This window comes from Schistocerca gregaria, chromosome 11, assembly GCF_023897955.1.
Source record: "Schistocerca gregaria isolate iqSchGreg1 chromosome 11, iqSchGreg1.2, whole genome shotgun sequence".
Lineage (NCBI taxonomy): Eukaryota > Metazoa > Arthropoda > Insecta > Orthoptera > Acrididae > Schistocerca > Schistocerca gregaria.
In genome coordinates, this window is record NC_064930.1 from 81,565,600 (window position 1) to 81,637,688 (window position 72,089).

General features: G+C 40.5%; 1 protein-coding gene and 1 non-coding gene across 2 annotated transcripts; both read right to left on the reverse strand.

The window, feature by feature from the left end:
• Positions 1–19,244: 19,244 nt before the first annotated feature.
• On the reverse strand, positions 19,245–31,509 carry LOC126295034 (uncharacterized). The gene is made up of 2 exons (XM_049987284.1): positions 31,477–31,509; positions 19,245–19,544 (listed from the first exon to the last, which is right to left on the reverse strand). Exons 1-2 carry the CDS (start codon positions 31,507–31,509, stop codon positions 19,245–19,247), a joined length of 333 nt encoding a protein of 110 aa, XP_049843241.1.
• Positions 31,510–44,031: 12,522 nt separating this feature from the next.
• Trnas-cga (transfer RNA serine (anticodon CGA)) lies at positions 44,032–44,106 on the reverse strand. The gene has a single exon. It is a non-coding gene; the product is annotated as a tRNA-Ser (tRNA).
• Between the last annotated feature and the right edge of the window lie 27,983 nt (positions 44,107–72,089).

Here is a 72,089-nt window from a genome sequence, read left to right on the forward strand (position 1 = left end):
GGGGGCTGAAAGTCCCATCCACAAGGTGGTGGCTGGCCCGGTACCTGTGTGAACATTTACCGTTAGGCCACCTTTTGGCAACGGTGTGGCGCGGACTGAGGCGCCTGGGACGAAAGCACACATTACTAAATAACGCACCATCGTCTGCTTCTAGTTCTTAGGATACTATTTCGTGGATCTTCTTTAAGTACTCTTCTCTTCCACCATCGTTTTCTTTTCCTTTGGTTTTCATTTCCGTTGTTAGCTGCACGTTCAAGCATCAAGTAGGCTGATGCTGCAATACTTTATCATCCTTCATACTGCAACACCGACACACGTGTGGCACAAATTCTGTTGCTTTGGTATAAATTAACCTGTCGCATGCAACATACGCCCCAAGATGTTGCCTGTTGTGGCATGCTACAAGACGACGCACGCCACATTTCCGTACCATGCCACAATGTTGCAAGACGTCGCCCCAGCTTGTACGAGGCTCTAGAGCCAGGTCTGTATTGTATGGTGGATGTGATGTGTTGCATACGAAACTAAAACCTGCCATCAGATCCAAACGTCGTGGAAAACTTTGAAGAGGTGTCATCCTGCAGCAAGATGACGCTCGCCCACATTCTGCCAAACGGACAGCCGACGCAATAAAGGAGTTGAGATTCGAGGTGCTGGAACATCCACCACAGACCTGGCTCAAAGTGATTTTCACATGTTTGGACCCTTAAAGGAGGCACTACAGGGAAGAAGATTTGAAAGTGATGAAGACGTCATTGCTGCGGTGCAAAAGTGGTTACAGATGCAACCGAAAAACGTATATTCTGACGAAATAAAAAAAAACCTCGTAAAACGTCGTGAAAACTGCATTGAAGTCCACGGAGGTTTCGTAGAAAAATAACGCATGTTTCAGTTTTCTATCATTAGAATAAGAACAGCTTTTCACAAATGTGCCTTTACTGTTTGAATTCCCGTCGTATACCTGTATGTAGATGATTTTGTAAATAAGCTTTATCTGTAATGTACTTTTAAAGATATAACAAGGGATGGCTTTTCTGATAGTGCATAAGCGTGGGTAGTGAGTTTCGGCATTAACATCTATTTATAAATAACTATTTAACCATGCGTAACGCCACGGTCCAAGCTAGTAACATATGTAATTATACTAACCCCCTAAGACATGCCCCCCACTGGTAAAAGCACAAACCGCACACTGCCAGGAGGTGAACTGTAAATCGAGTCTGTCCACTTTGGCTTACCTTTATCAATAAGATAAGGGAGAAGGAATTCTCGTGCTGCCTTCCCAAACATGAGAGTGAGGCACTGTTTTGAGGTGTCCTCAGTTTTCTCAAGACGTCGACATGTCCGACGAAACAAGGGCTTTCTTTCGCAGGTATGTCACGAAATTCAGTTTCATCAAAACTGAAAACATTTCAAAAGGAACGCCTTCAACCCCGGCTTTGTATTTCTGTAAGACATTGATTCTGCTAAGGGCACAGGATGAGCCCCACACCACTCTGTGGGACGGTTTAGGAGGGATTTGAAGGCGAGGACAGTGGGTGCTGTTTGATGGTGACGAGGTGTGCGTTCCACATTAGTAATGCGTCGAGAGTTAGTCCTAAACATTTCACTGTCACAAACAGTGCAACCCTGTCCGAGAAGTATTACGAGTAAAAGCAATTCACAGTCCCGCCCATCTTAACGGCCATTTTAATAACATCTTTAACAATCAACTGTACGCTTCTTTTAAGGTCTGTGAGCTGCACTTCAGCAAAGAAGGTATGTTAAGCAGCACAAGTATGTACGATCCAACAACTGGCAAGCTGTTAACACCACCATTGGATCGTCGACGCTGAAGAAAAGGCAGGTTAAGGGACCAAATGTTAGGCAGAGGCCTACATTTGTAAATTACAATGTCATAAGGAGGAAGCTGGTTGTATAGTTGCATCTGGTTTGATGTTAAACTTTTCTTTCTCAGATGAAATATCTTCAAAGTTACTGAGATACCCTTCAAATTTGTCCAATACGACGACATCAGCCTGAGGGGACCCCCAAAGTCGCAGGGAGCGACTAGAAAACAGTGCCCATCACATTGCCGTCGGCAGGAGAAGTTGACAGAAGCGACTTCTTTTTGTAATTTAGAGCAACTAAAAAGTAAAATAACTGACTGTGATAAGCATAGTGACTGGATCGTAGTTAACAAATTAGACCGTGTGTGCTTATTGTTAATTACCCACAATCCTTACCCAACACTTGATTGCTGGTCAGTTATAAACAGTGATTTATTTCTCAGAGCTTTATTAATTGAAATTGAAATGTGTTGGAAACATGAAACTTCCCAAAAAGGGTGCAATACACAAGAGGTAAGCCATGCTCTTAAGGAAATTTATTTAGTGTGTAGTAAAGATGAGAATCCTGTTCACAGTCTTCTGCCGTTCACTGAAGATAAGGTGGAGAATTTAGTAGAGAAGTTGCCAGAAACGGAAACTAAAATGTATTTTTTAAAGGGCCAGGTTTCATTACTGAAATGTAGAAGTTCATCTCTGTTTAGATACTACGCTGATTCTGTGATTCTGCAGTCATTAGTAAATAATATTAGCCCACCCGGATATAAGTTTGTCAGAAGCACTGGCATTATTTCCATACCAAATCCAAATACACTGTCCGGGCTTTGAAGTAAGCTTTTAACTAGTCCAGTCATTGAAAGACATAGTGATCATCTTAGTAGTCATATCTAACAGAAAGCTGGAACTTTAGCCTCACAGGGTAAAACAGTTGTTCCTTTAATTGATGAAATACATTTGAAATCCCATCTTAATTACGAAGGTGAACCTTCCTGATACATAAAAGAAGTAAATCTTAAATCAGCAGCAGCTTGATTTGAGGTGGTTAGGTTAGTAGCAGACAATAATTCAATTGATAGAAAAGCAATATCTAACTTCAGTACTACGCTACAAGTAAAGGTAAAGTACTGTCACACTGCACAAACGTCTGCAGATAGCCCACTGTACTATTTTGCGGATACAGTTCATTTTTTAAATCCTATCTGTAACAACTGGTTCAATGAAAAGGAGCAGAGACTGTGTTTTTCTGATTTCAGTGAAAACATGGAGCGGGGTTTGCATCAGTCACAGCGCTAAAAGAGCTACACATGATTGAAAAAGACGATGTATTGCAATATGGAAACTGTCTAGCTTTAAAAACTCAGTTTCCAAATTCAGTTGAAAGGCAATATGGTAAACTGGTGCTTCTTTGCTATAATGATATGACAGTTGTTGCTTTGCGGAAACTAGGCTCAAAGAAAGGAATTCAAAATTGGGCAAGCACTGTGACATTTATGAAAATAATAAATATTCGGTGGTGAACTGTGAATGTGAAAACATTACTTAAATGGTTCAAATGGCTCTGAGCACTATGGGACTCAACTGCTGTGGTCATTAGTCCCCTAGAACTTAGAACTACTTAAACCTAACTAACCTAAGAACATCACACACATCCATGCCCGAGGCAGGATTCGAACCTGCGACCGTAGCAGTCGCACGGTTCCGGACTGCGCGCCTAGAACCGAAAACATTACTTAAGGGCCAGAGGCTAATAAATGTTTTGCAGGAACCTGTAACTTCTAATTCCCATGACATATTTGATTTCTTAAAGAGCTTTGTGTCTTGATTAGGTTGATGGCATGAATTGAATGATTCAGCATACTTTCTAAAGAAACACACTTTGCTCTAAATTATGTGAGCCGTGGTACAGCTTGTATTTAGATTGCATTGGTTTTCCTTTTCTTCCCCTGACATGTTTGTTTGATATGTTGTCTGTCATTAAGTGGCGGCTTGTTTCTGTTTTCCCTTTGCTATCGATATCTGCGTTTGCTTCCGAGAAACTGCTATGGAGGAAGCGAGGTCTTTGACCGGTTGTAGTCTTGTGTGGTGGCGTGGAAGTAGGGGTGTGCGCTGAGAGAGTGTGGTGGACAAGGGAGGGCAGTGTGGCTCTCCAGCGCGAAGCAGGTGTGGTCGGTTGGACAGATTCGCGACGTGATGTATGTCGGTGGTGTGTAACGAGCGGGTCGAGTTGACGGAAGAGCTGCCCGCGGGTTGGTTGTATACAGAATCGCCCCACGAGTAGTTGCTGTTCATTTCGCCTTGGTGGGACGTTGACAAGCTTCTTCAAGTCCTCCGTTTCAACACTGGAGTTTAAAAAAGGAGACACCTAACACGAAGGAGCGGTCACTACCCGTCAACGTTGCAGAGAAGACGTGAACTCGGGTGACAGAGCGTGTTGTCACGTGACCGTGGCGTGTTGGGTACGCTGGCGACACGTGCGCGGTCGGATGTGTGGATCCTTGCCATCGGAGGTCGTGTACTGCCTGTTCGAGCATAATTGAAAGTTAAGTTAGTGGCAGGTTTAATCATTAAGTAATAAGTTTGCGTAACCAGTGTCTCTTCTGCCTTGTGGCCTCCAGCGACCGTACTTCCTGTCACTGGCACCGGTGTAATTGAAGACAGTGATCTTTCCTCCTCCTCTCGTTACTGTCCGATGGGAGGTGTAGTTTCGGCAGTTTGTTTCGCTATTTAGTCGTGTGTTAGGAGTAAATTCATGCTTCTTGTTGGTCTGTCATGTGGTCGCTCATTCAGGACTGAGTGGTCTAATGTTTCCTTACACGAGGTTAGCTCTAATTGTCAGCAAGTTAAGCCATCTTATTGCAAGGTTTCGCTGGCTAAAAGTCGGTGCAGTGACCCAGTCTGAGAGTGGCAATTGTGTTTACGGGCGTATTTAAATTGGTCCGTTTCTGCCTAGCCAGAGCATCCCTAATTGGATGGTTTGTGGCCGCCTTACACGGGTCCGACATATCTGTTATGTTCTAATGATATTCCAGGACACTTTTGTTTAAAAACCTTTTTTAAATTCCTCCATTCCCTTATTACCATTAATAGTGTTTGCTGAGACCTTTGATTTTTTAATGGCGGTGTTGGTAGTTTCACTAACTCACTGTACTTTATTAACAAAGTTCTGTATTTACTTTAGTAGCCTGTTTACTAATGTTCTTTAAATTTTTTAAATTTTTGTATAGCTATAAATTACTTGATTGCCGTTAGCGGCGTGTTTAAAAGGATGTTTAAGGTCGTACTGCTAGTTTCTGTAAGATATGAATAAAACATTCGTGTGTGAAAATCTCAACTCGACAGTAAACTACTAGAAAGTTGGCTGTTTCCCAGCTTGTGGTGTCGATTGTAGTAGCCGTAACCAGTGTGTGTGTGTGTGTGTGTGTGTGTGTGTGTGTGTGTGTGTGTGTGTGTGTGTGTGTGTGTGTGTGTGTGTGTGTCAACTTGCAACAGCTGCTTTGACTGATTTCAGTAGCTATTGGCTGTCTGACGGAAACGGGTCCTATTTGCTCCTTGGGAGAGTACAAACTGACAGTTTGGAAGATAGGTTCAGTAAATACAGCCACGTTTCTCTTAGACAGGTTTTTGAAACTGAGCAAAACTTAGGGCTGGGTGCACAGTGAAAAGTAGTTAGATGAGCTTGTTAAGGTGTCAGATGTTTATGAAACAACTTTTGCAATCCAGGAGTTAAGATTTATTAAAAGTAGTAGTAAATGAGAATGACTTTTGCACAGCATACAAACCACAGTTACAGGTGCATGAAACTCTAGAATTTTCTAAATCTATTAAAAAATTGAGATCAGTAGCTATAAAACTTGAATTTTTTTCTAAACATGAAGTTTAACTTCAAACAGTTCATTCATTTTTTCATAAATTACTCTACTTGCCCGCGAAATGCAAAGGTTCCGAGTTCGAGTCTCGGTCGGGCACACAGTTTTAATCTGCCAGTAAGTTTCATATCAGTGCATACTCCGCTGCAGCGTGAAAATCTCATTCTGTAAATTGCATTTCTGTCTGTAACACATTTAGATGAAGCACTGAGAAATTTTCTTGTCTCTCTCGTTTGAAGCTCATTTGTTATACCACATGATTGTATTTATATTGTGCTCTTTTAAAAGTTGCAGGAGGTAGCTTAAAGTTGCCTGCCTCTGTTGCTAACTTTTTGTTTGGTGCACACAGAGGTGAAGAAGAGGCTATCCTGGTAGTTGTTCCTCTCTGGTACTTTTCATTTTGTTGATGGCATATGTACAACAGGTGCTTTTGCTTTGTATGCAGACTGGTTTCATGTATTGCACCTCTGCCAAGAATGGAGACGTCAACATCTAGTTTATGTATGAGGCAGAAGTATTTACATTTTCCAATTTTGTGATGCGGTTTTTTAAATTTCTCTATATGCTCTGAACATTAGACTCCAAAACTGAACTGAGTATATGATGACCAAACACATTCGTTCTCCGAATAAGAGACCTTTACTGGTGCCATCTTCTGCAAGCTGCATCCAGCAAAAGTAACGAGACTTCTGCTCATGTTGTGATGCAATTCGTATTTTGCATAATCTTGTCTTAGCAAATTATACTGCTGACATAAACCACATTGACACGGCCAGCTACATGCTAAAACTATTGTGGTTGTATACATGACATAACATACAGTAGGTCTGGTTTATCATACCACCATGGAATGCTTTGACACTGCATTCAATCATTTCATACGTCAATCAGTACTAGATACTAACCTTTGGTTAAGATTACATTGAGAAATCCTCTTCCCCTCGTATTTCATCTCCGGTCGACGATTTTTCTTCAACAATGCCTCATATTTTTCTTTTCAAGTTCGAAATTCAATTATGCTACACACCAGTCATTACTGGACACTAAGGCACCTGTCTCTGCGGTCCGAGTGTAAAATTACTAGGAGTTATGGTTGATAAAAGACAATCTTGAGATGGACATATAAATTACTTAGCTAACAAACTTGCATGAGTTCTCTTTCAGCTATATAAATTAAGAAAAAGTCAGCAAGAGTATGCTGCTACAATCTAATATGTACTGACAAGACCAATTGTATTAAACCATACTAAAATGTTGATAATAAATATTATTTTCGGTGTAAGCATTCAATACAACAATCACACAATCTAATCTGGTAGGGACATAAGAAGACTTCACTTTTTACGAAACGTGTTGTCCGTGGTGTTTTCAAGGCCACGGTCAGGAATATTTCTATTAATATCCAGGTCTTTTACTCTGTTTTCAGAATCGCACATGTCAAAACAAACCACTAGCTGACGACAGTTTAGAATCTCGAACATTCGTAAAAGTCGATAGCTGTGTGAATCTACTAAAGCGTATATACGTCATAATGACATCACATCAGACCCAGGTTGGGTGAACTTAGCATCCTCCGTCGTATGCTCACAGTACGTTCAGTTAACTATGCAGTATTAACACCCCTATGCAAGAATGTCAACCTCTTTTCAGATACATTGTAAAAATAAAATATAGGCTTCTTATTATGTACATTCAGTGTTAAAAATGCAATTACGCATATTGAGAAGAGAAAATTAGGAATCAGTTGAAAATGACAAATGTAAATGTTTGTTAACCTGTCACAAAATTTATTTCAAACTACTTTACAGTTGACGAATGCTGTTTGCTGCTATCGTTAATTTTTTAACATAATTATTGAGAAACATATTTAACCCAACTTTTACTATGCACCAAAGAATTCTGCAGTCTCTGTGACCTACCTCACGCTAACAAATCTCCGTTAGGTAGAAGTCTTCTCTCTTAATTACATCAACAGTAAATTTCTCTGGGAAGTGTATCTCATGAAGCTGTGTTTGTGTTCTGTAGACATCAAGTTTTTAGCAACCAAATTAGCATTGATAACCTCATTATGAGGAAAATACGAACTACTTCTGTCCACCTTTCTTATATGTTCATCATTTTCTATTAATGGAAGACTTTTATATAGCTCTAAATGTGTTTTATGTGCCTCACATCTCAGCTTCTTAAGGACAGCTCTTTCATAATACCCTGACAAGTATGTGGAAACAGGTAAGTATTCCTGAACAGACTGAATTTGTTCCTCACTGAAATCCATTGTACTGTAAATGTTTGTTGGTGGTGGTGGAGGTAAGGTCACATCATGTACAGTCAGTTTTAAAAGAATCTGAAACTATTCCAACTTCTCCAAGAGCAAATGTTGGAATTTTCAGGGACAACAAGGTCAGAATACTTATCCTGGATTGAATATCGAATATCTGTCTCAAGATACCAAAGATATCAATTATTGAAATCCTTCCTTTGTTCGCTGTTGTCCAAATTTCGCTTCTAAAGATTTCCTGGAAAAACATATTTAAAATTAGAGTCCTCACTGCAATACTTGGTCGTTTCTAGAATGAGTGGTATCTGATATGACTGAATGTGTGTTACTGGATAATCCAAATGTGCGATCAGAACAACATTTGTGCATATCCAACCACAACAGAAATCTTTCTAAATATCTGATCTTTTGGTGTGCTGGAAAGTGGTTTTAGCAGTGCATGCTTGAAAGGGGTACTTCTACCAGGACAGCAAACACAGAAATATATTCCACCATGTAAAAATTAATTTTGATAAATTTAGCAGTCCTCTCAAAACTTTCAGGAAGATAATGTTCGTCCAACGTTAACAAACCTTGATAAGCGATCTCATTGAAACTATCAAGCAAAAGATTGGCATTTTGTCGCTCTAGGCTGCTTTTGAAAAGGGACTTTACGTTTGTTGGCAGATTTCATCAACTGTGTACACACTACGTCACATAGATTTTTAAATGCAGAGAACTTATTGCTTCGTCAATATTTCTTATTCATTTAGTTGCTTCTGACACATTTTAACATGTGAACAGAACATAAAACATGAAGAGCGGTTTTGAGTCATGACAAGAGGTGTTTGTAAGAATTTGACAGTTGAGGAGTGGAAGCAAAGCATGATGTGGCCCATCTGTTAACTGAATTCTTGTCACTAACAACACAGACTAATTAAAACAAATTGCATGTAGTCTCTAAACTATTCTCAGTTAGAGTGAAGAGTTCTTCACTATTTATGTTCCTTACTGGAGGGATAAAAACCTCAGCATTAGTTGCCACATTTTTAGAACTGAATGCAGTCTATAAAATGTTGTCTCCTGCGTAGTACAAATAAAGTTTCAAGTGAATTTGTGAGTATTAGTGAAACAAATGATCTGATTCACAAAAGATCTGGATCTTCTGTTTTTTATGCAACAGAAGCTGCTCACCTGCTGGGTGTGTTTCCAATATGGAAAAATATTTTGGAGTGTATTAGTACAGGGAAGCAGAAGACAGTGTGTACTTCTTATAAACTTGTAAGTGTGTGGTGATATTGAAAATAAGATACAACAAAACATAATACAATCTAGCGAGTATCTGTATTGCTTCCTTTGGACACACATTAAATTCACCTTCTCACGTAAGAAATTAATGTTGCTACTTTCAGTTCCTTCAAAAAAATTTACCATGTTTTCAATTAATTGGTTATGAATAGCAAGTGGTTTGTTATCGAATATTATCGTTCTTTCTGGTGAAAGTTTCCAAGTCATCAATAACGGCAAGTAAGTCTTTTAAATGGTTTATGGTTGATGGGATACTCCTTGAATGGTTCACCATCTGCAATCTCCGGTCAGTATGTATCATAACGAAGCTCTCACTAAGTTAAATGATTAATATTAAAGTAAGAGCTAATTTAGTTAACATTACATTTTAAACTTCTACTCTAGTCTATCTATCGAAAGCTTCGCTTTCCTGATCGTCTTTACATCGAAAAGGAAGTATTTCGTAAAGGCCGGTGGTCGCTATTTTTGTTTACGTTTTAGAGGCGTAATTTTCGCGCATGTGTAAATTTTTGTTTTTGACTAGAGCTAATGCTTCAAAGCCTAATTAATTCGTCTCTCTCATACAGAGTTTAGGTAGCTGAAACTGTTGGAAAGTATTTTAAAAGTTTGTTTACATAAGAGTTCATTTACGGATTAGTACAGGTTATGAAACTACTCTGGTTTTGTTCAACTTATTGTCTGCTTCTGTGTTAAGTTTCTCTATTAAACCATGAGTGACAAATGTGGTAGTTGCCTTAGAAATTTGGAAGAGGGGGTGTCTGTTTAGACTAAGTTATGGTTTCATAGGGGCGAATGAATAGGCAGGAAAACGAGTGTAGAAAATGAGACTCTTCGATGGCGTTGTAGGTTATGTAGAAAGGATGGAAAAATCGCTGACCAGGAGGCAAAAATTTGTGACCTTAAGGCTGAATTATAAGACGTGAACTTGGAATTATGTAGTTTAAGGGAGGAAAAAGAGACAGGGAACTGGGAAAAGGTAGCAAGTGAGGGACGAAAAAGGGAAACACTGGAAAAACTCCAGAAATTCATATCAGTTTGCCTTGCCATCTGAAGAGAAGGAAGGGCCTCATGCAGATGTAGTTGAAAGTAGGTTGAAGCAGAATATTAGCTTAAAGAAGAAAGGTCAGGATCAAACCAGAACAGGAAAAGAAGTCTGCTTATAGGTAGCAGTCATAGGAGGGGTGTGGGCCAGCAACTTCAGGAGAAATTATGTGCAGGGTACCAGGTGTGAAGTTTTGTGAAACCAAGTGCTAGCCTTATCCAGGTGATAGAAAACTTAGGTTAGCTATGCAGGGAATTTGAGAAGGAAGATCAGGTAATTATAGTTGAGGGAGCAGGAACCAACCTGGCCATGAATAAAAGATACAGTACTAAGAGTGAGCTGGATAAAACAGGAGCAGAAACTGGGGACACAAATGCGGCGTCTGTGGAGGTCTTTCAGCGCCATAATCAGCCCTGGGTAAACACTGCTGTAAGGCATGTTGACACTGAGCTGAACGGGATGTTCCAGACACCAGCAAAATCTTACATAAATGTTGTTCCAGTTAATGCTATTGGTAGGTGGGGCTACACTACACACGGCCTGCACCTGAATAGGAAGGGGAAAAATAAGTTAGCTTCTCTTTTGGCAGAAACTCTAAGGGGTTTCCACAGTCACACAATGGGTGATCCTGATGGTTAATGGGTCCAGGAAGACAAGCTTTTTAGGTTAAAGCCAAAGTCCAGACAGTTAACAATGAAGAGAAATAGGATAATAGAAACTCCATGCACAGTAAATATGGGCAAAGCTAAAAGCAGTATCAACTTATCAAAATATCAGGGGAATACAAAATAAAATAGATGAGCTGTTTGTGTGTTTAGATTTCAAAAATAAGAACGAGATTGATATATTCTGTCTGTATGAACACCATGTAACGGTGGGGATGGATAGTGTCAGTATAATTTAGCATTTTCCACTTGTAGATCTAGGACGGATAAAGGAGGAGCTGCCATTTTCTTAAAACGAGTGTATAAATACAAAACTGTAAAAAGTTTCTGCATGTGAAATTCAGCTATATAATGTAGAAATGATATTAGCAACAGTGTACAGGTCCCCATTTGGAGATGGGGAGCTAGTCATTAAAAAGTTCAACTCCCTATTCTGCTGTCTGTCAGCCAAAATGAAGAAGTTATTAATATGTGGTGATTTCAATGCAAGCTTTGTAAGTGCTCCTGATAGGAAAAGTGAACTAGAAGTGTTATTAATAACATATTATGTAGAAGCAGTGGTCAGTTTCCCTACATGTGTAGCACTCTAATAGATAACGTATTTGTACAGAAAGAGGATGTAAAACACACATGCTTTACCTGTGGTAGATGGATTGTCAGACCAACCATCATGCACAACTGATTAACTTACAAAAGCTAACAGCGTATGCAATTGAGAAACCGTCAAGTAAAAGTGTGAGGTTGCTCAACCTAGTATCTAGAAAGCATTTCAGAGAAACTTCAAGAAATGTTAATTGGGGAGATGAAGATAATGACCAAATGCTAATGATAAATGTAACATATTTCTTGATAAATTTATATCCCTTTTTGAACATTGGTTTCCATAGAAAATTACTAAATATAGCACCACACTCTTTACAAAGAAACCTTGGGTTACTACAGTTACTAAAATGTCTTCAGAAGGAAATATAAACCTGTATGAGACAGCAAGAGCAAGTAAAGATCCAGAAGTAGTTTTCCACTATAAAAATAATTGTAACACATAGGGAAAAGTTTTAAGGGAATCAAGAAATATGTTTGTTAGAGAAGAAATTGACAACTCCGACATTAGAATCAAATCAGTGTGGAATGTTGTTAGAAGGGAGACTGGCAAAGTAACTACTGGGGTAGGTAGAATTACTATTGAGAATGAGACCATACTAACCATCAGTACACAAGTATTAATGTATTTAACAACCATTTCTTAAGTATAGGAGAAAAAAATTGGTGAGAATAGTTTAAAAGAAAGAGACAGGCAGTACATAGTCAGTTTTGAAAAATTTCAGTCAGATTAAGATTCACCTAACAACCTCTTCTGAAATAACTAAAATTATTAAACTTTAGAAAAATAAGTGATGTGTTGGAATAGATGACATCTCTAATAAGATATTAAAACACAGTGGAGCAAGTACTGCTGATGATCTGAGTCACATATGTAATGCATCACTAACTCATGGGATATTCCCAGGCATGTTAAAATATGCCATTACCAGACCTCTCTACAAAAAGAGACACTGCAGATGTCAATAATTACAGGCCAATATCCTTGCTTACAGCATTTTCAAAAATCTTTGAGAAAGTGATGTACTCAAGAGTGGTTAGCCATCGCAACAGTAGGGGATATAGTTCGGATTTCAAAAATGCTCTTCCGCTAAGACAGCAATGTACAATTTCACTCTCCACATAATACAGTCTTTAAATAGCAAAATATGACCAATAGGGATTTTCTGTCACTTGTCCAAAGCATTTGACTGTGTGAACCATGACCTTACGTTACAGAAATTATAATTATATGGTATAATTTGTATAGCATGAGTGGTTTAACTCATACCTACAGAACAGGAAACAAAACGTTTTCTATATGGGTCTAGTGATTTAAAAAGTTTTCCACTTAAAATCAAATAGGGGTAATGCAGGAGTAGCTTTAATAATGAATAGGAAAATAGGTGTATGGCTAAGCTACTACAAAAAGCATAGTGAACGCATTATTGTGACCACGATAGACCTGAAGTACATGTTAATATGCTAACTAGCTCTTCAGATGATGAAGAAACTGATGAAATGTATGAAGAGATAAAAGAAATTATTCAGGTAGTGAAGGGAGATGAAAATTTAAGTCGTGGGTGACTGGACTTCGACAATAGGAAAAGGAAAAGAAAGAAACGTAGTAGTTGAGTATGGATAGGGGCTAACGCAAATTCTTTAGACATATGGAAAACCTGGTAGAAGCTGACTTCGGGGAAGATCAGTTTGAATTGTGTAGAAAGTTGGAACACGTGAGGCAACACTGATCCTACGACTTATCTTGGAAAATAGACTAAGGAAAGGCAAACCTACGTTTCTAGCATTTGTAGACTTAGAGAAAGCTTTTGACAATGTTGACTGGAATACTCTCTTTCAAATTCTGAAGGTGGCAGGGGTAAAATACAGGGAGCGAAAGGCTATTTACAACTTGTACAGAAACCAGATGGCAGTTATAAGAGTCGAGGGGCATGAAGGGGAAGCAGTGGTTGGGAAGGGAGTAATACAGGGTTGCAGCCTCTCCCTGATGCTTTTCAGTCTGTATGTTGAGCAAGCAGTAAAGGAAACAAATAAAAGTTTGGAGTTGGTATTAAAATCCATGGAGAAGAAATAAAAACTTTGAGGTTCGCCGATGACATTGTAATTCTGTCAGAGGCAGCAAAGGACTTGGAAGAGAAGTTGAACAGAATGGACTGTGTCTTGAACGGAGGGTATAAGATGAACATGAACAAAAGCAAAACAAGGATAATGGAATGTAGTCTAAGTCGGGTGATGCTGAGGGAATTAGATTAGGAAATGAGACACTGAAAGTAGTAAAGGAGTTTTGCTATTTGGGGAGCAAAATAACTGATGGTCCAAGTGTAGAGGATATAAAATGCAGACTGGCAATGGCAAGGAAAGCGTTTCTGAAGAAGAGAAATTTGTTAACATAGAGTATTGATTTAAGTGTCAGGAAGTCGTTTCTGAAAGTATTTGGATGGAGTGTAGCCATGTATAGAAGTGAAACATGGACGATAAATAGTTTGGACAAGAAGAAATTAGCTTTCGAAATGTGGTGCTACAGAAGAATGCTGTAGATTATATGGGTAGGTCACATAACTAATGAGGTGTTGAATAGAATAGGGCAGAAGAGGAGTTTCTGGCACAACTTGACTAGAAGAAGGGATCGGTTGGTAGGACGTGTTCTGAGGCATCAAGGGATCACCAATTTAGTACTGAAGGCAGCGTGGTGGGTGAAATCGTAGAGTGAGACCAAGAGATGAATACACGAAGCAGATTCAGAAGGATTTAGGCTGCAGTAGGTACTGGGAGATGAAGAATCTTGTACAGGATAGAGTAGCATGGAGAGCTGCATCAATCTCAGGACTGAAGACCACAACAACAACAACTTCATCTAACTGTGGTGAAATTACATTTGGTGTTCCACAGGGTTCAATCATGGTCCCTTCCTGTTCTTGATATTTGTAAACATCCTCCCTTCTTATCTGAAACAAGAAGCTGAACTGACACTCGTTGCTGTTGCTACAAGTATCATTATTAATCCAGTAAAAGAAACTCCAATTGAAAATGATACAAATAACGTCTTTGGGAAAGTCATTAATTAGTTTCCTGCAAGTGGGCTTGCTTTAATCTTTGAAAAAACCCAGTACATCCAATTTTCTGCTGCAAAAAATACAGATCCTTGAAGAAATATAACACATCAACAGAAGTCGGTAGAGCATACTAAGACGTCTCCGTGCTGTGGTTGGCCCTACTCCGCCTTCAGCCTCCTTACAGCAGAGACGAGTGCACAACAAATGCACATATGAAACAAGATTTTTTAATATATATAAAATATCTTGTTTCATATGTGATTTTGTTGTGCACTTGACACTTTCTTCATTATAACAGCTACTGTAGCTTGCAACTGATTAGTGGAACACCTGACCAACTAACATAAAGCAAAACTGTAGGAATATCTGTCTCTTCTATTGGAACAAAACTGATACCATCTTTTGACTTTATAATATGTCATTGTTTGGTTAGCTCGATGCCTTCTGCGTACTTAAGTAACCCAGTCATATTCGCTGTTAAGTTTTAAGCAAATTACTTGTATTACTTCAACTTGGTCCAGCGGCTTTCACTTATGCCTTACATTTCCATCAAAAGAGAGGCTGTCAACATATGACAGCAATAATTTTAATGTTATGGCGGGTACTCTCTGCATTAAGAGACTACACAGTAATTCGAAATACACTCCTGGAAATGGAAAAAAGAACACATTGACACTGGTGTGTCAGACCCACCATACTTGCTCCGGACACTGCGAGAGGGCTATACAAGCAATGATCTCACGCACGGCACAGCGGACACACCAGGAACCGCGGTGTTGGCCGTCGAATGGCGCTAGCTGCGCAGCATTTGTGCACCGCCGCCGTCAGTGTCAGCCAGTTTGCCGTGGCATACGGAGCTCCATCGCAGTCTTTAACACTGGTAGCACGCCGCGACAGCGTGGACGTGAACCGTATGTGCAGTTGACGGACTTTGAGCGAGGGCGTATAGTGGGCATGCGGGAGGAACGGGTGGACGTACCGCCGAATTGCTCAACACGTGGGGCGTGAGGTCTCCACAGTACATCGATGTTGTCGCCAGTGGTTGGCTGAAGGTGCACGTGCCCGTCGACCTGGGACCGGACCGCAGCGACGCACAGATGCACGCCAAGACCGTAGGATCCTACGCAGTGCCATAGGGGACCTCACCGCCACTTCCCAGCTAATTAGGGACACTGTTGCTCCTGGGGTATCGGCGAGGACCATTCGCAACCGTCTCCATGAAGCTGGGCTACGGTCCCGCACACCGTTAGGCCGTCTTCCGCTCACGCCCCAACATCGTGCAGCCTGCCTCCAGTGGTGTCGCGACAGGCGTGAATGGAGGGACGAATGGAGACATGTCGTCTTCAGCGATGAGAGTCGCTTCTGCCTTGGTGCCATTGATGGTCGTATGCGTGTTTGGCGCCGTGCAGGTGAGCGCCACAATCAGGACTGCGTACGACCGAGGCACACAGGGCCAACACCCGGCATCATGGTGTGGGGAGTGATCTCCTACACTGGCCGTACACCTCTGGTGATCGTCGAGGGGACACTGAATAGTGCACGGTACATCCAAACCGTCATCGAACTCATCGTTCTACCATTCCTAGACCGGCAAGGGAACTTGCTGTTCCAACAGGACAATGCACGTCCGCATGTATCCCGTGCCACCCAACGTGCTCTAGAAGGTGTAAGTCAACTACCCTGGCCAGCAAGATCTCCGGATCTGTCCCCCATTGAGCATGTTTGGGACTGGATGAAGCGTCGTCTCACGCGGTGTGCACGTCCAGCACGAACGCTGGTCCAACTGAGGCGCCAGGTGGAAATGGCATGGCAAGCCGTTCCACAGGACTACATCCAGCATCTCTACGATCGTCTCCATGGGAGAATAGCAGCCTGCATTGCAGCGAAAGGTGGATATAAACTGTACTAGTGCCGACATTGTGCATGCTCTGTTGCCTGTGTCTATGTGCCTGTGGTTCTGTCAGTGTGATCATGTGATGTATCTGACCCCAGGAGTGTGTCAATAAAGTTTCCCCTTCCTGGGACAATGAATTCACGGTGTTCTTATTTCAATTTCCAGGAGTGTATTACGCCTCACTGTGCGGAAAGATAGTCACAGACATCGAAAGTAGGATTGAGGTCAGATGTTGTGGCAAAAGCCCGCTGGTAGGATACTCGGACAGTGGAGCCAGTCTGCACTCGGTATTGGTTAGGAAACACTTGTTTGTCCTGTCACAGCACGATACTCAGGTGTGAGGGTCCCATACCAGATAGCACCAATAGCGGCTACTGAACGTATGCAGAGAAGGTCAGCACAAATTTTCACAGGTGTGGCTGTCCAGCAGGTGTTGAAACAACCCAATCGGTAGACGCTTGCAGAGAGCCGCAAGTTATGCCACGAGAGGCGCTTACGACATTTCACAGGCGGCTGTTAAGTGAGGAGTGCAGAGGCGCTCTCCAGCCACTACGCGTCGCTGCCGTAAAGAGGCTGAAGACAGTCAGGCCGGCCACAGCACGGAGACGTCTCAGCACTCGCCCTTAACGCACTCTGTTCGCGTAAGGAACGGGAAAAAGTTTCAAACCTTGTTACTGTCCCAGGTACCCTCTGCGAAGCACTTCATAGTGGTTTGCAGTGTACGTATGGGGATGTACCTATTGATGTGACGGTTGATTTGGAGCTTGTAAGGACGTCGCGTAAGTGGACGAGCTAATGTCACAATTGCTTACAATAGCGTGACACATGCAGCCATCAGCAGAAATACACGGCACTTCCCAAAGTACACTTTAACGTCTCTGTATGAGTTTTACAACGTAGAACGACGCTGATGTAATCGCTTGACGATTCATAGAAACACCTGTGAATATACACGCATCAAAAAATGTTTTGCATCACCTAGGGTCCCCAAGCGTCTGCAGGAAGATTTTGACTGTGAGTATTGTGTCATAGACACAGTCCCTTTGTCTGTTCAGAGATGTCAGTAAACCCTGCCCAAAGATGTAAAAAACCATGCACGAGCTGGTCCTATTATGCGGAGGTGGTCAGACAGGCGAACAGATCCAGCCATTCCACCAGGAAGGAGGTACGTGGCTCGTGTTGTATGTGTTCAACCATGCCTAGACGGTCAACGCCGCGATTCGATTGTTGTTCGGACAGGGAGAGACAGGAGGTGTCGATGTCATGCCTCGCTCAGGCCGCCCAAGGGCAGCTACTGCAGTGGATGACCGCTACCTACAGATTATGTATGGCTCGGGGAAGTCTTCAGAGCAACGCCACCATGTTGGATAATGCTTTTCGTGCAGCGATAGGACATCGTAAACGAATCAAACTGCGAGCAATAGGCTGCATGATGCGCAAATGCACTCCCGACGTCCATGGTGGGGGCCATCTTTGCAACCACGACACCATGCAGCGTGGCACAGATGGGTCCAACAACATGCCGAATGGACTGCTCAAGATTGGCATCACGTACTCTTCACCAACGAGTGTCGCATATGCCTTCAACCAGACAATCGTAGGAGACGAGTTTGGAGGCAACCCAGTCAGGCTGAACGCCTTAGGAACACTATCCAGCAAGTTCGAGGTTCCCTGCTGTTTTGGGGTGGCATTGTGTGGAGCCGACGTACGCCGCTGATGGTCATGGAAGGCGCCATAACTGCTGCACGATACGTGAATGCCATCCTCCGACCGATAGTGAAACCATATCGGCAGCATATTGATGAGGCATTCGTCTTCATGGACGACAGTTCGCGCCCCAGTCGTGCACATCTTGTGAATGACTTCAGGATAACGATATCGTTCGACTAGTGGCCAGCGTGTTCTCCAGACATGAACGCTATCGAGGAGTGGTACAATCTGGGCCAACAATGCCTTAATGAACTTGTGGATAGTACACACCGACGTATACAAGCATGCATCAATGCATGAGGGCGTGCTAGTGGGTATTAGAGCTGTGTACACCAATGTGGACCACCACCTCTGTAGGGCTTGGTGTATGGTGCTACAACAGGCAATGTGTGGTTTTCATGTGCAATGAAAAGGGCGGAAATTATGTTCATGTTGATCCGTATTCCAATTTTTTGTACAGGTTCCGGACCTCTTGGAACCGAGGTGGTGCAAAACTTTTTTTGGTGTATCTATATTAACCAGTATTATGAAACTAAAAACTTACATTTGTTTTTGAAGGGGGTTTTTCATTAGCAAAACACAGTTTTGTTTTACAACACAAACATGTTTCACTGCAGTTACAGCATCTTCATTGGTCTTTTATTTTATGGCTGTTAAACATAAAGAATGTTCTTTGCTGTTTGTACATGTATAAATATTAGTTTTAAGATAGTAATTACAAATTTTTGGAGAACACATGAAGTTATATATTTATACGTATTTACCACATAGTATTTTGTTCCTGAGCTATTGTTTTCTATAGTTCTTGTTTCCTTTCACAGTCGGTCATCTGAAACCATATAACCTAATGTACACAAATTATTTAACAAAAATTACGATTTGGAAATGTTATGGCTATGCCTGAAATTATTTTCTTCTATATGGAAAGTTGTGAGGGAGGGAGGTTCTGTGGGATGGTGTCATGTTATGAATCTTTGAAGTCCAAGAAAAGAGTTCCATTGCAGAGAACTGTGCAATCATTTTTTACTTGTTTTCCTTCAGTGGTGGTTTTCCGCCAGTGGTGGTTTTCCGCCGGTGGTGGTTTTCCGCCGGTGGTGGTTTTCCGCCGGTGGTGGTTTTCCGCCGGTGGTGGTTTTCCGCCGGTGGTGGTTTTCCGCCGGTGGTGGTTTTCCGCCGGTGGTGGTTTTCCGCCGGTGGTGGTTTTCCGCCGTTAGTGGTTTTCCGCCGGTGGTGGTTTTCCGCCGGTGGTGGTTTTCCGCCGGTGGTGGTTTTCCACCGGTGGTGGTTTTCCACCGGTGGTGGTTTTCCGCCGGTGGTGGTTTTCTTCAATTTGTTTTTTTGGGAGGCGCTGTTCCTGCATTTGAGAATTTTCAAGTCCATATTGATTTCTGTTGGGCTATGTTACTTGTCCATAAGGTGTCAGCAAATATTGAATGGCAGTTGTTACTTTTAATGCACTGCTGTCTTCTATGTATCCAGTATTAAACTTTTTGCTTGTCTATCCTATATAAAGTGATTTTCAGTCCTGACATATTAGTTGGTAAATACCGCATGCGTTGTCTCTGTGATAGTGTTGGTTGTCCTTAGTTTTCCCTGTGTAGAATTGTCTGTGCTGTAGGCTTTTTTAGGCCTCTTTTGAGTATGTTACCTATTCTTGGGCTGCTTTGTTGTTGTAGGTGAGAGTGAACCAATCATCTATTGTTGTGGGTGTTTCTTGTTGATGTGTGCTCATGTGTGTGTTTGGGTGCCATTTTTGATTTTGTGGCTCAGTTTATCTATGGTGTATTGATTGTATCCATTCTGTACAGCTGTTTGTCTGATTGTCGGTAAGTCATTGTTACAGTAGTTTTCAGTGAGTGGGGGTTTGCTCAGGCTGTACAGCATCTATTAGAAACCGGCTAGTTTGTGAGCAATCAGATTATTAGAATGTTTCTGAATGGCTGTGCTAGTGGTGTTCACTCTACTGAAAATGGAGAATTGGAATTGGCTGTTGCGTCTATATATTGTGAAATCAAGGAAATTTAACATTTTATCGTTTTCTGCTTTTGTTGTGAACGTCTCTAATTTCATCTTCATGGTCTTTTCACGAGATATACGTAGGAAGCGGCAGTGTATCGACTGACTCTTCTAGCTATGTACGCTCTCAGAACATTAACACTAGACAATGATGTGACGTAGAACGCCTCTCTTGCAGCGTTTGCCTCAGTAGTTGTCTGAGGATCTCCGAGACACTTTTGCGCTGCCTAAAACAACCTGTGACGAAACGTGCTGCTCTTCTCTGAACCTTCCCTGTTTCCTCTATCAGTCCTGTCTGGTACGGATCCCATACTGATGAGCAGTATTAAAGTATTGGTCGAACGACTGTCTTGTACGCTACAATACATCAGGTTCTTGAAATGAGTTTGGTTGTCAGCATAATAACAGTGTTAAAAAATTATAAAAACTGACTACAAAAAGCTGGCAAACAATAAGGCAGTGATTATTAAGGCAGACAAAAGTAATGGATCTCATATTATTTATGAAGCTGTTTACTTTAAGAAAATTGAAATTTCTTTAAAGAAAATGGCATAGTGTGTATAGATAACATCCCAAACAACAAACGTAACTGTGAAATTCGGAAGTAAGCTATCAATCAGACTTCTTGTTGGAGTAGTGCCAAGCGATCGTGAAAATGATTTCATATTAATTACCCACAAATTAAGACCTATAAATTTAACAAGACAGATGATGCCAATTGTTGACAGATGACATTCCCCACTGCCCAGCTGAGTAGATTTATTAATAAAAAATTAAGTGAATTTTTCGTTTTTTTAAAATGTTTATAATGCAAAGAATAGTGTAGAACTGGTGAATTTTTTAAAACCATCATTGTGCCAGGTACGTTCACTCTTTTGATGTAAGAAACTCGTGTGTGGGTCACCCTCTTGCAGAAACTATAAATATCATCAGAGCAAACCTTATTAGCATAAAAGAAATGTGCCTCCAAAAACAGTAGGGTTAATAGAACTTCTATAATTGTCATAGCCTTTACGACATTATAGCTCTAATCCAAGATGGTAAAAAATATGTAGAGATTTATTTACAATACATGAACAGTATGAACAAAAAGATGCAGTTCACTGTTGAATTAGAAGATCATGATAAATTAAGATTTTTGGGTTTGACATTGGTAGATCTGGTGGTATGCATTCGTTCCAGATCATCAGGAGACCATATATTACTGATATGGTAATTAATGTCAGCTCAGGTCACAGATCTAGGTATCAAAAAGCATTTATCTGTTCAGTGATACAGAGACTTTTGAGTCCTCCCTTAGAACAACAAGCAAATGACGAGTAACTTACTATTTTCAGATCAATTGCCTATAGAATAAGATCAAAACTAAACCACATTTGCTGGTTAAAGCCAAGATCGTATCACTTTCCTCCCAAGATACTGTCTCAGACAAGACTGAATGTCTTGGGAGAACAAATATTAAAGTGATCTTTAGTACAGCTAACAATTTACAATGTAACCTACACAATTATGTTCAATCATGCAGAGATGAATGAAGTAATTCAGCGGTGTACAGATTACATTGTGGGGAGTGTGATGGATTCTATGTAGGCCAGACCAGTTCATCATTTTGGAAGGTTTTGGGAGCATATAGGTAATCATAATAAAACAACTATTGGTTAGCATTTATGGCCTTACAACCATACAGTCCATGACATAGGGCACTGTATGAAAATACCGCATATAGCAACTAAAGATAGAAAAATTCATACATGCAAATACATGAAACCTGGAAGTACTATAGGCAACGCCTTTTGAACGATCCGCTGGAAGCAAGAGACCACAACTTCTATAATATTTCTGAAGATGAAGAGTGAAATTGAGACCTCTGAACGCTCTCCATTCTTTTCCTTCACAACACATATACCTAGTTATCTGTCAGATTCTCCTCTTTTCCCCTACCTGAGCACCCCCTCTTTCCTTCCCCAACTGCCATCATCACTGCCATTACCACCTGTTTTATTTTTTCATCCGCCAAGACTTCAGACCACTTTCCCTCCTCTCGCCAAATCTCCCACTCCCTCTTTATCTGATACTGCATGAAGAGTTTGTAGCATGTTTCAGCATAACGTATCAGATTCACTCTTTTAACTCAGTTGGTTTTTATTTTATAAAAAAAACTAGGTACTGTTGAAAATTAGAACCACTAAATACTCCATAGTACGATATCAATGTCACCATTTTGGTAATTGTTATTATGCACTGAGAAAAGTGAGCTTGCTACATATATCTCTAACAATATGTATTATGCTACTCATGATCAATCTTTCACTCCTATATTGCAGTACCTCATATTCTCCTGCCAACGCTTTCAGAACTTTTCATCTAGTCATTGATTTAGATAATCAGTTCAGATCTAAAATATTCAGCAGAGTTACATTCAAATTTCAGCAATGACCTCAGTGTAGGACCATATGGTAAATTGGAATTACTACTTTAATCTAAAAGACGTACTATTAATGTTGGCTGTACCCTAGGAGGTCTTGCATGTTGTTTGTATAGTTCACACTCACCACTTTCAATTACTTTGTACCAGCTCTGAGCAACGTTTGGTCACATATTTATTTCACAATGCTTATTCTACTTTGTATGTTCTTAAGAGATCTTTGACAGTAATTTTACTCTAAACTACCACACGTACCCTCATGGCACCATTGCTGTTAGCTAAATATGTCTTCCCTATAAAGGTAAATAATACTACTTTTATCTCACTTTCAAATGGTATCACTAAAACATAAACCCTGTTATATGTCCTCCTCCCATAGTACTGCATATGAGGTGATTTTCTCATTACTCCACCAATAATAGTGTTGTCTTAATTATTTTAGTATGTATGGTCATTATAATATAATTTTACCTTAGTTCAATTAAAACGAACCTCAGTTTAATCGACTGTGAAGCTGTTGGCATTGTGTGTAGCTTTAACTCTACGGATGCATCGGATATTGTACTTTTACCTTTTATTCAACTGGCAACCTATTTTGGAGCATTCTATTTCATAAACGACAAACCAAGTACAGTGTTTATACGTATTTACACTTTGATCACAAAATGTCAATGCCAGGTGTATGTGAACATATACATGAAAAGGATAATGTCAGTCTGAAGATGACAACACGATTCTGTCAAGACTAGTAATTGGAATAAAGGTCTTAAAATAAAGCGATCTTGGGTTTCACAAAAAAACGAATATAAGCAGGGATCGCTAAAACAATATCTGTAAATGATATGAATGATTTAGGGGTACTTTCCACAGACAAACTAATTTCAATCTGAATAGCAAGCCCAGTATTTTGGGAGCTGCTTTTGACTATTCCCACAGTGTAGAGACTAGAGTAGTTGACCAGCTACTGATCCCAGTAACTCCAACAAGCATGTCTGTCCATAGGATCTTGCAATTAGAAATTTCGAAGACTGCAATATTTTTCTATCTGTCTGTACTTTCCATAAATGTCCTATTTCTCACCTCCCAAACACACAGAAAAGTGATGTGATTGGATTAGATTTTCCAGTAATGAGAGAAGCTGAAAAAATGAACAAAAATTTGTCACAGCCAGGACTTTAACTACTAATCTATCTCAGCTGTACTGTTACGGTGGTGTCATGGTTAACAAAGCTGCCTAGTAAGCATGGGACCTGAGTGCCAGTCCTGGCCATGGCACAAATTTTAATTCACTTCTTCAGCTTCTATTATTCTGAATGTTGTTGTTAAAATCTTTCAAATTGCAGAAACTGCTATAACAACATTGAAAAGGTTATAATTACTTTTAAAAATTTTGTTTCTTTGTTAATGTAAATCACAATCGTGTTAGTTCCTGGTTCCTACTTACCGTTATGATAAATATTATTAAATGTTTCAACAATGCTTTTAGAAATGTTTTTGCAACAAACTGCAACTGTGGTTGTATAAATCAAATATTTTAAAAGTAGATGACAATTCCCGAAGCATGTGTTTTGGGTTTTATTTCCCAATGGTGTTATTAGCTAAAACAAGAGAAAGAACTGATCATTTATCATAATTGTCTTATTCGCCATTGTACATTTCAGCAACTACTGAGGACATTACTCACTACACCATATTAATGACTCAGGAGCTGTAACTTGCCCTACATCATATGCCTTCTGAAACCTTCAAACACAGTTAACTCATTACCTGATATTTATATTATAAAAACGCTATTTCACATGTTTTTATAACACCATCTCGTAAAACTTTGTTAGTACATATTGAATGTAGTTATGGTTTTGGTTTTTATGTTTATCTGTATATAGGTGTCTTTCCTTACAGCATGAGATTTTACACAAATGAATTTTAAAAAAAATCGAATTTACTGTTTCTTGGGAATGGCTTTAACAGCTTGGATAACATTTTATATTTCGATACGGATTTTGATTTTTAAGTTTATCTATATTTGTGTGTTTACTGGATAAACTCGATTTCACACAATAAGTATTTTATATCGCAATTTCGTAAGTCTTTGTTACTATTTGATGTTATTGTACATATGTATCAAAATTTTGTGAGATGGCGGTACAACATTATCCGAATACGAACACATTGGACTTACCGTACATCGAATAGTAACAATCATCCTAGATATGTTTTAGATTAGACATGGTTTCCTCTGATCGCTGGTATCTCGGAAATGAAAATTTATATTTATTTAACTGTTTGCTTTCAACTTTATTTGAATTAGTAGCTTCTACCAAAAAATACGATTTTACAACAAAAAAAAAAAAACAGAGCTAAGCTCGGTCTTCCATACATTATGGTAATAACAAGAGCAATATGCACATAACAGCATTAGGTTACTGATTACTTGCATAACTGTACCACACACGAGCGTCTTAACCTAAGCTGGTACAGTCTCACCATCTAAAAGGGTCTGCCCTTCTCCCTCCAGGCTGAATTTCGATATAATTGTCGAATTGTATTATTGTAGACGTCATGGGTGTAGTAGTTTGACTCCAAGAGCGTTTCTCCGTGTCTGCTGGTTGTTCCTGTTCAGGCTGTTTTGTCTCATCGTCGCTGGATGTTCTTAATATTGCAGCTTTTTGTATAACAGACTGTTTTGCTGTGTTGTACGAATTTGTTGACAGAAACGCTTGCTTATTAAATCTGGGATCAAGCAAGGTAGCATCAGACAACATAGCTCCATCTTCAATATCTTTGAAACGTCTGTCAAGTTCGTCCTTGATTTTTCTAATAACAGATAATACCTGTCTAGTTTTCTTGGCAGTATCGTATTTCTCAAAATGTTTCCTCAAGCACCGAGGAAACAGAATTAGTTTAAATATAGTTACTTGTTTCTCAGAACTCACGTCCTCAGTGATATATAAAAAAGCCTTTAAAATTTTGCACATTTCTTGGGGCATTTCAAAGTCTTCCTTAGTAATTACTATTGCTGGATTCGTTACTGCTAAAGTTGCAACAATAGAATCCCTACTCTTCACTACACTCTCAAACGAACATTCCACCTTGTTTGAACGTCTTGTTTCACAGTCTGCTCTGAAAGACTCATTTCTTTTTGTACTTGATTTAATTTTGAAAGAGCATGGAGACTTCGTTTAAAATATCCCACTGCTGTTTTTACTTTTGTTTGCAGCTCTTTTATTTCAGCTATTGCATTTTGCACAACCACATTTAGGGTGTGAGCGTAACATGGAATACTTTGCCACTGCAAATTTCTCACAGGTGAAAGCGTATTAGCGGCATTGTCAGTCAAAATTGCGACAATTTTATTTTCAATTTACCACTCTTGACAAGCCCTCCTTATTTCGTGGCAGATATTCTCGGCAGTGTGTTTTTCATTGAACGCAAAACAATACAGTAACGTGGTGCATAATTTAGGGGTTTCATCTAAATAGTGGAAAGTTATTGCGACATAATTTTCGCCAGCAGCCGAAGTTCGTGTCTGTAGTAACACAACACGCAACAGCTTGAGACATGTTTGCTTTTACTCTCTCTTTCATACTATTGTACGGTGAATCCAGCAGTGCGGTTCGAGAGAGTCTTTCTCGAAGGTAGTATGTTATTTGGATTTACAATGTGTATCAGTTCTCTAAATTCTGGCTGTTCAACTATTCTGAATGGGTGAAACTACTTCACAATTAATTTTAGAACAATTCCGTCCAAAATTTTGATCTTCGACACTGGTAGAAGTCTCTTGAAATCACTAATTGCGCTCTGTCCTGTTCTCTTTATTTTAATTTTTTTTATTGGTGGCTGAATTGGTTCTTTGGTCGACGTCGAGGGTATAGAATACGATGTTGAGGGCATTATGACAGACGTTGAAAATAATGATGTTCTTACTTCAGTAACACTGTCCCCTTCGCCTTCAATAACCAACTGAGGACCATCGGGTGTGAGAACAGCTGTAGGATGCTGTGTTCTTAAGTGTCTTGCTAAATTGGAAGTCGGTCTAGCTTTGAAGGAATAAATACTAGAAAATATTTCGCATTTAGCACGACCAGGGTCAATTTCCAGAAAATATATCCAGATAACACTTTTTTTCGCTTATCACGATCCATTTTAGTGGCAAGCACTAACACTTTAACATGCAACATGAAGCAAAATAAAGGACATGTAACTTATATTCTCTCAGTCCTTAGGTAATCATTTTCTTTTTCAATAAATTATAGTTTGTTTACAGTAGTTTCCGAATATTTGCAACACTTTTAAAATCATGTATAACTTATTTGATCCAACCCTAGAATAAATGTCGACTGTTATGAACTCAGTAAAGTTGTAACACGTTGCCATTAAATCATTAAGCATTTACAGGGTTACCAACCATCCGGCTACTTCCAGATATGTTCGATTTTTTGCTCCTTTTTAATGTTTGGCGGAGCTTTTGTTTTTTAGAAATATCCTGCTTTGTGGAAACAAAGATGTATTTAATCATGTAACGAAGTTAAGTATAGAGTAATTGAAATGAGATTGCAAACTCTTGGCTATATGTTTGTCACGAGATTCGCTACCAATGGTTTGACTGGATAAATCTTTCATTCATAGCCGAGGTTAAGATATCGCTATTTGAGATATTGAAATATGTCTAGCACTGTCTCGTTCACGCTCTTAAGGCCGTATTACACTATGCGCCTATCGCGTTCACCTACGCATCAGCTCCCTAAAAGTAAACATCGGGAACTGCAGACCAGTTCACGTTGCCCGATCAGACGATGCTTGGGTGATAGTCCTTACGCGAATACGTGCATCCACACTAGATGACAATACCATGAGAGACTCTTAGAGAACCATCTCATTTCTTGTGAAGCCGTTCATTTTAATAAGATTTTCTGAGAGCTTAAAGTTCATATTTATTATGTAGTTGTTATACTTTTTTATTGTCATTTTTTATTGAGTAATTGTTCTCTCATATAGCTGTCACCGAACTAGTGTTCTGACTTATGGTCTCAACTATTCGTTTTATTTTATGGCACTAAATTTACATTTATACGGCATTTCGCCCATGGAGGACGCATTGTTATTTGAGCTGCTGGCCTGTAACCCTTAAGATTATGGCAGGATGACGATGACGAAAAGCCAGACGTTGTTGGGTTAAACCATGACTGGGAAGAAGAGACGAAGGCAGACGTGACGTGGCTCATATCATACTATCAATGAAGAAGTTATGTCCACACAGTTTATTCATTCATTTCGTGATCGGACCATCTCACCGACTTCTGTCTGTTTCTCTTTCCTGGCGTACTAAAATAAAGCAAAATACGCAATCAAATCAAAGGTAACCTTTCGTCAATTTTGAGACATTACCATACAAATCGAAAATGACACTTGTAAAGTCATATGCGTGCCTAGTCAGAAATAAACGATTGGTGGCGTATCTTATCACGATACAGTGGATCGTGAGAGGAATACAAACACCTTTCCTTGCAATATGCCTGAATTAAGACGATTAATGCTTATTTGATCCATTCTATTTCTAGAATACGAAGGAATCAAAGTAAAAAGAATCTCTTTCGAAAATAGCTTGAGTAAAGAAAGTCTGCTCGAAAAAAAAATCGTTTACTTGCTGTATTTATGAAAATTTGAAGAATGGACAAAATCTTCAATATAAAAACTTGAAGTTGGGATCTGGTCACAGAGGTTAATAGCAAAAGTAAACCGTAAACAAATAAGCAGAAAGCTGACTGTAGTACCCCCTTGTGCGCATGCGCGAGTTATCCTTATATAGTGCACATGCGCGGATTCGTATCATCCTACGTTTTTCTGTGCTCTTTCCAATTACACAGCACCTTATATTTCATAATAAAGCAGCTGTCAGCACTCACACACTGCAAATTTAGCTTAACTTTTGTTTCGTCGAAATACAAAGCATAGGTATTTTACTTTTAATTTGTCTGAGAACTTGCTTCTGCCACTACTGTTTATGTGAGAAGACGACATACTTCTAAAGTGTAGGATACAATCGTATACAGCTACTTTACTTCACAGCTAGTTTGCTACTTCTGTTAGTCCCACCATTGCTGCCACTAAATGGCTGTCTCTCTAGACCAATATTACAGAGCCTATATAGAGAGTATGTAGGCTCTCTAACCAATACCTTTCTTGGCGGATCGCCGTGTAATATCGTCTTTAAACAAAAGCTTTTTAATTAATAATTTCAAGTTCGATTTTCGAATGTTATCGTGTTGAGATTAATATTAAATTTTAATTAAGTAATTTCGCTGTATATGATTGAATCCTACTCTTTAGAAGTATGACGTCTTCTCAAGTAAATAGTAGTGACAGCGGCAAGTTCTCAGATAAATTAAAAGCAAAATCCCTATGCTTTGTATTTAGAAGAAATGAAAGTTAAGCTAAATTTGCTGTGTGGGAGGGCTATCAGGTATGTTATGAATTACAAAGGTGATGTGGACTTGGAAAGACATCTTAGCACAGAAAAACATAGAATGATATGAGCCAAACCACGTCTGTCTCACTGCCAGATTTTGTAACTATAAAATGGACGTCTGTAGTTAGATACGTTCAAGCCATACAAGCAAACTGGAATACCACGTAATTTTGCACCACCTTTCGCACAAATCGCCTCCTCTTTCCTGGCATACTGAAATAAAACAATACATGCAATCAAATCAAACGTGACCTTCTACCAATTAAGGCATAACATGTATGAATCAAGAATCACACTTGTAACGTCATATGCATGTTTACTCATAAATAAACTATTTCTGGCATATCATATCATGACACAGTTCGATTCTAACCCCACTGACAATTTCAGAAATGACCTGCCGCATGTGAATTAGATGTAGAAGTTTTGCATTCCGTAAGAACCGTGCCATCGCAAACCACAATGAATTGTAGGGTCTGATTCGCAACGTGCAATTCATTTTTCAGTAAACATAACGGGAAAAAGAATCATGTTGCCCAGATCACAAACGCATACAATTCTATTTGTACATAAACAGCAAGAGGCACACCGCAAAATTGGACATGCCACGGCCAAAAAGTCATGCAATGACAATGCAGAGACAAAAATTTCAATAATAGAGCTGTACACTATATGGCATTTGCCACGAACTAAGAGAACGAGTATTAAATATCCTTATGATAATTACTGCAAATCTTCGTTCCCTTGTGTCAAAGACTTTAATTAAAAAGAGATACACTGTCGCTGAGTTGAGCTCTACTTCAAATACTTTCCGACAAGACGTCAGAACGCGAAATAAACGCGACTGCCAGCTGTCGGCTGCTGCAGGATGGCGAACGGCGGGCCACACAGCTGTTGCCTGGCGTCGCCAACAGATGGCAGCGCGGTAGTCAGTCTTTTGCTCAAGGCAGTCCGGGTTGATTAACCCTAGCATTACCAACGGGGGTGCCTCGTAGACCCACTGACTCAGTTTTTCTATGTTGTATCCACACCCTTTGATATATGAACTTGAAAGCAAAGGTAATTGTTCGTTATTGAATGTACTATTGAGTCATTACAGAATTTTGGAATAAAAATGTAATTAAAATTCATTTACTTGATTTAATTCTCTGTGGGCCTTAGAACCCCACCCGTTGGTAATAGCAAGGAAAGATTTACGAGGTTGAGTCTTTCGTTTCAAATTCTTACCATGAAACGAATTTTGGGATTGTTGCCTTCAGACATATTATTATGAAGCGGACCATTGTTATTTTCAGTGTTTCTGCTGCTGTTGAACCAGCAACATGAGTAGACAACGTTTATGTGATAGTTCCATTGAAAGAGTGCTAGTAGAAGTTTTGAACGAATCAGATTTAGAGGAAAGTGAAGTGGATGATAATGTGGAAGAAATTAGAACTGATTCATCGTCTGAGAATGAAGATGAGGTTGAAGCCAATCCACCAGATGATAATGATACGGCATGTGATAAATTCATTGCAAAAAGTGGACGAGAGTATATTACGAAGCCATCTCGACAATATCGGCGTTCTGTACAAAATATAGTGCGAGAAAGAATGGGGCTAGGACAACAAGGAAGAATTGTGTCTCCGAAAGAGGCTATAGAGCTCTTTTTTACACTCAAATTATGAATCTAATAAAACTTCACTCAAGTGAAGAGGCTTCTCGACTAGGTATTCAGCACACAGATGAAGATGAGTTATTTTGTTATATAGGACTCTTGCTAATCATGGGTTCAAATCATGACAATAAGATACCTGTCCAAGATTTATGGTCTTTGCTTCAGGGCCGACAAGTGTACTATGGATCAATGAGTCGGACCCAATTTTTCGAATTGACTAAAATGTTGAGGTTTGATGATAAGAACACAAGAGAAATTCGTCGCCAGACTGACAAGTGTGCTCCAATGAGGGAAATTTTTGAAAGCTTCAATTCTTCACTTCCATTGTATTTCATTCCTGGTCTACATACAACAGTGGATGAGATGTTGTCTTTGTTCCGTGGTCGCTGTCCATTCAAGGTGTTTCTAAAAGAAAAACCTGGAAAATACGGCATTCTAATTCGAATGCTGTCTGATTCTGAGACTAGATATGTGATCAGCATGGACATCTATACAGGCAAGTCAGGAAATACGCAGCATTCAAATGGACCGATGGAAATTGTAAAGAGACTAATAAAACCTATTGAAAAATCAGGCCGTAATGTTACCACAGATCGGTACTATACTTCAGTGGAGCTTGCTGAGACTCTATGGAATGATTTTCACCTCACACTTGTTGGCACCCTACAGTCTAACAGACGACACATACCTGAAGAGCTGGCCGCAGTTTACACTCTTCCATCTTTGCTTATACTGACCCTCAGACAGAGAGGCCACCAGTTACTCTTGCATCAACGCTAGTCGGCGAGAAGCCAAAGCGACTGCTGTTGATGCTTTCAACTTATCACTCAGAAGGGGTGTTGAATGAAGACTCAAAAAAGACTAACATAAATCTTTTTATAATTCTACAAAGGGAGGCGTGGACACCATAGACCAGATGGCAAGACACTACAGCACAAAGACAGGAACAACAAGATGGCCTTTGTCCCTCTTCTACACACTCATTGACATAGCAGCAATAAATGCATATTCACTCTTCCTCCTCAACTTTCCGAATTGGAAAAAGAATTTGCTAAACCGCTGAAGGGTTTTTATCACTAACTTAGGTCTCGAACTAATAAGATCTCAAGTAGATAAACGGGCACAAAATTTGTATGGACTTCAGAAGCCAGTAATAATGGCAATGGAAAGCATCACACAACGGAAGCTCAGCTGCTCTGTAGAACCATCATCCTCAACAGCAGAACCAGTAACATGTGGACGGTACCACCTATGCTGCCCAGAAGCTGCATCTAAAAAGATCAAGTACAACAAGCTGGGAAAGTCAACTGTTACCTGCTCTCAGTGCCACAAACACGTCTGTGGGAACCACTGCAGGAAGACAGTGTTGTGTGAAAAATGAGTTGCAGAATGAGACAGTAAATTTTGTTTGCTTCATGTAGTGTATCGAATTAAAAAAGTCGTTTTTATAAGAAAACACTATTTTGAAACATTACTCCAAAAAATATATAAACTGAATCTCGTGATTTGTTCATTTTATTCCTATTATAATAACATCTTTTATTATCCAGTATACAAAAACAATGTCTAAGCATTTTGAATTGTTATTAGAGGTATCAGAAGTAAATAAACTTGATTTATGATAAAATAAATTGTGGTATTCTTTACGGGCCTTTGAGGCCCCCCCCCCCCCCTGTTGGTATTACATGTAACAGAAAATACGTTGGTAAAGCTAGGGTTAACTATGTAGTATTAACACCTGTTGAAAAATGGTTGAAATGGCTCTGAGCACTATGGGACTTAGCATCTAAGGTCATCAGTCCTCTAGAACTTGAAACTACTTAAACCTAACCAACCTAAGGACATCACACACATCCATGCCCGAGGTAGGATTCTAACCTGCGACCGTTGCATTCGTTCGGTTCCGGACTGAGGCGCCTAGAACCGCTAGGTCACATTGGCCGACATTAACACCTGTATGCATGAATGTCCACTTATTTACTGATACATTAGTTCCCCACTAAGGCGGAGCCTGATGGAACATAAACCACTCTTTAAAGTTCAGGGGAATTAAAACGTATTTTAAATTAAATAAAAACTTGGCTATGAAAATTGTTTGTTCTTTTAATGTACATGCTCTCCTGAAATAACGTCCATATCATCCCTGGTTCTATGGGCTACATGTACGGTTTGACCATCCTCACATTGAACTATGTCTTTATCGCCGTCTCCAACTGTTCCTGGAACTCAGTTACCACACGTCTCATAACACAAGACGTGTTTTGTTTCTAGCACATCAGGGAGATACTATAAGACTCCCATCGCATTTAAAATACACATTTCTCAATGGTTTACTAAATTTGTAGACACTGTCTGTTCACCTAAACGCAAAATATTCGCCAATGCCCCATTAAATGTGCCCTTCAGAAAACGCTGTTTCGTCTTTTCATTTTCTGTCTTCCTCCACAAACAAAGAATCTCTTCAGAGGCAAAAAATGAACAACATATGAAACTTGCTGAAGACTAGTAGCGTTCGATGGAGTGCATATGAACATTATGTCCTTTGTCTCACACAGCTCTGAAGTTTTCATTGAGATTTGAGAAGAGAGAATATGTCAGTAATTAATCTCCCTCCCTCCTAATTTGAGGCAAACATGAGGAAGTGAGTTTGAATTCAACTGTCAATCAACTCTGTTCTAGCCACCCACTCTGCTGTGGTTATTTGCATTCCAGGTGGTGACTGTATATCCAGTCACTCTATTTTGGTTTGTGTTTATCAATAAGATAAGCGGGAAGGAATTCTCCTGCTGCTTTCCCAAACACCATGAGACTGAAGCACGGTCTTGTGGTGTCCTGTTTTCTCAGGATGTCGACATGCCAGACGAAACAAGCACTTTCTTTTGCTGGTAGGTCATTAAACACATTTTCACCAAAAGTGTAAACTTTTCAGCAGGAACGCCTTCAACCTCGGCTTTGTATTTCTCTAAAAAGATATTGATTACATTCTCATTTACAGCAGCACCCTTCCTTGAAATACATACTGCAAATTTGAGAGACAGTTCAGATATGTCTCTTCCCCAGGCCCATCCAAGCATATTATCAGCAACGCAGTCTACTTTTCTTTTTCATGTCTTAAGATATGATTTAACCATGCACCTGATGTCAAAGACTGATGCTGGAATCCCTACGTCACTGACACTGATACAGTCTTCCACAAAACATATTTCTTCAGTCTTGGTAAGAACAGTGGGCGTCCCAGCTTTCAAGTTATTCTTTCTTCTTCACAATGGTTTGTCTTTGAATGTCATATTTCCTTGCAGTTCGCTGTGTCCAATTCGTCCAGAAGTAATTTCTTCTAATATCCTCTTGAATTTCATTCGAATAACAAGTTCCGCACTGTGTTTCTGAGTACCTGGTGTTGGACGTTTGTCATCCCGTGGTCTGCAAACGAAAAACATAGTAAGACTACATGATTTGGAGCTAATTGGAGGCTTAGAATGAATATTTAAGCTTATTTATAATTGTACCTACAGTACTTTTGGAATAATTTGGAAGAGTGTAGAACAGTTCTACTTCCTTCTGCATAAGCCTCTGTTGTTCTTCTCGATAGCTGCTCAGCTCCAGAATTGACTGAAAGATGTTAGTTCTACTAATAGTCTACAGTGATATTGTGGTCAACACTGGACATAGATTTATAACACTTTAATTATTCTGTCTCTGTAAAGTTTCCATTGATATGGCCAGATTCGTGTCTCACATACAGTTCGAAACAAAGGAAAGCAGAATGCTACCTACTACACAGGTTCATAGATGGTTAAATTGTCCCACTGTTAATAATCATACAACACAGTCCAGCGATTGAAAGCAATTGACATGTGAAAAAATTTTACGTATCAATTCACTATAACATTGCGTTCATATGCATTGAAAGAACTCGAAACAATGAAGACATTGCACAAAAGTAATCAAGTCCGTCAACACTGCCCTGCTAAGCGGTCACTGTTCATGGGAATCAATAATCACCCAGTTCCTCTAATAAGTTATCACTCGGAATTAATTATTAATTACTGTCACAAAAGTCACAAGTGAAGCCCATGATTGAAGAAACCGCAACGTATACAATATATTCAAATATATCAGAATGTTTGTGATCGTACTGCGGCACACAGCTCTCGACAAGAGACACAGGTGTTGCTCCATTTACCCTCAGCCGCGGACAGCCTGGCCCCAGATGTGCTAGGTCTATATGTACTTTCATCTACGAACAATATGTTCTGTACTACTCATTACGACAGCGCCCATCCTGCATAAAATATTTTATGATCCTCAAACCACTGTGCCTCCTAATTAGCAACTGGTGTGTTTCCTGGCGTCAGTTTCCATCGATCGTCATTTTGGTCTTTGAGTCGACTTCGGTGCTTATTTGTCTTCTGCTCATCTTTGGCTGCGCGGATTTAGCGGCGGCGCGTGCGCTCTGCTGGGGAGGTGTGTCGGGATCGGCGGTGAGCGAGAGTCACGTGGGGCTGTGTACGTAGGCAGGGCGGCGAGAGGACGAGTCTGACAACGGAAGAGCGGGGCCAGCGGCTGCGGCGTGTTGAGTCGTGAGGGCAGATCCACCGCCCACGGTGGTTTGGTCTTCCTAGAGGTCGGAAGGACAACCTCCTTCTAGTCTGTTATAAGCTACGCCGGCCGACTGAATTACAGTCGCCGAGTTGCTTCGGTGGGTTGCCTGCGGCTTAACTGAATATGCCAGTGTACTAAAAATCCTATGGAATTGTTTCTGTTGTTTATCACTTACCTCGGTGTCGTGACTAACTATCTTGACAGCAGTTGAGGAAGTGTGGCTAAGCCCAACCAACCGACATGAAGCGTGGTTAGGGACGTAGTTAGAAGTGCAACGAGTAGTAAGTCCGGCTCTGGCGTTTCAAGACACGCCGAGATACGTCCTCTATTCTACATTGTAGTTCATTTGATAGTTTGGCGTGCAAATGTGCTCCGAGACAATTCTTGTCATCTTAACTTTTGGGCATGCTTTTTAGCGAACTGATTGATCAAAGTTTAAGTCTGGCACAGGCCAAGTAACTCACGGAGGCTAATTTGTTTCTATTCACTTGTACTGATCACCTGTTCTCTAGATAAGATTGTGTAGTTTATGTCTCAGAATATTGTCTGCCGTTGATGTGTGTTGTGTTACAGATAACTGGCAGCGGTCGACGCGAGCACTCTGGGGGCAGAGCACCACGGGGGCAGACAGATATTTAAGGCCCTGTCCTCTCCTTTACATCTTGGGTTATCTTGTCACTGTTGCCAGATTCCATCTTTCAGGTGGAGAATTGTACCATCTGAATCACAGTTGCAGTGCAGAGTTGAGTACATTTCTGTGTCATTTCCTGTCTCATGCATCTCTCGTATTGATTTTAAGCTTTGGTCTGCTCGTGTCTATCGCTAATTTTGCGGATGTTTTGCCTAGTGCGTGGTGGGAACGAGAGAAAATTTCTTTCGTAAGAAGTCATTTGTCTGAGGTGCTTTCTGGTGGTAGGCTCACGTAATGATACGATGAAACACTCTTTCTAAATTTAAAACTGCATTGCTTAACAAGTACTGATCAAGCAACAAACATAACGATATTTTAAAAAAGTTCAGGAATGGTAAAATGTTTGCTCCACGTCATGACTCCATAACAGGGTTCCCTATTAATAGTGAGTTTCACGGCTGTCACATTCCACAGAAAATATGAAACCGGAAAAAATGATAATGAGACTAGCAGGTGAGCTGCCTTCGTACTGGCAGAAGAGAATCATTTCCATAACTAGAGAAAATGTCAACAGGCACATTGAACATTTAGAGAGAGTAGAAAGAGTAGCTGCTGCTGAGGAGCAGGTGCAGAATAATGACAGGTCCTCTGTTTGGCAACAGGGAAGGCAAGCCACCTAGTGGAGGTTAAGGCCCTTGGGACAAAGCAAGTAGAGGCCTTCAACGCCTTTGGATTTCTCTGGTTACATAATCAACAGCACTAACCAGATTAGCAGGGTGGTCAGGTGGAGATGTTGCTGGGTGGTGTTATTGAGGATCCTAGAAAATTTGTCCCAATCTGTGAAGGTCAAAATGGACGTCTAAAGACAGAGCGATGTAGGAACTGATCGGCTGTCGGACCCCTTCCGTCTAACAGGTGCTGCTCACGCATGGTTGTTTACATCTTTGGGTGGGTTTACTGACATCTCTGAACAGTCAATGGGACTGTGTCTGTGATACAATATCCTCAGTCAACAACTATCTACAGGAGTTCTGGGAACTGGGGTGATGCCAAACTTCTTTTGATGTGTGTACATTTCAAGTTATACAGTTTTGCAGTAAGCAGTTAGTAGCGAAGACGTCGAGCGCCAGACAGTCTTTATGACAATCTAAAATAAAATATACATCTTAACCTTTGAAAATCAAATTTTTCCATACATCCTAACGGGGAATATACCAAGAAAAATATTGGTATAATTCATTTTACGTTAGGCCGGCCTACTGGTTCGCTTGTGATAAAGCCATAAACTCGAGTCTCCATAATAAAAGTGTATGACCGTGCACCTCGTAATGTAGTTTTTCAAATTTGGAAAAAAGCCTCCCTTTCCTGTAGTAATTTTTGTAATTCCAGAAAAACTGGACGTCACACATTTTTATGAATGATTTCGTTTCAAAATAGAATAACAAAATAGAGGGTGCCTTAGAAAGAATCATTCGATTTGGCAGATTTCTGAAACTAATAACCATAAACAGTGAACAGGAAACCCTTTCATAACTTTTCATAGGCATTTAATATGCCCCTTTTGAGATGCACGGCATGTGCCAATGTTGTATTCAGATTGTTACCACACTGCAGCGAGCTTGTCTTGAGTTACAGCTACCACAGCTGTTGTTATGCAATGTCTCAGTTGATTCATATTCTCATGTAATGACGGTTCGCCTTTCCACTGTCCTCCTGCTTAGCTGGGTGGTAACGTGCTTGCCTCCCATCGAGAGGGCCCAGGTTCCATTCCTGGCCGGGTTAGAGATTTTCTCCGCTCGTGGGCTGGGAGTTGTGTTGTCCTCATCGTCATTGCAGCCTCATCTCCGGCACACAAGTCGCCCAGTGTGGCGTCGACTGCAGTAAGACCCGCTCTCGGCGGCCGAATTTCCCCGGCTGGGGCCTCCCTGCCAACAATGCCATACGCTCATTTCCATTTTACCTTTCCATTTAAATGGAATGTTACCTCGTCACTAAATACTAACTGTGGATGAAAACTGTCATCCTCCAACTTGCCAAGAACGAAATTACAGAATCCGCGCGTTGTTGTCACCTTAAAGAAGAGCTTGCGGTAGCTGAATGTTGTTCGGTGTCGTGTGTAAGTCTCGACGGCATGTTGAGATGTCGAGCTGCACGGCGAACGGATTTCCGCGGACTCCTTGTAGAACTACCGCGGATGCGTTCGACGTCTGTGTCAGAAACTCGGGGATTTGCCTTTACACAAGCCAGCTGTTTCTCGGAACTGTTCGTGCCGTCGTCTAATGCTCTGTGCTGTAGGAGGAACCACACCGTACCCAGTACCAAAGTCACGCTGAACAGCTATCACTGACCCGTAATGCCCAAAACGGACAACACAAAACGCTGTCTGTTGTCCCCAAACGAATTTTTACTACAATCCGTTCAACATAAGAATAAACCTGGTATAAGCAAACACAAATATCGTTGTGGTCTGATTGTTGCACTGTTAACGAGCAGCATGAAAGTGGCTGAGGCTGCTTCCTGTTCCGCAGTGAAACACGTGTGTGGAACACAGTTAAAAAGTGCCGAGAATCAGGTTGTTCTTAATTTTTCTCATAAATTTCCAGAGATAATAGGCTTTCAAGTTTTCCCAGAGCTGTATAAAGTTTAGTTGCAATGATCCTAACATTGAACGTATAGTGTATTTGACAGCATAGAGGAATATGAATCACATAAGATTTCAGGTGCGGTTTTTTTCTCTCTTTCAATTTGAAATACTTAGTTCTCGTAATTATAATACTTATTAGCATTTTCTATGAATAATGCTCGACTTCTTGTTTCTAATTCCATATTGGACGTGAAATTCCTGTTTTCATTTCAAACACAAATTCTTAACTATCGATGTTTTATGAAAGGCTCTTCATAAAAGTTGATTGATGTAAGAAAACATAACAACTTAATTTTTAACGCAAAAATGAAGAACCAAATACTCTGTATTTGGACTATTTCCATCGTTTTAGACCCCCAGAGGTAGATAAGTACTGTAGAAACATGAAAAACTATTATTTTCACAGCATAGAGCACATTATACAAATGCTGCATTTTTACAGGAGAACTGACCTGGAGCCAACCTGCGGTATTTGGCCTGATAACTAACAAGAAAAAAAAATCATTAAAATGGCTCTGAGCACCATGGGACTCAACTTCTGAGGTCATCAGTCTTCTAGAACTACTTAAACCTAACTAACCTAATGACATCACATACATCCATGCCCGAGGCAGGATTCGAACCTGCGACCGTAGTGGTCGCGCAGTTCCAGACTGTAGCACCTAGAACCACTTGGCCACTCCAGCCGGCCTCTACGGAACAGGAAGCAGCCTCAGCCATTTTCGTACTGCTCATTAACAACGCGACAATCAGAGCACAGCATTGCAAAGGCTGTAACTGCACACGATTTTTGAAAGGAAAACTGCGTAGCTGAAGGGTGATTCATAAAAACGTTGATGGCTGTTACTACATTTGAATATCTTAAAGTTTCATTTAACGTAACTTAGCAACAATACATTTCTTATGTATCTTATGTTCCTAATACAGAAATAGTACCTACACTACTGGCCATTAAAATTGCTACACCACGAAGATGATGTGCTACAGAAGCGAAATTTAACCGACAGGAAGAAGATGCTGTGATATGCAAATGGTTAGGTTTTCAGAGCATTCACACAACGTTGGCGCCGGTGGCGACAACTACAAGGTGCTGGGATGAGGAAAGCTTGCAACCGATTTCTCGTACACAAACTGCAGTTGACCGGCGTTACCTGGTGAAACGTTGTTGTGATGGCTCGTGTAAGGAGGAGAAATGCGTACCATCACGTTTTCGACTTTTATAAAGGTCGGATTGTAGCCTATCGCGATTGCGGTTTATCCCATCGCGACGTTGCTGGTCGCGTTGGTCGAGATCCAACGACTGTTAGCAGAATATGGAATCGGTGGGTTCAGAAGGGTAATACGGAACGCCGTGCTGGATCCCAACGGCCTGGTATCACTAGCAGTCGACATGACAGGCATCTTATCCGCATCGCTGTAACGGATCGAGCAGCCACGTCTCAATCCCTCAGTCAACAGATGGGGACGTTTGCAAGACAACAACCGTCTGCACGGACAGTTCGACGACGTTTGCAGCAGCACGGACTATCAGCTTGGAGACCGTGGCTGCGGTTACCCTTGACGCTCCATCAGAGACAGGAGCGCCTGCGATGGTGTACTCAACGACGAAACTGGGTGCACGAATGGCAAAACGTCATCTTTCCGGATGAATCCAGGTTCTGTTTACAGTATCATGATGGTCGCGTCCATGTTTGGCGACATCGCGGTGAACGCACATTGGAAGCGTGTATTCGTCATCGCCATACTGGCGTATCACCTGGCCTGATGGTGTGGGGTGCCTCTGGTTACACGTCTCAGTCACCTCTTGTTCGCATTGACGGCTCTTTGAACAGTGGACGTTACATTTCAGATGTGTGACGACCCGTGGCTCTACCTTTCATTCGATCCCTACGAAACCCAACATTTCAAGAGGATAATGCACGACCGCATGTTGCAGGTCAGGTCCTGTACGCGCCTTTCTGGATACAGAAAATGTTTATATTGCTGCCCTGGCCAGCACATTCTCCAGATCTCTCACCAATTGAAAACGTCTGGTCAATGGTGGCCGAGCAATTGGCTCGTCACAATACGCCAGTCACTACTCTTGATGAACTGTGGTATCGTATTGAAGCTGCATGGGCAGCTGTACCTGTTCACGCCATCCGAGCTCTGTTTGACTAAATGCCCAGGCGTATCAAGGCCGTTATTACGGCCAGAGGTGGTTGTTCTGGGTACTGATTTCTCAGGATCTATGCACCCAAATTGCGTGAAAATGTAATCACATGTCAGTTCTAGTATAATATATTTGTCCAATGAATACCCATTTATCATCTGCGTTTCTTCTTGGTATAGCAATTATAATGGCCAGTAGTGTACTTCGAAGAGCATAACAATACCTGTCTACGAGTGATACGGTTTCTGATCAATCGTCGCTTTTGTGTTTGTTTACAACAGGTTTATTCTTATGACGAACGGAGTGTAGGAAACATGAGCTCTAAAATGCTTAACTGAAAAGGCTATGAGCACATGTTCAGTAGGAGAGATCATTTCACAGCAGCGAAGATGAAAAAGTGTGAGAATATTGAAAAATGGGATACAACCCCGCCTCCAGAGTTGGCATTTCTGTGGGTTCAGTGCACACAATCCTGCATGACGACCTGAAAATGCGAAAAGTGTCATCCAGGTGGGTGCCACAAATGCTGACGGACGACCACATGGCTGCCCATGTGGCATGTTGCCAAGCAATGTTGACGCGCAACGACAGCATGAATGGGACTTTCTTTTCGTCGGTTGTGGCAATGGATGAGACGTGGGTGCCATTTTTCAAGACTTACGGACAGAACTCATCACGTCGCTCTTAACGGGACAAAATGGACAGATGTAACGGTTATTTCTGCAGCTCCCCAAGGAAGCATCTTAGGAATTTTATTTGCACAGCATGTAAGTGGTGAAGTAGAATGCTTCGCGTGGCATTTATGTCACATCCTGCCCACATTTATTACATTTTTGTTGCTATGCTTTAATGCACGATACAGGAAGATTTTCCTCCAAGAAGTGAATCTTTTATCACCTGTATTTACTGCTTAAATATTAATACACAGCTCCAGCGGTGCTGATGACGTTACTGGCAACCAGAACATGTTAATAATAATTTCAGTATCACTCAGTTCTTTAGGAAACGCCAATTACAAATTTTACTTGCTGTCAGTGCTTATTGTTGGAATTGATGGACCGAGGGGTAGGCTCTAAACGCTTAAGAGAGCTGACGGCTGGTCTAGGATCGGTTTGCCAAGTGGCAACACGCGAACTAGAGTGAGAAGCGCAGCTCCACATAAAGACAGTTTCAATTGTCTGTACGATCTCACGTTGATTCTAGGAATGTTAAACGATTTTTGACACTTTAGCGGTGCTCTTTAGAGTCTGTTGGTATACATCGATAAGGGGTACTAAGACTCTCGAGATGGTCGCATCTCGAGGAATCTCATGCACTTGGACGGGTTAGGACTCGGAAAGCCCAATTCATTCACGAGACGTGGAGTGTAGAGGTCTTCATATGGTCGATTGTAGATCAATTCGATAACTGTGGTGCAGTGATGGTTGATCAATGACAGTGTGAGGATGGTCTTTTACCCTAAGAAGGCGAGAATGCTCTGTGATTCCCATACGCTGAGAGATAGGTCGTAAATTAAACACTAAGCTCAGCTCGAGGTGATAAAAATATGTAGAGCGCAGTCTCGTTTAGTTTGATGACTTATGTGCTCAAGAGTTAAGAGTTGGTGGACGCACTTCTCAGTCATGTATTGATGTTCGCAATGATAATCGCAACGTGGAGAGGACATGGTATAGCTATGATGCTGAAATTGGGGAAAGATGCTGTCACATCATTGGCCAGTGTTGAACTTTGTGTAAAATTCTTCGCGCTATCAAGTCTGTTGCTTAATATTACAGTATATCAATGGTGTCTTTTCCATCACATCCGCACATTGGTTACCACATAATGATAGAGTGACATCGCTTGTTTGAGTTGGGGAACAAGGTTTGTGGATGAATGACAACTTCTGGGGGTTGCTAGCAGCTAAACAGCGGTCGCGTACATGATTGCTAAATTAGAAATAACTCGAAATGGAATGTGGAGCCATCATCTATTCCGTCACCACGGCATATGAGATGCAATGTACAAGTCATGAATCACTTTGGGACAGTACTTTGGAAACTCTCCACAGAGCTGCCGAACTCTTCTAGTTTCCTTATGTTGTAAGTTTGTCTTATTTAAAAATCATCCAGTCTTACGCTATCCGCCATAAGAATGTGATTTACACCGTGTGATGTCCAGTTTTCTGTGAGAGGTCGTGGATCAGAGCGTCTTTATGTCAGCTTAGAATATGACACAGACCTCGAAGTTGTGGCAGAAAACGAAATGTTTGGCAATGTACAAAAGCGTGTTAGAAAGCAGTGTTCGAATCAGAACCAGAGGCAGCGTCTCGTAGGGTAATTCGCTTAGAGAATAAGTGTTGAAAGTTTAAAGTAGTCTCTGTGGTGTTTGTAAATGTAGTATGTTCGTCTCCACATAGGCAGCTGCGGTTTGAGGTGTCGGACTTGTGAAACCGTTAGGACTGCCTGGCTGGCTGCACGCTACGCTTTTCTGCAGAAGTACTGTGAAATCCCTTTCTTCGCGCTGGAGGCTGACCGCAGCTTTGTGTCATTGCGCACTCGTCGACGTCTAGGTGACTTGTAATTCGTATGAGCTTTCATAGTTCGTAATTTTTCTATGTTGGGGTGGGTATAGAATAACGAAGATAGTTTGTTGGGGCTCTGTAGGACTTGTATCTAGTTTGAGTACGCACTACATTGCGCGCATTTCCACAGAATGCTGAAAACACGGTCCCGTTGCAGTAACTCAGCTCGATCTGTTTCTACACAGCTTGCAGAAGGTGTTGGATATGTCTTTGTCCAACTTAAATTGGAACTAGCACTTGTAGAAAGCTGTAAAAATGGGTGCAACTGCAGGGTGTGTTGGGTGTGATTAAAAGGAAGTTGTAATTTTACTGTAGCACATAGATTCCAGGAATGGGACTCGTTTAGAGATGTGAGAGTGCTTGGAATATGTTTGACTTGTGGGTGTGAGCCTATGCAAGTATGTGTTTGAATGGATGTAATTTCTAAATATGTAGCGCAGGGCTAGAGATCTGAGAAGCTGGCGTATATTTTTCCTCTTAGGACCTCAGCACACCATCTACTACTACTGTCTGCCATCGCCTAGCACTCCTGAAAGAAAGGATACTGTGGAGACATGGCTTAGCCACAGCCTGGGGGATGTTTCCAGAATGAGATTTTCACTCTGCAGCGGAGTGTGCCCTGATATGAAACTTCCTGGCAGATTAAAACTGTGTTCCCGACCGAGACTCGAACTCGGGACCTTTGCCTTTCGCGGGCAAGTGCTCTACCAACTGAGCTACCGAAGCACGACTGACGGCCGGTTCTCACAGCTTTACTTCTGCCAGTATCCGTCTCCTACTTTCCAGAAGCTCTTCTGGCAAACATGCAGAACTAGCACTCCTGAAAGAAAGGATACTGTGGAGACATGGCTTAGCCACAGCCTGGGGGATGTTTCATATCAGCGCACACTCCGCTGCAGAGTGAAAATCTCATTCAGGCAACATCCCCCAGGCTGTGGCTAAGCCATGTCTCCACAGTATCCTTTCTTTCAGGAGTGCTAGTTCTGCATGTTTGCCAGAAGAGCTTCTGTAAAGTTTGGAAGGTAGGAGACGGATACTGGCAGAAGTAAAGCTGTGAGTACCGTGCGTGAGTCGTGCTTCGGTAGCTCAGTTGGTAGAGCACTTGCCCGCGAAAGGCAAAGGTCCCGAGTTCGAGTCTCTGTCGGCACACAGTTTTAATCTGCCAGGAAGTTTCATATCAGCACACACTCCGATGCAGAGTGAAAATCTCATTCTCGATATGACAGTTGTTGCCGTGCAGAGACGGGTTCGAAGAAAGGAATTCAAAATTGCAAAAGCATTCCAACATTTATAAAAATAGTAAATCTTTGGTGGTGTATTGTGAATGTGAAAACATTACTTAAGGGACAGAGGCTAAGAAATGTTTTCCAGGAACATGTAACTTCTAATTCCCATTATGTATTTGATTTTTAAGGAGCTGTGTGTCTTGGTTACGTTGATGGCAAGGGTTGAATGATACAGGATGCTTTCTAAAAGAACACACTATGCTCTAAGACACACAACAGCTGCTTTGACTGATTTCAGTAGCTATCGGATGTCTGACAAAAACAACTTCTATTTGTTCCTTGGAAGAGTATAGACTGACAGTTAGACAGGTTTTTGAAACTGAGCAAAAACTTGGTGTTGAGAACACAGTCTAAAGTTGTTGGTGATGTGGTTATTTAGGTGTCATATAATTTTGAAACAACTTTTGATATCCAGGAGTTAAAAGATATCCCAGTACCACATTTATCAATTGTGGTGGTACATGAGAATGATGTTGAAGGGATAGTCAAAGACACCTGGCCATTATTTCACTATACATCAGGATATTGCTCACAACAAGTAGTGAAAAAAATCTCACTGTGAGTATTTCTCATTTCAGATGAATTAAAGCAGGATGATCATTTGATAATGGCAAATGATCGAGGAGGCTTGGCAAATCCCACAGAAAGTGTAGTGGCATGTGTAACTTGGGTTTATTTAACTTTTCAAACAATTTTAAAAGTACATGAAATTTTGTTTCTCCAATAGGCAAATCAAAAGCATGTGCTTTCGAAGGTATCATCCTGTAATATAATCTGTGATTTGTTTAGTGGATGTCAATATAAAAGCAAACATAGCTTTGAATCTATCAGGTGTTCCATACTGCTCTTTTGAGTAAATATGGTATTAAATAATCATACTAAGAGGAGAAATGATGAAAATACGAAGGAAAACATAAATGTTTTTAAAAGAATGAAAAATGTAACGAAAGTGAACTTTAATTATTTTATTGACATGTAGAAGAGTGTTTTCGAAATCATATTATGAGGTGAAATAAAAAGTCAGTTTTATATTTTTATTTAATTATATTCCGTTTCTTCCAACCCCCACACTTTCTGTATGTGTGGGTTTTTCTGTATGTATGTGTGTGTGTGTGTGTGTGTGTGTGTGTGTGTGTGTGTGTGTGAAAATTACATGTAACAGAGTTTCTCAGTTAAAGAATTATGAATGTTTGTTTCCTTACTCATTGATGATATTACATGAATCAATAGATTCCAAAATATTTCCACTAATTTCTGTACTGCTTCTTCTAATGTGTATTTGCATATAACAAATTTTTGGTGCATAGGTTTCACCGAATTCGGTAATTTTCCAGTTACGGAACATGAACATGGTACACTCCTGCTATATTTTACAATTACTAGTTCACATCTGCAGTTGTTTTCCATTAAAAGGTGTTAATGTTTTATTCTTATCACACGTATATTACGTTTTAACATAAAACATACAGAGACATAGATCTATAATTGTAGCACAAAAAGGTGCAAATTACTATTTACGTATTGTCACTCTAAGAGCCTATGTTAAATCTACAAAGTTGCTCTTCAAAAAAGTTGAAATATCGCAATTATGAGATTTGCAGTGATGGTATGCATCACTGAAGGAAATTATGACCATATTTATTTTACGTTATTTGAAATGATAATTTGTTTCTAGGTGGCGTTGCCTAACGACGGCGAGCTCTACGCTACAAACTGCACGTCGAGTATCGATCGATCTTGACAAGCGCGAGGCTGCCCACCGTGCTGCCATCTCGTGGCGACGGCTTGCAGCAGGGGGTAGTTGCGTGGCGCCCCGTAGGATGGCAGGACGTGCCGTAACAGCAACATGCCTTAACCAATTGAAGTTCTCAAAGTAGCATCCATCACTTACTTTGTTTTACATACACAGCTGATGTGTGTGTTGTGTGCATCGTTGCAGTGGAAATTATGAAAATGGGCCACAAGGTGCGATGTTTTCGGCTCCTAAATGAGTAGAGCTCCAGCAGAACTGGACGATAGCTGACTGAAACACATTGTGAAAATTTCCAGGTTACACACAATTAGAAGGTAAGCTCCGCAACTCACAAGTCATGTAGATTGTGCCAGAGTATGTGTGCTTTAATGTAGAGAGAATGACCAACTTGTTGTGTATTCGTGTTAGCGTGATGTCCAGTTGTTCAGGAACAACGTAATTTCAGTTACCCTGATGCCAGTGTATGGCAGAGCAAGTTCACTGTATACAGTACTTCTCGACACAGAAAAATTAATTTCAAGAATTGTTTACTAAACCTGGACCGCGAACGGTAAGAACCTTTAACATGTGCACTTTTGAAGCAAAAGTAATTACATTTACAAAAATACTAGTGTATTGGAAAGCGCCGACGGCGATAACAACAGAAATATATGCTACTCGTGCATGACATATGCGTTTGCATTCTCTTTCTTTCAGTGGAGTACGCTGCAAATACACGTATTCAAAAGAATTTCTTAATGAATTAGTTATAGCTTACATCATTGAACCAGTGTGGTTCTTCTGTTTTCACATGTATTTCTTGATACTTCATGTCTCTTGATAACTTCCTACTACATGGAACGCAAAAATGTAACAGCTGTTTCCTGAATTAAGTAGAAAATAACTAATAAAAAAACACTATCCTTAAGACGATTGTGACTGCTTTCTCACCCCTCGGGGCGCTAGTATCGCTCTAGCTGTCGAACGGTAAGGGAGTGCGGCCATAAAATCTAGAGCTGTTCCTAAAATATCGATATCCTTCCCAAAATATATTGATTTTCAACAACGTGACATTTAACGCCGACATGGCGCAGTGGTTAGCACACTGGACTTTTGGAGAACGACGGTTCAAGCCCGTCTCCAACCATCCTGATTTAGATTTTCCGTGATTTCCCTAAATCGTTTCAGACAAATGCCGGGATGGTTCCTTTGAAAGGGCACGGCCGATTTCCTTCCCAATCCTTCCCTAACCCGAGATTGTGCTCCGTCTCTAATGACCTCGTTGTCGACGGGACGTTTTAACCTACCTACCTACAGATCGACAAATTTATATCGAGTGCCGATATTTTTATTTTATATTATTTTTTCCTATTGAATTTCTATTATTTATTTTGTGTTATATTTTATTTATTATTATTTGTATGTCTATAATATTTTTAATTGTAGTAGAACATAATTTTACTTTCTCTGTGTGAATAAGTCAATTATGTCTCAGTGAATCAATTTTTTGTCGAAGTAATTAAACTTACGATCACCAGAATAATTACGACATCTTATCTACGAAATTTTAGTGTAGATATCAATGTCACAATAATTCTGTTAGTGTCATTTATAGGCTATGGTCTCTGTTTCCGTCGCAACGTTTCTCTTCGCAAGTAGTAAAAGTTTGCATACGACCTCCAGCTGAATAGTAGGAAGTCAAAGTTTACTAGAACCATACTTGACTTACATTGCGAAGCACAGACTAATGCAGTCTATGCCTGCCAAAAACTCCTTCTCTCCTATCATCTACAGGCGTGCCATATACGACAATGAAAGTTACTGGAAACTATATGTAGCATTTGCAACAAACCGTGAGAACGAGTGTTAAACATTGTTCGGAGAAATGTTGTAAATCTTCGTTCATCTACATCAACGACATTACAGAACAAAGTATATACAGTTGTTGAGATTAGCTTTACTTCAGATGCTATCCGACAAGACGTCAAAATTGGAAATAAATGCGATTGCCAGCTGCCTGTTGCTACTGGTCGGGGACGATGGGACGCACAGCTGTTGCGGGCCGTCGCCAAGAGATGGCAGAGCGGTAGCCGGTCCTTGGCTCACAGCAGTACGTGGAGTAGTAGTATGAACATCTTTATGCAAGAATGTCGACCTCTTTGCTAATACTTTGGTTGGCCAATAAGAGGCAGAGCGACGGCACATAAACCGCTCTTCTGTCAAAGGTCAAGCTAATTAAAACGTATTTTGAATTACATAAAAACAGATGGATATGAAAGATGATTATTCTTTTAATGCATACCCCACCCCGAAACAACGTCCGTATCATCCCTGGCTCTCTGAGGAACAGATACGTTATGACGAGTCTCACATTGAATTCTGACTGTCTTTCTCGCCTTCTCCAAACGTTTATGGAATTCAGTTCTCATAACACAAGACTTATTTCTGGCATTATCACACTTCCAGCGCATTTGACATTTCTCAATCCTTTCACTAAATTTGTAGAAGCTGTCTGTTCATCTAAAAAATCTTCGACAGTGGGCCACTAAAAACACACTTCGGAAAACGATGTTTCTTCTTTCCATTTGTAGTCTACCTCCTTTGACAAAGAATCTCTCTCCAGTCGTTCTTCAGAGAAGAAAAATAAGCCACATCTAAAGACTGCATAAGACTAGTACAGTTCGGTGGAATGCAAATGAAATTTATGTTGTTTTGCTCACACAGCCCCGTAGTTTTCATTAACATGTGAGAAGAGGGATTATCTCTAATAATCACTCTGCGTCGTCCTATCTCTGAGGCAAACAGGAGGAAGTGAGTCTGAAACCAACTGCAAACACACTCTGTTCTAGCCACTCACTCTAATGTGTTCATTTGCATTCCAGGAGGCAGCGTGCGATTTGCAAGGGGTATTGGGGGGATTTCACCCCCTCTGCATCAGACCATCCCCTCCTCTGGCTTTAATTTATGCATCCCAACCTGGGATGTTTATTTCTGACGCACTGGAGTAAAACTTTACATGTAATTTAAATTTGTGGCGCCGAACACTGGAAGTTTTTAATACAGTGGTTGTGGTGGGTAGTGTTTAACATCCCGTCGACAACGAGGTCATTAGAGACGGAGCGCAATCTTGGGTTAGGGAAGGATTGGGAAGGAAATCGGCCGTGCCCTTTCAAAGGAACCATCCCGGCGTTGGCCTGAAACGATTTAGGGAAATCACGGAAAATCTAAATCAGGATGGCTGGAGACGGAATTGAACCGTCGTCCTCCCAAATGCGAGTCTAGTGTGCTAACCACTGCGCCACCTCGCTCGGTTTTAATACAGCCTTACTATTAATATGTTTGCTTATTCATTTTGAAAAAGAATTACGTAATAATTAAGCATTTCAAAACATTTAGAACTAAATCATCATTCCCTTGTTGTCATTGTTGCTTTCATCTAAGGTGCGTCATCCGTTTACTTGCGAGGGAACTAGTGTGGCAGTCATACCGCAGCAGCCGTACCGCAGAGTTGGGTGAGCTGGGGGCTGAAAGTCCCATCCACAGGGTGGTGGCTGGCCCGGTACCTGTGTGAACGTTTACCGTTAGGCCACCTTTTGGCAACGGTGTGGCGCGGACTTACACGCCTGCGACGAAAGCACACATTACTAAATAACGCACCATCGTCTGCTTCTAGTTCTTAGGATACTATTTCGTGGATCTTCTTTAAGTACTCTTCTCTTCCACCATCGTTTTCTTTTCCTTTGGTTTTCATTTTCGTTGTTAGCTGCACGTTCAAGCATCAAGTAGGCTGATGCTGTGATACTTTATCATCCTTCATACTGCAACACCGACACACGTGTGGCACAAATTCTGTTGCTTTGGTATAAATTAACCTGCCGCATGCAACATACGCCGCACAATGTTGCCTGTTGTAGCATGCTACAAGACGACGCATGCCACATTTCCGTAGAATGCCACAATATTTGCAAGACGTCGCCCCAGCATGTACGAGGCTCTAGAGCCAGGTCTGTATTGCATGGCGGATGTGAGGTGTTGCGTACGAAACTAAAACCTGCAATCAGATCCAAACGTCGTGGAAAACTTTGAAGAGGTGTCATCCTGCAGCAAGATGACGCTCGCCCACATTCTGCCAAACGGACAGCCGACGCAATAAAGGAGTTGAGATTCGAGGTGCTGGAACATCCACCACACAGTACAGACCTGGCTCCAAGTGATTTCCACATGTTTGGACCTTAAAGGAGGCACTACAGGGAAGAAGATTTGAAAGTTGTGAAGACGTCATTGCTGCAGTGCAAAAGTGGTTACAGATGCAACCGAAACGTATATTCTGACGAAATAAAAAAAAACTCGTAAAACGTCGGGAAAACTACATTGAAGTCAAGGGAGGTTTCGTAGAAAAATAACGCATGTTTCAGTTTTCTATCATCAGAATAAGTACAGCTTTCCACAAATGTGCCTTTACTGTTTGAATTCCCGTCGTATACCTGTATGTAGATGATTTTGTAAATAAGCTTTACCTGTAATGTACTTTTTTAAAGATATAACAAGGTTTGGCTTTTCTGATAGTGCATAAGGGTGGATAGTGAGTTTCGGCATTAACATCTATTTATAAATAACTATTTAACCATGGGTAACGCCACGGTCCAAGCTAGTAACATATGTAATTATACTAACCCCCTAAGACATGCCCCCCACTGGTAAAAGCACAAACCGCACACTGCCAGGAGGTGAACTGTAAATCGAGTCTGTCCACTTTGGCTTACCTTAATCAATAAAATAAGGGAGAAGGAATTCTCGTGCTGCCTTCCCAAACAACATGAGAGTGAGGCACGGTTTTGAGGTGTCCTCAGTTTTCTCAGGACGTTGACATGTCCTACGAAACAAGGGCTTTCTTTCGCAGGTATGTTACGAAATTCAGTTTCATCAAAACTGAAAACATTTCAAAAGGAACGCCTTCAACCTCGGCTTTGTATTTCTCTAAAAAGACATTGATTCTGCTAAGGACACAGGATCAGCCCCGCACCACTCTGTGGGACGGTTTAGGAGGGATTTGAAGGCGAGGACAGTGGGTGCTGTTTGATGGTGACGAGGTGTGCGTTCCACATTAGTAATGCGTCGAGAGTTAGTCGTAAACATTTCACTGTCAGACACAGTGCAACCCTGTCCGAAAAGTATTACGAGTGAAAGCAATTCACAGTCCAGCCCATCTTAACGGTCATTTTAATAACATCTTTAACAATCAACTGTACGCTTCTTTTAAGGTCTGTGAGCTGCATTTCAGCAAAGAAGGTATATTAAGCAGTACAAGTATGTACGATCCAACAACTGGCAAGCTGTTAACACCACCGTTGGATCGTCGACGCTGAAGAAAAGGCAGGTTAAGGGACCAAATGTTAGGCAGAGGCCTACATTTGTAAATTACAATGCCATAACGAGGAAGCTGGTTGTATAGTTGCATCTCGTTTGATGTTAAACTTTTCTTTTTCAGATGAAATACCTTCAAAGTTACTGGGATACCCTTCATATTTGTCCAATACGACGACATCAGCCCACGGGGACCCCCAAGTCGCAGGGAGCGACTAGAAAACAGTGCCCTTCACGTCGCCGTCCGCAGGAGAATTTGACAGAAGCGACTTCTTTCTGTAATATAGAGCAACTAAGAAGTAAAATAACTGACTGCGATAAGCATAGTGACTGAATCGTAGTTAACAAATTAGACAGCGTGTGCTTATTGTTAACTATCCACAATCCTTACCCAAGACTTGATTGCTAGTCCGTTATAAACAGTGATTTATTTCTCAGAGTTTTATTAATTGAAATTAAAATGTGTTGGAAACATGAAACTTCCCAAAAAGGCTGCAACACACAAGAGGTAAGCCATGCTCTTAAGGAAATTTATTTGGTGTATAGTAAAGATGAGAATCCTGTTCACAGTCTTCTGTCGTTCACCGAAGATAAGTTGGAGAATTTAGTAGTGAAGTTGCCAGAAAGGGAAACTAAAATGTATTTTTCAAAGGGCCAGGTTTCATTACTGAAATGTAGAAGTTCATCTCTGTTTAGATATTACGCTGATTCTGTGATTCTGCAGTCATTGGTAAATAACATTAGCCCACCCGGATATAAGTTTCTCAGAAGCACTGGCATTATTTCCATACCAAATCCAAACACACTGTCTGGGCTTTGAAGTAAGCTTTTAACTAGTCCAGTCATTGAAAGACATAGTGATCAGCTTAGTAGACATATCTCACAGAAAGCTGGAACTTTAGCCTCACAGGGTAAAACAGTTCTTCCTTTAATTGATGAAATACATTTGAAATCCCATCTTAATTACGAAGGTAAACTTTCCTGATACATAAAAGAAGTAATTCTTAAATCAGCAGCAGCTTGATCTGAGGTGGTTAGGTTAGTGGCAGACAATAATTCAATTGATAGAAAAGCAATATCTAACTTCAGTACTACGCTATAAGTAAAGGTAAAGTACTGTCACACTGCGCAAAAAAAGGAATGTCTGATGCTGTATGCGATACTGCTGCAGTTTCTATGAAGAAAGCAGTGCAGGCACTGGTGGAAATAACCCAAAGAGATCCTGGAGTAGATGTTCATAACAGTGAATCTCCTACAAATGTTAATGACCAGTTTGTGTTTATAGATGGAACCTGGGTGCACATATCTCTACAGAGTTGCATCTATTCTTGGTATTGGCTCAGGTAAAGTATTAGATGTAGAAATTATGTGTAAATACTGCCACTAGTGTACTACAAAGAACATTTTAACAATGAAGCTGAGAAACAGAGGCATGACAAGCATGCAGTAGCATGCTCTAAAAATTATAGTGGTTCATATGGGGGCATGGAGGCTGCTGCAATTGTGAGGATGTCCTCCAGATCTGAGGACAAGTATGGTGTTAGATATCTAAATACCTTTCTGATGGGGACAACTCTCCGTTCCAAGCTGTAACAGATAAAAATGTGCAAAAATACAACAATTGAAAAGTAGGAATGCGCTGACCACATCCAAAAGAGGCTTGGTGGTAGACATCGTCACTTGCTGAAAGAGAAGAAAGGTGAAGTGCTTGAGAATGGAAAACAACTAGGAGGAAAAGCTAGGTTCACTCTGAAAGAAATTGATTCTCTACAGTTATTTTATAGCAAAGCTGTCAGGAAAAACACACATGATTTAGAGGCAATGAGGCTTGCTGTGTGGGCAATTTTTTCCACAAACTATCCAGTGATGAAACACCAGTACACAATTTGTGTCCGAAAGAAGATTGGTGTAAGTTCAGCAAGAGAAATGAGACTTATTCACATAAACACTCATTACCAGAACCAGTTATGCACGCAATTTAGATTTCTTGCAGATCATGATTTATTCAGGAAATGTCTTCATGGAAAGCCACAAAATGCAAATGAAAGCCTCAATAATTTAATTTGGATTGGATGGTCAAAAGAACATTCTGTGGACTTGAAGTACTAAAAATAAGTGTGTACGATGCAGTTTCATGTTATAATAACGGAAATAATGGCAGAATTGAAGTACTGAGAACAATTGGTTTTAGATCTTGGTAGGTTTACAACAAAAACGTTTTACACCATCTATACTGCTCCAAATTATTCGAAAAACACAGTATGCTCAATTATAAATAAGCTTAAATATTCATTCTAAGCCCCCAATTAGTCAGGAATTGAAATAATTCGGTAGGCGTACTATGTTTTTCTTCTACCAACTACGGGATTTCAGAAACGTTCTAAACCAGGTACTCAGTGATACGGCACGACGAAACCTGTTACTCGAACGAAAACCAAGATGATATTAGAATAGATTACTTCTGGACGAAGCATGAATCTGCAACTAGCTTTGTCACAGTGTTTATTTCGATACAGTAATTAATCGTTTGAAATAACATTACACCACTGTAAACTGAAAGAATTATTTGACTGCTTGAAAATGAAGCATTACGAAGAAGGTCGTTGCATGGAAATCTGTACCTGTATTTTGCTGTCTTCACAGCCAATGCGGTAACACTCGTTTCGCACTACTTCCCACAAACGTGATGTCGCATTGACCCAAATCTTTGCAGGGTAGTATGACATTCCAATACAAAAAAAGTGACCAAATTGATGAAGAAGAATTAAAGGAAAGCTGGAAGGCCCACAGTTCTTACCGAGATTGGAGAAACATCTTTTGTAAAAGACTGTATCAGTGACAGTGGCGTGGTTCTCTCAAAATAAGTCTTTGACTTCAGTTGCATGGTTAAATCGTATCTTAATACCTATAAAAGAAAAGTAGACAGACTTGCTGATAACACTGTACAGAAATGAAAATGTAAATCGAGTGAAAATAGCGAAATGTATTAATTCTAATGTACTGATCGCCAATATCACAAAGACAATTCAAAATTGCTCTAGTTTTCATTTTACACAGTTTTAGTGCAGTGAGATAATTATTTACGGATTTTTATGTTAGGTATAAAACAAAATATTATAATGGTTTGTCAAAGTCATAATAACTAGTAACAATAGACTATGTTATTGTCCCTGGCCTTACTTGTGCGATATTTTTGATACAAACATTTTGATATCAATTTTAGTGGTCTTTTTGTGTCCCTTCTCTTCAACTTCATAGGCTTTATTAATGCATGTAATAATATTTGCAGATGTTGTTCCAGATTAACTACCAGTTGTTCAAGGTGACTGCTATTGAAGTGAACAAAAATGCCACGATTTTGTGTTAACAGTGCTCTTACATTTTGCTATGTGTGTGGAGAAGGGACATTTGCTTCACAGAAAGAGTGAACTTCTAGTAGATCCTAATAAGATTCTGCTCCTGCCATTGCACATCAAGTTGGGTCTCATGAAAAACTTCGTTAAGGGAATGAACAAAGGTGGCGAAGTGTGGAAGTTCTTGTACACTTCACTAACCTGCTGTCTTCATCATGATGATGTTCCCGGTGCAGAAAACAGCACGCAGGTCATGGATTCTTTTTCTTGAGGCTGAAATTAGCTTCGCAAGGAACTGCTGCCATGAATAAACTATAACTCGTTTGGGATGCCACTCGCGTTTTTATTGATATAGACATGAAAAACTATTCTTGATCACAACGTATTGAACATTATTCCACAGTCATTCTATCTGGCTAAAATAACATAAAATACATGTCTGTCAACTGGAACAGTCAGAAAGGGAGAATAAAATTACACGAATCAAATATTACCGTTACAGACAACATGTCTGTACCTAGCAACGGTCGGAACTGTAGTAAATAAAATTGCATGAAACAAATACTGCTACGACAGACGACATGTCTGTCTACTGGAACAGTCAGAACTGCAGTGCCAGACTGCCCAAGACTCTTCGCGCGCCAAGCCGGCAAGCCCAGACTCTTTGTCTTTAAATATGTCTGCTTGTGTCTGTACATGTGTGGATGGATATCTGTGTGTGTGCGAGTGTATACCTGTCCTTTTTCCCCCTAAGGTAAGTATTTCCAGTCCCGGGATTGGAATGACTCCTTACCCTCTCCCTTAAAACCCACATCCTTTCATCTTTCCCTCTCCTTCCCTCTTTCCTGACGAAGCAACCGTGGGTTTAGAAAGCTTGAAATTTTGTGTGTGTGTTTTTTTTATTGTGCCTATCTACCAGCGCTTTCCCACTTGGTAAGTCATGGAATCTTTGTTTTTAATATATTTTTCCCATGTGGAATATTCCTTTATATTTTATTTATATAATTATGTAGTTCTCAATTCGTTTGAGCAATCAATCATTCGTGTTAGGAAACACAGTCATAACTCAGTCACACAAAATGATTCAGAAATTTTACTTGTTAGATTGAAATCAGGCGATGATTCTTCTTTTCTGCAGGATCGTGCTTTGTGGCAGTCTGCTAATCTGTACAAATAAAATGCCTCGTATTTTGGGGAGCGTTGTATAATCAGTCATGAAAACCTCAGGTCAAGCGGATATTTGGCTTTCTTTGATGAAGTTTAACCTTCCGAAGAAGTAATGGAACTCTTGGATTATTAAATGCAGGTTCGTATCCAGTCTTTCGGAAGATCCCTTCTGATTAACAACTATGTAATATATCGATGAATATCATTAATTCTCAAATGTCAAATAATGTAAAAATAATGTAAATTGTTACACACCTTTTGTATGAAGGAGCAATATATATATATATATATATATATATATATATATATATATATATATATATAATTTCCCTTTCAATCATACTATTTCGTATCAGTTATCTTTTGTCATAAATCTCAAAATTCAGATTACAATTCTTCAAACAATGCTCAGGCTAACTAGCACAAAGACAATCTCGGAAGCGTTTTTTCTAACAACCACCAGAGAGAGTACTACAAAGAATAATTATGCACTCATGGCATAGCTATTGTAAGAAACTACTTTGCACATGGATTCTACGAGTATGAAGATAGAACATAAGTAAATGTCATCCAAGAGTAGAATTGTATCAGAACAATTCATCGAATATAAAGAGATATTACAAGGTTTAATTAATAATAGCAACTAAAGTTTAACGTTTTGGCGCCCTACCGCCGAACACAGCAGCCAATCACAGAGCAGCAGCATCATGCTGGCGGTCTTTCTCACAGGAATGGTACCGAATCTAACATCTGTCACCAGTACTTCATCCCACATTGCGTCATCTCTATGCTTCTTGCATCTCCACTGCCCTGGGAATAGCTTCCTGGAGCCTAATATGATGGCTGAATAGGCCATAAATATTACAAGGGATAGCAGGGTAGTTGTGAGGAGAGGGTAGCACAGCTAGGTGCAAGCCAGGAGGTTACACGGAGGATTGGGGGGGGGGCGGAGAAAAGTAAAAAGGGTGTTGGTTCGGTGGTGGAATAATAGAACACTGTGTTGTGCTAGAATAGAATTAGGGAGTGGGAGAGATGGGTAAAGGACTCTTGGTCTCCCTCTACGATTTTTACCCCCCACCCCGCTTCCCTCCAGTACTAAACTGATGATCCCTTGATGTCTCAGAATGCGTCCAACCAACTGATCCCCTCTTCTAGTCAGGTTGTGCCACAAATTTCTTTTCTCTTCACCACATCATTAGTTACCTGATCTACCCATCTCATCTTCAGCTTTCTTCTGTAGCACCACATTTCAAAAGACTCTTGTCTAAACTGTTTATTGTCCACGTTTCACTTCCATAAATGGCTACACTCCATACAACTACTTTTAGAAAAGACTTCCTCACACTTAAATCTCAGTCTGGCAACTGCTTCATCGACGATCAACTTCATATTGTAATTCCATTTTAAATCAATCCTAATGCGTACTCCCAGATAATTTATGGAATTAACTGCTTCTAGTTGCTCACCTGCTATTTTGTAGCTAAATGATAAGGAAACTATTGTTCTATGTATTCGCAGCACAATACACTTGTCTACATTGAGATTCAATTGCCATTCCCTGCACCATACGTCAATTCGCTGCAGATCCTCCTGCATCTCAGTACAATTTTCCAATGTTACAACCTCTCGATAGACCACAGAATCATCTACAAAAAGCCTCAGTGAACGTCCAATGTCATCCACAAGGTCATTTATGTCTATTGTGAATATTAGTGCCAGTGATGTTGAAAAACAGGATGTGATGGAATTCTTGTCAGGTTCTGTACAGAATCTGCATCTGAGTTAGCTCCCGTTTCAGGAATAATATACAACAGATTCGTCGGGTAGGTGGGTGGGTGGGGGGGGGGGGGGGGAGGGGCGGAGGGGGGACAACAGTGCTCAGAGATTGGTAGAAACCACAGGTAACATCTGCCTACAAGAAGGGTGAAAGTAATGATCCACAAAACAGCTGTCCAATAACATTGACACCCACATCAACATTTAAATCTGCACCTATACTCTGGTAACCACTGTGAAGTGCATAGCATTGTATTACTTACTGGGGCTTTTCCCATTCCATTCACATATGAAGTGCGGGAAGAATGACTGAATGCTTCTGTGCACACTGCTATTAATCAAATCTCACAATCATTACAAGAGTGATAAGTAAGCGCTTGTAGTACATTCCTACAATCATATCGAACCAGTTCTCGAAACAGGGTAAGTAGGTTTTTTGAGGGATAGTTGTTATCTATCTTCAAGCGTCTGCTAGTTCAGTTTTCGTTTTCTCTGCAACTCTCCCCTGTGGGTCATAAGCCTTGTGACCATTTGTGCTGCCCTTCTTTGTATACATTCAATATCTCTTGTTAGCCCTATTTGGTATGGGTTCCAGATACTTTAGCTATGTTCTAGGATGGTCACATGAGTGACTTGTAAGCAAAGTAGACAGATTACACTTCCCCAGGTTCTACCTGCTTTAAACACAACTACACCTAAGTGACTGTTCCATTTCATGCCTCTGCAAACTATTACAATCAGACATTTGTATGATTTTACAAATTCCAATTGTGGGCCATTGATACTGTAGCCACAGTAGGTTTTTTTTTTAATTTGTGAAGTGCACAGTTTTGCATTTACAAACATTTAAACCAAGTTACTAATCTGTGCAAAACTCTGAAATCTTAATAAGATCTGACTATACTTCAAAGTACATAGCTGCATCACCTGCAAAAAGTCTGAGGTAACTATTAATATTGTCTTCAAGCCATTACCATACACCACTAAGAGCAAGTGACCCAATACACTGCCGCCTCATCTGAGGCGCCTCGCTATGGTTTATTTATTTATTTATTCATTCATCTGTAAACAAATTTCTTTGTATGGATGTCGTCATTATACACACACATGTACAGAGTTTCAGGGAGAGCATAAGGGAACAATTGACAGAAATGGGGGAAAGAAATACAGTAAGTAGAAATCCTTGGGTAACAGAAGATATATTGAATTTAATTGATGAAAGGAGAAAATATAAAAATGCAGTAAATGCAGCAGGCAAAAAGGAATACAAACGTCTCAAAAATGATATCGACAGGAAGTGCAAAATGGCTAAGTGAGGATGGCTAGAGGACAAATGTAAGGATGTAGAGGCTCATCTCACTAGGGGCGAGATAGATAATGCCTACAGGAAAATTAAAGAGACCTTTGGAGATAAGAGAACCACTTGCATCAAGAGCTCAAATGTAAGCCCAGTTCTAAGCAAAGAAGGGAAAACATAAAGGTGGAAGGAGTATATAGAAGGTCTATACAAGGGCGATGTACGTGTAGACAGTATTATGGAAATGGAACAGGATGTAGATGCAGATGAAATGAGAGATACGATACTGCGTGAAGAGTTTGACAGAGCACTGAAAGACCTGAGTCGAAACAAGGCCCCTGGAGTAGACAACATTCCATTGGAACTACTGACGGCCTTGGGAGAGCCAGTCCTGACAAAACTCTACCATCTGGTGAGCAAGATGTACGAGACAGGCGAAATACCCTCAGGCTTCAAGAAGAATGTAATAATTCCAATCCCAAAGAAAGCATGTGTTGACAGATGTGAAAATTAACGAACTATCAGTTTAATAAGTCACACCTCAAAATACTAACACGAATTCTTAACAGAAGAATGGAAAAACTAGTAGAAGCCGACCTCGAGGAAGATCAGTTTGGATTCAGTAGAAATGTTGGAACACGTGAGGCAATACTGACCCTACGACTCATCTTAGAAGCTAGATTAAGGAAGGGCAGACCTACGTTTCTAGCATTTGTAGACTTCGAGAAAGCTTTTGACAATGTGGACTGGAATACTCTCTTTCAAATTCTGAAGGTGGCAGGGGTAAAATACAGGGAGCGAAAGGCTATTTACAATTTGTACAGAAACCAGATGGCAGTTATAAGAGTCGAGGGGCATGAAAGGGAAGCAGTGGTTGGGAAGGGAGTGAGACAGGGCTGTAGCCTATCTCCGATGTTATTCAATCTTTATATTGAGCAAGCAGTGAAGGAAACAAAACAAAAGTTCGGAGTAGGTATTAAAATCCATGGAGAAGAAATAAAAACTTTGAGGTTCGCAGATGACATTGTAATTGTATCAGAGACAGCAAAGGACTTGAAAGAGCAGTTGAACGAAATGGATAGTGTCTTGAAAGGAGGATATAAGATGAACATCAACAAAAGCAAAACGTGGATAATGGAATGTAGTCGAATTAAGTCAGGGGATGCTGAGGGAATTAGATTAGGAAATGAGACACTTAAAGTAGTAAAGGAGTTTTGCTATTTGGGGAGCAAAATAACTGATGATGGTCGAAGTAGAGAGGATATAAAATGTAGAATGGCAATGGCAAGGAAAGCGTTCCTGAAGAAGAGAAATTTGTTAACATCGAGTATAGATTTAAGTGTCAGGAAGTCATTTCTGAAAGTATTTGTATGGAGTGTAGCCATGTATGGATGTGAAACATGGACGATAAATGGTTTGGACAAGAAGAGAATAGAAGCTTTTGAAATGTGGTGCTACGGAAGAATGCTTAAGATTAGATGGGTAGATCACATAACTAATGAGGAAGTATTGAATAGGATTGGGGAGAAGAGAAGTTTGTGGCACAACTTGACTAGAAGAAGGGATGGGTTGGTAGGACATGTTCTGTGGCATCAAGGAATCACCAATTTAGTATTGGATGGCAGCGTGGAGGGTAAAAGTCGTAGAGGGAGACCAAGAGATGAATACACTAAGCAGATTCAGAAGGATGTAGGTTGCGGTAGGTACTGGGAGATGGAGAGGCTTGTACAGGATAGAGTAGCATGGAGAGCTGCATCAAACCAGTCTCAGGACTGGAAACCAGAACAACAAAAACAATGTACATTATTTTGTCACATAAGATAATGAAATACAAACTATATATAATAAATTCAAAATATATATATATGTATATTACACACAAAATTTATCATCGAATTACATAATGCAGAAGAACCTGCTTCAATCAAAAGAAATAGATCACAAGACTCCTCTAATACCTGTATGGGTAAATTACAATCTAGAATGTCCGCTTTATAATTGATTAACCTGATTATTTATTTATGCCAATTTTATGCTGCATGAATTCTCTAATTGAGCAAAAACGATTTTTTATTTAAATTTCTTTAAAGAATGCTTTAAATTTACAGAATTCCTTTATGTTTTTTATTTCTTTTTGCAATTTATTGTATATCTTGACACCTTGGTAAAACATAGTGGTTTTAGTTTTATTCACTCTGTTTAGGTACAAGTAATTACTGTTTCTGGTTTGGTGATCACGTATGCAGCTGTTTGCTAAATATTGCTCAATATTTTTGTGAATAAAAACTGTAGTTTGCAAGATATATTCACTTAGGACTGTCAGAATACCTCATTTTTTAAATAGCTCATTGCAGTGTGCTCTTGCTCATTATTCTGATAGCTCGTTTTTGCAATCTGAACACGTATTTCACATTTTGGGCCTTTGCACCCCAGAATATTATGCTGTAACTTATTATAGAATGTATGTGTGCAAAATATGTCATTCTCTGGCATGACCTATTGCACACAGTGACTAATATTTGTAAGGCATAGCATGCTGTGCTAATTTTTTTCCCAAGCATCCTAATATGTTCATCCCATTTTAACTGTCGATCAACATACATACCCACAAATTTTGTGCTGGCTACACACTCTATGGTCTATGGTTTCATTTTGAACTTTAAGTTTTGTCATATTCGGTTTTTTCTTTATATAGAAGTTTACGTTATTAGTCTTTTTCATGCAGCTTCCCTCGTTGGAGGTTCGAGTCCTTCCTCGGTTATTCATGTTTGTGTTGTTCTTAGCATAAGTTAGATTAAGTGGTGTGTAAGCCTAGGGACTGATGACCTCAGCAGATTGGTCCTATAGGAAATTACCACAAATCTCCCCCCCCCCACACACACACACACACCAGGAGAAAAAAAAGAACCACCACTTCCCTGACTGGCAGACCCAAAAATCAAAAATATATCTACATCTGTCAGTAACTCTCCATCCGAGATAACACGCTGTGTTCTTCCTCCTGCCAAAATATCCTTCATGTAAGAATAAAATCATTGAGATATCTTAGCACGTCTTTTTTAAATTTCAAAACAGTACTAACTTAAAAAAACACGCCTTGTACCAAGATTCTGAAATGGTGCAAAAATTGGAAACTTGCTTTAAACTTACATAAATGTAAGTGAGTGCACTTCACAAACACACAGAAAACTAGTACCTTATGACTGCACTAGAGTGATTCATTGTGAAACTGACACTGAGACATTTTTAAATTTCATTTTTAATCAAATTTATGTCACAGAGTTCTCAGTCTACTAAGTCAAATTTTAGTGTCATGGGAAAATTAGCAAAGTTACAAAATTATTTGAGGAAATATAGTTGAACAAAGTTGGCACTTTTGTAGATAAGGATGGAGGAGAAAGGCTCACTTTCTCTTCTTGTAGCTATTTAAATTTAAGTTTTAGTCTTTGCTTTTGTTTCAAGAGCATAACTTCAGTTTTTAAAGAAAGGTAAGGTATTTACAAATACAGCTATGCATTTAGTGTACCATCTGTGATGAAAAACATAAATAAGTTTACTCTATAACTCAGCAATTTGTACTCAGAAAGTGGAAAAAACAATGTCGGCAATGCATACGAGGTCGCTTCATGAAAAATCGCAGAAAGATGCCAGCAAATACGAGCACAAAACCCGTAAAGAAAAAGAGAGAGAACAGGTTAGGGAATGAGGGGGAAAAAGTTAAGGAAAAGACATCTCCTGTGAAATTTTTTTAACTATACATTGTATGAAGAAAGCTGGAAGAGGATGAATGTGGAGGCTTAAACTAAAATCTGTACTGACTGAAGGTGAGAGCCGTGTTTCCCAGATATGATAGCATAAATGTCTTCAGTCCCCCAGAAAAGCTGTTTCTCAGCAAAACAGGGTGCTTCCTTCAGCCCCTCAAAAAAATCACTTGTCATAAAAAAAAAGCTTGACTGGGAAAGCCTGCCTAAAAATGTAGCAAGCTGATTTTCTTAGGAGACAAGAAAACTTCATATTGTGAACTTACAGGTAATGGTTCAAGTCTTATCTCTCTGATAGACAACAAAGTACAAATATGTCATGAAGGCAAATAGTATCTTTCAGATTTAAAAAAAAAAAAAAAAACTATGGAGTACGCCAGGGTTCCGTATAAGGCCCTTTGTTGTTCTTGGTGTACATAAACGATTTGCCAAACCATCTAACAGTTGCAGAAATTGTGATGTTCGCTGATGACACTAGCATTTTTATACAAGGATACACTGAGGATGATTTACAGCAGAGTGTATCTAGGACAATAAATGAGACAGGAAAATGGTTCAGTGATAATGCTTTGATCATAAATAAGGATAAAACGGTATTGATGAATTTCAGTAATACTAAAAGTAAAAATGCTAGAAGAAGAGTAAAGGCTGAGTTAGGTAACTATGTTACTGCACAAGCTCCATACACAAAACTCCTCGGTATATGGGTGGATGAGCACTTGAGATGGGAAAAGCATCTAGAAGTTTTGAGTAAAAAATTAAGTAAACGCTGCTATGTGCTAAGAATGCTTCAGGAATGCTGCAACACTGAATCATTGCTGTGTGCCTATTATGCTTACCATGAACAGTTTGCTTAGATATGGTGTGGTCATCTGGGGAAATACAGGTACGGCAACACAAGCTTTCAAACTTCAAAAAATGGGCTATTGGAATAATGAAAGGGGTTCCCTGCAGAGTGTCACACAGGGAAATATTTAAAGAATTAAAAATAATGACTCTTCCTAACTTATACATATATGAATGTGTATGCTTTGTGAAAACTCACCAGGAATTTTCAACATTAAATAATCAGGTTCATAACCATGAAACAAATAACAGGGAAGATTTTCACACGCACACACTCAAAAAGGTGCACTCTACCAAAAAAGTGTAAACTACCAGCCCAAACTACTTTTTAGTGCATTGCCTTCTACAATAAAGAAAATTAAAGAAGTCCATAAATTCTAGGTAGATGTTAAACAATTTTTGCTAATACATGTTTTTTATAGCATTGAAGAATATCTGAATATGGAAGAGTAATATTATTTATACAGGGTGTTACAATAAAATACGGCCAAACTTTCAGAAAACATTCCTCACACACAAAGAAAGAAAATATGTTATGTGGACAAGTGGCCGGAAATGCTTACTATCCTTGTTAGGGCTATTTTATTACTTCTCTTCAAATCACATTAATCATGGAATGGAAACACACAGCAACAGAACGTACCAGCATGACTTCAAACACTTTGTTACAGGAAATGTTCACAATGTCCTCCGTTAGCGAGGATAGGTGCATCCACCCTCCGTCGCACGGAATCCCTGATGCGCTGATGCAGCCCTGGAGAATGGTGTATTGTATCATAACCGTCCACAATATGAGCACGAAGAGTCTCTACATTAGGTACCGAGGTTGGGTACAGAAGAGCTTTCAGATGCCCCCATAAATGAAAGTCAAGAGGGTTGAGGTCAGGAGAGCGTGGAGGCCACGGAATTGGTCCGCCTCTACCAATCCGTCGGTCACCGAATCTGTTGTTGAGAAGCGTACGAACACTTCGTCTGAAATGTGCAGGAGCTCCATCGTGCATGAAACACATGTTGTGTCGTACTTGTAAAGGCACATGTTCTAGCAGGACAGGTAGAATATCCCATATGAAATCACGATAACGTGCTCCATTGAGCGTAGGTGGAAGATCATGAGGCCCAATAGAGACATCACCGACAATGCCTGCCAAAACATTCACTGAAAATCTGTGTTGATGACATGATTGCAAAATTGCGTGTGGATTCTCGTCAGCCCACACACGTCGATTGTGAAAATTTACAATTTGATCACGTTGGAATGAAGCCTCATCCTTAAAGAGAACATTTGCACTGAAATGAGGATTGACTCATTGTCAGACGAACCATTCGCAGAAGTGTACCCGTGGAGGCCAATCAGCTGCGGATAGTGCCTGCACACGATGTCCATGGTACGGAAACAAACTGGTTCTCCCGTAGCACTCTCCGTACAGTGACGTGGTCAACGTTACCTTGTACAGCAGCAACTTCTCAGACACTGACATTAGGGTTATCATCAACTGCACAAAGAATTGCCTCGTCCATTGCAGGTGTTCTCGTTGTTCTAGGTCTTCCCCAGTCGTGAGTCGTAGGCTAGAATGTTCCGTGCTCCCTAACACGCCGATCGATTGCTTCGAACGTCTTCCTGTCCGGACACCTTCGTTCTGGAAATCTGTCTCGATACAAACGAACCGCGCCACAGCTATTGCCCCGTGCTAATCCGTACATCAAATGGGCATCTGCCAACTCCGCATTTGTAAACACTGCACTGACTGCAAAACCACGTTTGTGATGAACACTAACCAGTTGATGCTACGTACTGATGTGCTTGATGCTAGTACTGTAGAGTAATGAGTCGCATCTAAACACAAGCACCGAAGTCAACATTACCTTCCTTCAATTGGGCCAACTGGCGCTGAATGAGGAAGTACAGTACATACTGACGAAACAAAAATGAGCTGTAACATCGAAATTAAGCATTTCTGGACACATGTCCACATAACATCTTTTCTTTATTTGTGTGTGAGGTATGTTTCCTGAAAGTTTGGCTGTACCTTTTCGTAACACCCTGTATATACTGAAATAAAACACTTGTATTTATTATCCAAGTTTTTGAAACAAATTAAAGATAAGAAACTATATTGTAATTGACGACATCCATACAATGTATATTGTTAACGGATGAATAAAAGAGATTGAAATGAGTTGAATTGAATAATCTGGTCAAAATACAAAACTTTTTCACAAGTGATAAAATCAGCAAGCAGTTACCATATATGAAGAATGTCAGGTATACTTTAGACCCAGCAACTGGGAAAAAGAGTTAGCCTGCAGAAACATTACATGAATGTAACAGTAAAGGAATCAACAACATCCAGAAATCAAGTGATGAGAAATCATATTTCAAAGACCCACAGACACATAAGATTGAAGTTACGGGGCCACAGAATAAATGCACTCGGCATGACCAGCTGATGAGAGGATCGTGCCGAGAACATTTATTCCACTGGAGTTTCAAACTGCCAGAAATATATCAGCCAAATACAGATATGCTGCAATTGCATACAGGGCTCTAGAAGAGAATTGAGAAATTCAAATTATGTGTGTGAGATCTGTAGGGGAATCAGTGAAGTTGTTCAGAATTTATGAAAATGATGAGTCTGAACAACTTCTTGCTAGTCTCCCAAATCCAGACGGCAAACGTGTTAGAAACACTTGGTATTAGGAATTTTTGTCACCCAGCACCACCTCGGACTGGAACAACTGATCCACATTCTTCGGCTGGGCTCTGATATCCTATCACTGTGCCCTGAGATGAGGGACATCCTGTTCGAGACCCTTCCCATCCCTCCTAAAGTGGTATTTCATCGGCCACCCAACCTCCACAACATCTTAGTACATCCCTATGCCACTCTCAATCTCTTGCCAGAAGGATCATATCCCTGTGAAAGACCCAGGTGCAAGATCTGACCAATCCATCCACCCGGCACTTCCTATCCCAGTCCTGTCACAGGTTTATCCTATCCCATCAGGGGCCAGGCCATTTATCAGGTCTGCTGCAACCATGCACAGCTTTTTATACTGGTACGACTACCGATCGGCAGTCCACCAGGGTGAAACCAGAGCGAGGTGACTCAGTGGTTAGCACACTGGACTCACATTCGGCAAGACGACAGTCGACCACACGCCTGGCAATCCCGATTTATGTTTCCCACGATTTCCTTAAATCGCTTCAGGCCGATGCAGTGATGGTTCCATTGAAAGGGATGACTCCAGCCGACCAGCTCAGCAGCTGTTGTGGCTAAGCACCTGAAGGATAATTTGGATAATATTTCAAGTAGATTTCCCCACCATGTTATAGTTCTGGGTGGAGATTTTAATTTGCCAGCTACAGACTGGAACACTCAAATGTTCATAACTGGTGGCAGGGACAAAGAATCCAGATAATTTTTTTTAAGTGCTTTATCTGAAAACTACCTTGAGCAGTTAAACAGAGAACTAACTCGTGGCGATAACATACTACACCTTCTGGTGACAAACAGACCCGAACTATTTGAAACAGTTAACACAGAACAGGGAATCAGCGATCATAAAGCGGCTACTGCATCAACAATTTCAGCCTTAAATATAAATATTAAAAAAGGTAGGAGGATTTTTCTGGTTAGCAAACGTGACAAAAAGCAGATTACAGAGTACCTGATGGCTCAACACAAAAGTTTTCTCTCAAGTACTGATAGTGTTGAGGATCAGTGGACAATGTTCAAAACCACCATACAATATGCATTAGATGAGTATGTGCCAAGCAAGATCATAAGAGATGGAAAGGAGCCACCATGGTACAACAACCGAGTTAGAAAACTGCTGTGGAAGCAAAGGGAACTTCACAGCAAACACAAACATAGCCAAAGCCTTGCAAACAAACAAAAATTACGCGAAGTGAAATGTAGTGTGAGGAGGGCTATGTGAGAGGCGTTCAATGAATTCAAAAGTAAAGTTCTATGTACTGACTTGGCAGAAAATCCTAAGAAATTTTGGTCTTATGCCAAAGCGGTAAATGGATCAAAACAAAATGTCCAGACACACTGTGACCAAAATGGTACTGAAACAGAGGATGACAAACTAAAGGGCGAAATACTAAATGTCTTTTTCCAAAGCTGGTTCACAGAGGAAGACTGCACTGTAGTTCCTTCTCTAGACTGTTGCACAGATGACAAAATGGTAGATATCGAAATAGACGACAGAGGGATAGAGAAACAATTGAAATTGCTCAAAAGAGGAAATGCTGCTTGACCCGATGGGATACCAGTTCGATTTTACACACAGTGTGCGAAGGAACTTGCCCCCCTTCTTGCAGCGGTGTACCGTAGGTCTCTAGAAGAGCATAGCATTCCAAAGCATTGGAAAAGGGCACGTCATACCTGTTTTCAAGAAGGGACATCAAAGAGATGTGCAGAACTATAGACCTATATCTCTAACGTCGATCAATTGCAGAATTGCACATATTATGTTGGAGTATAATCACTTTTCTGGAGACTATAAATCTACTCTGTAGGAATCAGCATGGGTTTCGAAAAAGACGGTCGTGTGAAACCCAGCTCGCACTATTCGCCCACGAGACTCAGAGGGCCATAGACACGGGTTCCCAGGTAGACGACGTGTTTCTTGACTTCCGCAAGGCGTTCAATACCGTTTCCCACAGTCGTTTAATGAACAAAGTAAGAGCATATGGGCTATCAGAGGAATTGTGTGATTGGATTGAAGAGTTCCTGGATAACAGAACACAGCATGTCATTCTCAATGGAGAGAAGTCTTCCGAAGTAAGAGTGATTGTTGGGTGTGCCGCAGGGGAGTGCCGTAGGACCATTGCTACTCACAATATACGTAAATGACCTAGTGGATGACATCGGAAGTTCACTGAGGCTTTTTGCAGATGATGCTGTGGTGTATCGAGAGGTTATAACAATGGAAAATTGTACTGAAATGCAGGATGATCAGCAGCGAATTGACGCATGGTGCAGGGAATGGCAATTGAATCTCAATGTATACAAGTGTAATGTGCTGCGAATACATAGAAAGAAAGATTCCTTATCATTTAGCGACAAAATAGTATGTCAGCAACTGGAAGCAGTTAATTCCATAAATTATCTGGGAGTACGCATTAGGAGTGATTTAAAATTGAATGATCCTATAAAGTTGATCATCGGTAAAGCAAATGCCAGACTGAGATTCATTGGAAGAATCCTAAGGAAATGCAATCCGAAAACAAAGAAAGTAGGTTACAGTATGCTTGTTTGCCTGCTGCTTGAATACTGCTCGGCAGTGTGGGATCCGTACCAGATAGGGTTAATAGAAGAGATAGAGAAGATCCGACCGAGAGCAGCGCGCTTCGTTACAGGATCACTTAGTAATCACGAAAGTGTTACGGAGATGACAGATAAACTCCAGTGGAAGACTCTGCAGGAGAGACGCTCAGTAGCTCGGTGCGGGCTTTTGCTGAAGTTTCGAGAACATACCTTCACCGAGGAGTTGAGCAGTATATATTGCTCCCTCCTATGTAAATCTCACGAAGAGACCATGAGGATAAAATCAGAGCTTAGTGCCCACACAGAGGCATACCCACAATCTTTCTTTCCACGAACAATACGAGATTGGAATAGAAGGGAGAACCGATAGAGATACTCAAAGTACCCTCCGCCACACACCGTCGGGTGGCTTGTGGAGTATGGATGTAGATGTAGAACTGGCAGTCATGTATGCATGAGGTGTGCTCGCTTGTGTGTACGAATGGTGTGTGGCCGAAAGCTTTATGTAAATGTCTTTAATTGTGCCCAGTTGCAACTTAAAAAGGCTTCTTGATGTTAAGTAGCGGTCTGTCTTTTCCTAAATTGTCAGCATTAAAGTCTGATGTTAGTTCGTCCACAGTTGGCAGCCTGTCCTGTTTTACCAGTCTGCCCAGCCTATGACTTGTGACACCTGTAATAAGGGGTGGCCACCCGACCCCGCGACGTTAGGACACAGTTTCACCTCAGTTTCACCACGTGTCGAAGACACTCGCCATGGCATGCCTCGAACACCCGACAAGTTGTGCAGTTTCCGAAATGCTTGTGCTGAGCCTCTGTGCCCTCACAATCTGCTCTCGGTCAAATTCATATTGGGTGCCTTCCCCATTCTACACACAACAGCTCACTCACTGATACCACATCCACGGTACGTGTGTCTGGCTAGCCGTGAATCCTCGCCAGGTGATGCTGCTATCACGAATATGGATTCATTATCGATATTAGGAAGGTGGTCATAATGTTCTGGCTGATCAGTGTATTAACTATACACTGAAACAGTTCCAATTACAGATGTGTATGTGAGCAGCGATAGTACTGTATTAAAATCTTACTAAAAGATAAGTAGTAAACACACTGTCTACAGTGTACCTTATTTGGAAATGATAATTAAATGGACACCCTAGCTGCAACCAGGTGTTGATATACTTCATTGGGGACATGTGGAAAATGTGTGCTCCGACCGGGACTCGAAACCAGGATCTCCTGCTTACTTGGCAGACACTCTATCCATCTGAGCCACCGAGGGCACAGAGAATAGTGTGTCTCCAGGGACTTATCACTTGCACGCTTCCCGTGAGACGCACATTCCCAACATGTCCACACTACTACATTCGTAGTGCACCTAATAGATAGTTAATATAGTTAAAATATGGCTTCCCGGTCACTGACCTTCTTGTGCGAACGCACACGCTATGCCCAAACTCGTACGGGACTTGGTAGATTAATCTGCCACGAGTAATGAGGATGATGGGCAAACATCTATTAGGCACACTACGAATGTAGTGGTGTGGACATGTTGGGAATGTGCGTCTCATGGGGAGCGTGCATGGGATAAGTCCCTGCAGACGCCTCTGTGCCCTCAGTGGCTCAGATGGACATAGCGTCTGCCATGTAAGCAGGAGATCCCGGGTTCAAGTCCCGGTCGGGGTACACATTTTCAACATGTCCCCAATGAAGTATATCAACGCCTGGTTGCAGGTAGGATGTCCATTTAATTATAATTTCATTCTAGCAAAGCTGCATGGTCATCCACGGTAACTGTTCTTTCGGGAACAGACACTACCGTCATATGTAGTTATTTAGAAATATTGCAATAAAATTGAACAGCCTACAATATATACTACCAGATAGGAGCAGTATATACGTACAAGTGAAAGAATGTACACATGGTTATTCAGTGAGTTCTAAAACTTACTAGGCTGTATCAGTCTTAGGAAGAGTACTGCATTCCTCTGATGTCAGTCACTAAAACAGTTAAGACACTGGTAGATAATGTGTCACTTGCACGGGGGTGAGAAATATTCAATCATACAACAAGATAAGATATAGTTAAAGTGGTTAAAGTATTAAATTGTGTGCTATTAAGCAACATAAGAGTAAACTGCATACCTTCTGTAAGCAACACAATGCAAACACAAGCAACTATATATTATACAGTAGTTATATATGAGTTGGTGTCTAAAAGTAGTATAAAGAGAAGTTGAATCATTAGAAAATTGCAGCAAAATGTAGTAAGATCTGCAGCAGATAGGCACTTGGTGCAGGGAGTGCCAACTCACCCTTAACATACACAAATGTGATGTATTGCGAATACATAGAAAGAAGGATCCTTTATTGTATGATTATATGATAGCGGAACAAACACTGGTAGCAGTTATTTCTGTAAAATATCTGGGAGTATGCGTGCGGAATGATTTGAAGTGGAATGATCGTATAAAATTAATTGTTGGTAAGGCAGGTGCGAGGTTGAGATTCACTGGGAGAGTCCTTAGAAAATGTAGTCCATCAACAAAGGAGGTGGCTTACAAAAGACTTGTTCGACCTATACTCCTGTATTGCTCATCAGTGTGGGATCCGTACCAGGTCGGGTTGACGGAGGAGGTAGAGAAGATACAAAGAAGAGTGACGCGTTTCGTCACAGGGTTATTTGGTAAGCGTGATAGCGTTACGGAGATGTTTAGCAGACTCGAGTGGCAGACTCTGCAAGAGAGGTGCTCTGCATCGCGATGTAGCTTGCTGTCCAGGTTTCAAGAGGGTGCGTTTCTGGATGAGGTGTCGAATATATTGCTTCCCCCTACTTATACGTTGCAAGGAG

Excerpts from the sequence above, each read along its gene's own strand:
- LOC126295034 (XM_049987284.1), bottom strand. The coding sequence starts at position 31,509 with ATGGAAGAGTGTAAACTGCGGCCAGCTCTTCAG. Across the intron at positions 19,545-31,476 it reads AACTGCGGCCAGCTCTTCAG|AAAACCACCACCGGCGGAAA; the intron begins GTATGTGTCGTC and ends AACAAATTGAAG.